The following is a 72,089-nucleotide window of genomic DNA, read 5'->3' on the forward strand; positions in this document are numbered from 1 at the left end:
AAGAATAATAGGAAATATGTGAAGTGCTAGGTGCAACACCTTGTCATGTCGTGTGTGTTGCAGACATTTTCATGTACCACAGATCTCACTTATGTGGGGATCTGTACCCCCATGAGACCACACCATCAAGCTATAACTAGAGTTAATGACAGATCAGTTGGCGATAAAACACAGTCATCTCAAATACAGTGATTTGTGTGAGTTAAGGGCACTCAACAGTGAAATAACTAAATAACTTTATGCAGTATTACAAGCTAGCAATAATGTGTGTGTGTGTGTGTGTGTGTGTGTGTGTGTGTGTGAGTGAGAGAGAGAGAGAGAGAGAGAGAGAGAGAGAGAGATTGTTGGGGGATTTGCAGAACATGGTGTCGGGGTTACTTGGTACCTTAGAATATTTTCTCACAGACCAGAAAACACATCATGGATTGTACCTAAACAGAGAAGGCCAGTAGCTGAATGACACTACCAGTAAAGAATGTAGTCAGGCATTTTTTCGTCTGCCACTTATGGAAGCAATAAAGACAGTATAATGAAATCTTGCAGTGTCCAAGGCTTTTGGTAAATATCTACATGTCCAAATGCAAAACAAAGTTCAAACAACTGTGTATGGTAGTGGGCACACAAAGTGGTCTTTGTTAGTTGTAAATTTCTGAACGACTGATAGATGCACATTTCAATGGTGGTGCAATTACCAGGACAAAAGCTTTCACAGCCATAGATGATCAGGAAACTGCCAAAGCAGAATGATTTGCTGAAGCTCTGACCCCTTCATATCTTACTGTCAACAGAACTTACACATACAAACCATCTGCAGGTGTGTAAATGATTTAGAACTGCAATTCTCTGTGAAAGGTACAATGGTCACCAAACTGCATTAGTGTTGTTACCAGGCCTGGTAGGACATGTAAGAGGCGTGAACAGTGACAGATACTGAGCGATCACGGAAAGACGTGGAAATAATGCATATTTGTGTGAAACAGTGTTATTTGCATCTAACAGTCTGAAAGGCTATTCATGGGTTGCCATTTGGCCAGCTGGTTGGATTGTGCTGTTACCTAGATTTTTAGGGCACTGAGATGACCGTGGCCTTATGTTGGACTGCATGTGAACATGAAGGTAGGCATACTCATTGTCAGTGTTCCGGTCGAGGGAGGGTACCATATTGTGCACGAAGCACATTGTAAACCCTTGACATCTATGCCTGCATAGGACAGCAATTAATGGTTTACATCCAACATTCTGTGTCATCCCACACCCTAGGTCAGATACCAGCAGCAGCTGGACTAGGAAATTACCATCCCATAAATAGGCTGCCATTAAAATCTCAACACAAATTACTGCATTTGGAGTGGTGACTTGACCAGGAAGCATTGTGTTCAGTGATTAATTGCAATTCTGCACTACCACAAATGATCATCAGCAAGTATGGTGGCAGCTTGGGGAATGGCCCCATTCTTCCTAAATTTTGAAGAAACACAGTGGTGTTACTCCTTGTGTCATGGTGTGGGGATCGATCAGGTACGACTTCAGGTCACAGATGGTAATGACTGAAAGAACTCTGGCAGCCCAAGTGTACATTACAGACATCCTCGTGTATTACCTCTTGCGCGCGCGCACGCACGCACACACACGCACGCACCTCGATTACGTAACTTTATTTATTCAAAATTATAATGTCTATGAGCTTCATGACTGTCCCCCATAATATACTGCTCTACCGAATGTAATTTTTTGTTTGCAAATAAATAAACAAACAAACACTGCAACTTGCAGAGTTTCATGGACAATCAGCAACATACTGTCAAAATACGTGTGAAAATGTTCCCTGTTCGCATCAAGGTACCCTTAAGACAATTTACCTCAACTATGGTTGTTTCTTTAACCCACAAGGTGTTTGTCTAAATTTAGGTAACTTTATATGTCTGTATCCCACTTCTGTTAGCTTTTTTTCAGTTTCTTTACAGTTACACTAAAGTGTATTAACACTGGCGACAGCAGTTTTGCCCCACTTAAGTCAGGTAAAGGGATATATCACTGGTTGCCAAAAGGTTTTATACAGTTTCTTTTGCAGATGTGGCCACTATTTTTTTCAGAAAATGTCTAGTATTAAGTGTTCCTGTGGTTCCCTGACAGTGAGTGGATTTTCATTATTCATCACTGGGGATCTCACACACACACACACACACACACACACACACACACACACACACCTCAGGAGAATTCTAGTGGGAATATACCACAGGCAGAGTGCCCAGAACTGGCCATCCAGTCACAGCTGACCAGAAATGAAATGCCAGCTCATGGCAAGGCTTGCAGGACCAAACACTGAAAATCTCAGAATGTTTCTAATTTAAATGGACCACAGATGGAGTGCCTGGAATCAACCATTATGGAGAAGGTCACAGGTATAAACAATGGACCCATTTCATTCAGGTAGCAGTATCACATAGCTCTTCTTCATCAGATGCTATGTTTTCAAAATATTGTGCATGGACAACACTGATATCAAGTAGAACACCCAACACACCAAAATGTCAACAGATTACCTGAAAACCCTGAATAATTGCATCATTAATAAAATTGCTCATTAGGAGAAGGAACTGAGAGGAAATCTATTTGCACACTAATGGGGGAAGAACAGGTTTCGAATATAAAGTTTTGTGTTGTCTTCACTTTGTTGTGGGTACTTGTTGCTTTCATTCTAAGCTTGGTATTTCTGAGTAAAGACATAAGCAAAGGAAGTATATGATGTAAACTGCGAACAGCTCTTAATGAAAAGAGAGTCCACATTACTGTTTGTATTTATTTCTGTAATATGAACTATCCTATTAAATTAAATGTTTCATTGCAGTTTATTTTCTAAGACGTGAAGTAGTCTAGGACAATTTTCTCTTGGTAGTGTGCACTACAAATAACTGTTCATTAAAAAATGTAACTACCAACTTTTTACAAGATTTAGATATTATGTCCCTTCAAATGGTGAATTATTCACTATCGCACATTTACCAACTTACTGTGAATACAGTCTGTCTTCTCTTTAACTCCCCAAGCAGTCTTAACAGAATGAGACAACTAGGAGTGTGATACAGCCGATATTTTAATATCCAATCCTACCTCCTGATGTAAACACAAATATAAATTGAGGTACCTGGAATGAAATAATGATGAACTACAGTTTCTATCCCACAATGTGTGTAACCATTGTAAACAAACACTAAAACTTGTATTTACGAAATATATAAACAGAAACCTGATATTATGTGAAACAAATACTAACAAAGAGATAGAGGGGCTGGCCAGTACTTACCTCAGCTCAGTACAGCTGATACATACACATAAAACAGAACTGAAAATTTACATTCCTAGCTTTTGGAACTTTGTTCCTTCATCAGGGAGGAGAGAGGGGAAAAAAGGGAAGAAGGGAAAGTGGATTCAGTTACTCACAACCCAGGTTATGAAGCAACAGGGAAAGGTAAACAGGGAGGGTAGCAAGGATGGAGGCATGGTTGTCAGAGGGAAGCCAAAGATATTCTACTCTTTGGCTTCCCTCTGACAACCATGCCTCCATCCTTGCTACCCTCCCTGTTTACCTTTCCCTGTTGCTTCATAACCTGGGTTGTGAGTAACTGAATCCACTTTCCCTTCTTCCCTTTTTTCCCCTCTCTCCTCCCTGATGAAGGAACAAAGTTCCGAAAGCTAGGAATGTAAATTTTCAGTTCTGTTTTATGTGTATGTATCGGCTGTACTGAGCTGAGGTAAGTACTGGCCAGCCCCTCTATCTCTTTGTTAGTATTTGTTTCACATCTTATATGAGATTTTCCATTAATCATTTAAACCTGATATTATTGTTTATATATGTTAAGATCTACGATTCATGTTAGCATCAAAATCAGACTTTTATTTTAAAGTGAAATATTTTAAAATGAAAAATTACTGTAAACATGCATTTCATGTATCTGCACGTTTATTGTTCTGAAATGTTTGTATCAGAATTCTCTAATTTGTTTTCAAAAATAAATAACTTCCAACTGCAAACTTAAAAATTACTGTTTTAAACAATAAATATATGCAGATCTTAATTTTTGAAAGCTATATTAATATACGCAACAGCCCATCAGGGAAGTGCTAAGTCGGTCAACTTTGTGATGTGATTAAATAAGTTATTCAGAACATTTTTCATTTCAGGAACATCAATTTGTAGAGTTTATTAACCAATGCGCAAATCTTCAAATTAAAGAGCGCCTAAAACTTGCTTACAGACGGAGATATTTGCAGCAGAGAGAGAGAGAGAGAGAGAGAGAGAGAGAGAGAGAGAGAGAGAGAGAGACCCAGATTGTGAACATCAAGAATCTGTAAGTTAAGTATTAATTTTTGTTCCCAAGTGTGGTTCTATTTTGGAGTCACAACTTTTTATTCCAGCAATCAACATATCCTTGATATGTAGTTGTATTTTGTTGAGTTCCAATGAAGCACAATTCGTAACAAACATATCTTTGACATTCTTTCCTTGGTTAACCACTGTAATAAAAGTCATTTTTGTCTCCACCCTCAAAACAATATGAGAAAGAGCTTACGTTTTGTAATTGTCAGAAACCCAGAGGACCTGTATTGCTTATGGGATATTTATTAGCAGACCATCTGAGAATGTGTACAATATGCAGAAATGCCAGTAAGTGCATGTTCTACCATACAATGCAAGTCACTGCCTGTCATAATTATGCAAAGACATTTTCATGCTGGCTACACTGTTCCTTTTGTGGCCAATTCTTGTAGCAAACGAAGAATAAGATTACTGCAATGAGTTCATATCGGCCTTGATCCGCATTTAACTGTTCACAATTTTGTCTTCATTATATGTAGTATTTTTGGCTTTCTGCAATGAAAACATTGTTGCCACGATATACTCCACATCTTTACCACTGCTTCACTATAAAACAGTTTGTTTTAATTCATCTCTTGATACCTACTAAATTCACTTTAGGTCACAGTTAAAACTCAATTTTCATACTATTCAACAGAAACGAAAGCCAGTGAAATATAAAAACTAATGCCTAAAGTTTTAATTTGCATTTGAGTCCTGCTGCATGTTCTTTTAAAACTTACCATATACATAATGGAAAGATCTATTAGCATCACTACAACTGTATCCATCCATATGCCAATACAACCATTCAATTTGGTCCGGATCTCACCCCCAACAATTTGGACAGTTTTCACTATCCTTTTCATGGGCTGCACTGTCAAATTTCAAGTTTTTCCCTTCACTTAAATACCATTTTTTTATGATCTCTGCTATGTACATTGCTTTCTCTTGCAGATATCTAGATTTTCTCCTACTAGACAAAATTATCTAAAGAAATTCTAAAATTTTTCTTTGTTTCAATAAAAACAGTGCTCATAACGTATGTTTACTGGCAATAGCATTAGAAAATTGTCGCAAACATTTTCTTAAATTTGTATTTGCCAAGAAAAACAATTTCATTTGGTCAATGAAAGCTACAGATGATGATAAATTTTAAGAGAAACTGACTTTAATTTTACAAACTTAGAACAGTAAAATGGGAAGGATGTACTAGTATGCTATAAACCACAACATACGAAATTATTAAAATATGTATAAATAAATGAATATAAAAGATAAAGCAAGAACAGTTTAAAATAAATATCACAATATCAATCAGTGAAATTGTCCTTGTGCTTCACACGTGTCACGTTGCACATGTAGCTCCCATCAGCAACATCCTCTTCCTATGACCTGCAAACATTGTTGATTTACAACTGAACCAAAAATTAACAATGCTGAATTACAAAAATCGATTTTTATCTTGTCAAACTAACTGGCAGTAAATATAATGGAAGGAAACATTCCACGTGGGAAAAATTATATATAAAAACAAAGATGAGGTGACTTACCGAACAAAAGCGCTGGCAGGTCGATAGACACACAAACAAACACAAACATACACACAAAATTCAAGCTTTCGCAACAAACTGTTGCCTCATCAGGAAAGAGGGAAGGAGAGGGGAAGACGAAAGGAAGGGGGTTTTAAAGGAGAGGGTAAGGAGTCATTCCAATCCCGGGAGCGGAAAGACTTACCTTAGGGGGAAAAAAGGACAGGTATACACTCGCACACACGCACATATCCATCCACACATACAGACACAAGCAGACATATTTAAAGACAGAGTTTGGGCAGAGATGTCAGTCGAGGCAGAAGTGTAGAGGCAAAGAAGTTGTTGAAAGACAGGTGAGGTATGAGAGGCGGCAACTTGAAATTAGCGGAGATTGAGGCCTGGCGGATGACGTGAAGAGAGGATATACTGAAGGGCAAGTTCCCATCTCCGGAGTTCGGATAGGTTGGTGTTGGTGGGAAGTATCCAGATAACCCGGACGGTGTAACACTGTGCCAAGATGTGCTGGCCGTGCACCAAGGCATGTTTACCCACAGGGTGATCCTCATTACCAACAAACACTGTCTGCCTGTGTCCATTCATGCGAATGGACAGTTTGTTGCTGGTCATTCCCACATAGAATGCGTCACAGTGTAGGCAGGTCAGTTGGTAAATCACGTGGGTGCTTTCACACGTGGCTCTGCCTTTGATCGTGTACACCTTCCAGGTTACAGGACTGGAGTAGGTGGCGGTGGGAGGGTGCATGGGACAGGTTTTGCATCGGGGGCGGTTACAAGGATAGGAGCCAGAGGGTAGGGAAGGTGGTTTGGGGATTTCATAGGGATGAACTAACAGGTTACGAAGGTTAGTTGGACGGCGGAAAGACACTCTTGGCGGAGTGGGGAGGATTTCATAAAGGATGGATCTCATTTCAGGGCAGGATTTGAGAAAGTCGTATCCCTGCTGGAGAGCCACATTCAGAGTCTGGTCCAGTCCCGGAAAGTATCCTGTCACAAGTGGGGCACTTTTGTGGTTCTTCTGTGGGGGATTCTGGGTTTGAGGGGACGAGGAAGTGGCTCTGGTTATTTGCTTCTGTACCAGGTCGGGAGGGTAGTTGCGGGATGCGGAAACTGGCAGTAAAGCAAGATTTCTGAGATCTCTGAACAAAGACAGAAAAGAATATGAAAGTACTTACATATTAATCCCCTATCATTCTCAATGTCCCTTTCGTTGTTTTTGGTATTCACTATGCAGATGACGTTTGTATTCAACTTTATTTGACCACAAGGCTGCTGCCTGGACATTCAATGGAGATTCGTTGTTTGGTTCTTTGGGCAGAAAAATGAAAGAATTACACATCTAAAATTAACAATACATAAAACTAACAACTTTTCAAGTATACATACCACCAAGCAGAGACTGAATGGAGAGTAGAATTGTGCGCACATCATACAGAGCTGACCATTTTTCCTTCAAAATATCCAAACAGATATTTCCTGCCTGATCGACATTTGGATGATAACATGGGGTAGCAAATCGCACTAGTGGGGCTGAATATGGGTAGCTATGGGGAAATTCCAGGCTTAATTTGTACACCAGACCTTCATACACCTGTATAACAAGTTATTGATAAGTATTACAAACTGCTACATTACATATGTTGTTTCTACATATATGAAGCAGCAGAAAAAAAGTGGGGGGGAGGATAGGGGGTGATAAGAATAAAGGCACATTGATTCTAGGATGATTAGACAGGAAACAAAAAATATTTTAGTTGCAAGCATTTTCCATACACAAACTAGAAAATGCAATTCTAAAAAGGCCAAATTGTGGATCTATGATAACTACAAACAACACCTTTTTTTTCCAGGGATAAAAATTTCAACACTAGATATAGCGCTCAACAGCATCCCATTTTTACACAACCATAGTTGTGCAGTTCAAGCAAATAACAAATGAGGGAAAAAACAGGGCAAACAATATTGAAAATTTAACTTTGCCACTGACACAGACACTTTGCTAGCAGGCTGTTGCCTGAATCTACAAATAAGCCACAGGACATACATATTACACTTTGCTGGAGAAGTTGAGTATATACTTTAGTTTTCAGAGCTTTTTATTTAACATCTCACGAAAATTATTTTTTTCTTCAGCTACTAGATTCTACGTAAAATCATGCCTAAAATTATTCTGGATCTTAATGTGTGCCTCCAGTCTATATATTCCAATAATGGAAATTTGATTACAAATGTCCTGCTCAACTCGGTAATTTACCTTCCAATTTGGATGGTAGTGTGTTCCTGCGTAAAAAAGAACCTTTTCTGCTGTCCTGGCACGCATTTAAATCCCCACATCACAGTACCATAGCATGCCACTCGATGAGTCAAATCAAAATGGTGCAGCCCATTGATAAATTATAGGGGACAATGCTGCAAAAGACTGACTAGCTGTTTTACATGTACAGCAGCAATGCATCATCATATGATACAGTGAAGTGACACACACGATTCTTGTGTGGTCACACAAGTATGAATGACTAAATGTCAGACCATATCTCTGAAGAACTGGGGATCTCAATACGCAGATGCCCTGGTTTTGTAACAGGTATCACAACTTGGATGATAGTAGGAAAGTGACAATCACAGTCCAGTTTTTAACACTTTTTTCCCAATATTTTGAACATGACAAATGTGATTCTTGAAATTTTTGCAGCTTGCTGTGTATTCCATCATGTTCCAGGATTGCAACCAAATGTTGACATCTTGCTATAATATTCTGACTGACAAACATTCAGCCATCTTCACGTGAGTTATTACTATGTATAAAAATCAGTGTGGTGGTACATCTGTCTAAATATTAGGTGAAGAGGACAACGACTGAAACAATCACTTGACTGAATATTCTCTAGAAAAAGCTTACTTGATCACATTCTCCCACTCAGCAACAGAATAATATCGCTGCAAGGAAGTATTTCAATAAAACTTTAAACCATAGGTGCGAAACTTGCAGATTGGTCCCCTACTCCCTGTGCAACATAACTACACTATCAGCCTGTCAATCCCTCATTCGTAGAACAAGTCCGTGAAGAACAAAGTTGCTGATTAAAAGTAGACAAGAGATATCTCTAAAGTTATGGGTAATTACAAATGTCCTGCTCAACTCGGTAATTTACCTTGCACTAAAAATCACATAGTAAACAACAAGCGAAAATAGGTCAGAGACAATGAGAACATTAATAATTGAAGCAGTTAAAAGCAATTATTGGAGATATGTATGAAATAATAAAACAATCAATGTATGAAATAATATAACAACTCCATTCAAAAGTTAAAGAGGAGGCCAATGTGCAAAGTGTGGAGGGAGATCTGAGTGTAGCAAACATCAGAAGAAGACTTTGAAATAATGAAAGCAAAACAAAATGAAATGCCATGCCAGTGATTGTGGTCTTCCAGTGCCTGTCTTGATTCCATGATCCACAGGGAACAGCTGCAGGGGTCCATCTGCTCTTATCTTGTCAAGCTACACTTCTGGTCTTGCAATTCTCTGTAGGATATTCATTACTTTGTTTTCTTCCTAATGTTCTCTGAATCCTATCCCTGAGGCTTACTCTTAGCACATGTTGCTGCAAGGCTCGTGTGTGCTGTATTTTATGAGCACTTGCTTTAGTCATAGTCATAGTTTCCAGACTACATGTTTTAACTGGCAGTATGCACATATTATAGACAGCCTCCATGATATTTAGAACAGCCTTAGTGATCAGGATGACTCAGTTTCCAGAACACTGCCCAGCTCAGCATTATTCCGCTAGGGATTTCTGGATTCTGATTGTTTTCATCCGTAATTTAATCCTGTGGTCAAGGCACATTTATTCATTAATAGCTTCGTTACACTGGTTTCTGACTAAATGGCTGACTGTCTGGACTTAGTACTTTTGTTTCACTGATGTCTCTTATCTCAAATTCTCAAACAAATGAATTGGTTGGTTGATTGGGGTTGAAGGGACGAAACAGCAAGGTCATCAGTCCCTTGTTTCAAATGTGGTCCATTCAGACAGATTGACATCGCAGAAAAGTCAAAATGATAAAAGGTAAAAGACTAAAAAACAAAATTGCAGTCTTGTAGTCAATGGTGAAAACAAAATGAGGACAGTCAGCAAGTGAGCGACTCTAAGGTTGTACTAGACATAGGAAATATACCACCTCTGATGCAGTACATGCAAGACCACCTACTATTCAAAAGCATTCAACCACTATAATGTGGAAGTGCTTATTGTGAAAGGAGACTAACCAATTCTAAAAAGTGATAAAAACAGAGTGAAACGGAAAGAAAAGAGGATCTTTGCCAGTGAGGGGAGTCAGAAATACAAACACAGCTTACAGTGGGAGACACCCCACCCTCACCGCCCTGCCCATACTCCAGAGTGAGATTAAAAACCTTAAAATTGAGAATAAAAACTAATTTCACAGAGGAAACAGAGAACTAGTTCAACCATCCAAGAATAGTCTGCCAACATTAAAGTGCAAGGAAGTCTGTACTTACTACGCAGAGCCAAAAGAAGTGAGAGTTCCAGCAAAATTTGGGCTATTGACTGGAAGGCTCCACAACCACAAAATGGGGGTGGCTCATTACGAAAAAGAAAACCATGGCTCAGCCTAGTATGGCCGATTCGGAGACGACACAGGGTGGTAGAGTCCTTTAGGGAGAGGTGGAAGGAAGAATGCCACGGGACAGGTGTCACCTTAATCACACGGAGTTTATTAGACAGGGAGGTAGCCTCCCAAGAGTTGGCCCATGATTGGGCAAAGTGGGATTTGATGTGAAGCTGTAAATCCGCTGCAGGAGGTGTTACAGAAAATGAGGGGGGGGGGGGGGGCGGGCGGGGGGGAGGGTGGTAGTGACTGCTCCCCCAGCCAAACGATCAGCAAACTCATTAGCCGGGATACCCGCATGGCCAGGGACCCAAAGGAAGTCAACGGAACAAGCAGCACGGTGAATATCAGCGAGATGGTCAAGGATGGCAGAGACCGAGGGATGGCGCAAAAAACACCGGTCAACAGCCAGAAGGCCACTCATTGAGTCCGTACATAAGAAAACGCGGTTCTGTTCCAACAGAGGACATGAAGGCATATCCCACATGATCAGCAGATTTAGAGCCACTGGTGTACAAAACAACAGCATCCCGAAATTCCCATTAAATTCGTTGGAAAAAAGAACGGAACACCATTGGTGGGATGGAATCTTTCGGACCTCAGCAGAGATCCATCCGAATTCGGGGCCGAGGAACTAACCAAGGAGGGGTGGAGGGGAGGGAGCGTGGAAGACAGGACAAAGAAGGAAGCTGGAAATCACAGCAAAGAGACGCAAGGCGGAGCCCAACTGTTAAGCCCACCCAAGAGCGGGAATCAGGTGGGCGACGTCCTTGGTCTGGAAACAGGATGGAATAGGAAGGATGAGTGGGAGAGGAAAGGACTGATTGCATAAGAAACCAGAAGCTGGGACCGCCGAACAGAAAGGCGGTGGAGGATGGGGGGGGGGGGGGGGGGGTGTTTATGCTTCAACCAGGAGACTATCAACAGGGCTAGTAGGGAAGGCACTGGTGGCCAAATGGACACCACAACAGTGGACCGGATCCAGGAGGCGCAGTGTGGCAGGAGCAGCCGAACCATAAACTTGACAATCACAGTCCAAGCAAGACAGCACTAAAGCCCTTTACGTGGAAAAGGATGGAGTGGTCCGCACCCCAAGAGATGTGGCCAAGGAAGCGAAGGATATCAAGTTTACGGACACATCCTACCTTCAGAAGTCTGAAGTGAGCTTGTTGTCGAAAAGAAGACACAGGAAACAAAACGGTGGGACCATAGGTAATCGTTGTGCATCGAGGTAGAGCTCCGGGTAGGGGTGGACCATAGCAACAGAAGTGGACCACCCACGTTTTTAAAGGAGGGAACTGAAACCCGTGTGAGAGGGTCCATGCAGAGGCATGCCGTATAGCTCCCTGGAGCTGCCATTCTGCAGAGGCCATCGAAGAGGAACTAACCCAAATGCAGAAATCATCCACATACAGAGCAGGGGTGACCAAAGGACCTACGGACGCCGCAAGTCCATCTATAGCAATGAGGAAAAGTAGTACACTCAATACGGAACCCTATGGGATGCCATTCTCCTGGGTCCATGGAGAACTAAAAAGTACCAACCCTAACCCTGAATGACCCATGGAGCAGGAACTGGCGGATAAAAATCAGGAGTGTGCCCCGAAGACCCCACTGATGAAGGGTAAGTAAGATGTGATGGCACCAAGCCATGTCATAGGTCTTGCAAAGGTACAAAAACACTGCAACCAAATGGCGGTGCTGGGAAAAAGCCTGCCAAACTGCGGATTCCAAGCTAAGTAAATTATCAATCTGAGACCATCCCTCTCTGAAGCCACACTGGCAAGGGGACAATATATCCCGAGATTCGAGGACCCAATTGAGCCGACAGGCTACCATCCATTCAAGTAACTTGCAAACAACGTTTGTCAGACTAATTGGCCGACAGCTTTTGACAAACAGGCTTAAGGACAGGAACCACGATGCTATAACTCCATTGAGGAGGGAAGTCACCCTGGAGCCAAATACGGTTAAACACCTGGAGAAGGTGTTGCTGTTGTGGAGCACTGAGATGTTAAAGCAGTTGGTTATGAATGGAGACTGGGCCAGGGGCCGTATCATGAGAAGAAGAAAATGCGGAAAGAAGTTCCCATTCAGTAAAAGGTTTGTTTTAAGATTCTGACTGACAAGGGGTAAAAAAATAAGGCGGAAGCTGCGGCCCACTGTTTCTGGTGAAGAAAAGCAGCCGGACAGGAGGCTAATGCTGTTGCAAAATGGGTCGCAATATGTTCCGTGAGAATCAACAGGTCTGTGCAAAGGCCATCCGGGAGGTGAAGGCCCAGGAAGGTAGACTGCCGATGGCAACCTTGGAGAGAGCGAAGTGTATCCCAAACCCACAACATAGGGGCAGTAGAACTGAGGGAAGAAACAAATTGTTCCCAACACATCCGTTTGCTCTGTTTGATTAAGTAACAGGCTTTAGTGCAAAGGCATTTAAAGGTAATAAGATTGGCAACAGATGGGTGCCTCTTAAGGCATTGTGAAGCTCAACGGTGATCACGGATGGCAATGGGAATGGGCATACTCCAACACAGGACTTGCCGGTTACGAAATGGTCCAGATAAGCACGGGATAGCAAGGCTAGCAGTGCGAACATTCGCATCAGACACATCACGTAGGACATCATCAATACAATCCGACAAAGAGGGAGAAAAACGAGTTGTGCAGTATATAGAGGCCGTTGGAAAGACCAACGAGGTAACCTGTCCATCAGGGAGCGGTAAGGGAGCAAGAGAATCAACGGGAAATGGTCACTATCACAAAAGTTGTCGTGTGGCGACCATTGTAACGAAGGAAGGACGGAGGGAGAAGAAAGAGAGAGAGAGAGAGAGAGAGAGAGAGAGAGAGAGAGAGAGAGAGAGAAATGGCAGAAAGGGTACCCTGACCGGCACTGAAATGAGTAGGGGAGCCATCATTAAGAAGGCACAAGTCGTGGTCTGCAAGAAACTTGTCTATGAGAAGACCCCGACTAGATGGAAATGCACTGTCCCACAAGGGATGATGAGCATTAAAATCCCCGAGAAGGAGGAAGGGAAGAGGGAGTTGCTGAAGAAGGGCAGTGAAGGCAGCAGGTGTAAGAGTCCTGTCAGGAGGGAGATAAAGATCGCAAACCGTGACCTCAGAGTCCAGGTAGACCCTAACAGCAGCTGCTTCCAATGTTGTTTGAAGAGGAATGGACGTGCTAGCAACATCTGTATGGACCAACATACAAATGCCACCAGAGGCCATACCCAATTTCGATAGAAAATACGGAACCCATGGAGGGTCGGTGAGTGATAGTCAGTAAAATGAGATTCCTGTAGAACCACACAAGCTGCAGAGTAAAACGAAATAAGGGATTTCAACTCCGGAAGGTGATGGTAATATCCATTACACTTCCATTGGATAACCACACTACGACAATTCAAATGGAGGGTGAAAAGGCTAAAGTCAGTCATACCACCGAGTCTCCACCCGTCACCGACAAGGAAGGGTTGGTTGGTTTAAAAGAGAGAGAAAGGAACAAACTACGAGGTCATGAGTCCCTTGTTCCCAATAAAACAATGCCACAAGATTGAGAATAAAACAGACGAAGCATATAATACAAAACGGAAAGAAAGGAAAAGCCACAAGAACGAAGGGATGGCAACTAATACTAAAAGGAACAAAAGAGGACAAGAAAACAGGAGAGAGACTCTAGACACAGAAGGGAGTAAAACATAAAAGCAGATTACAGTGGCTGGCCAACCACGAGAATAAAAAGGGAAACCCAGCCACTCTGCAACATATTAAAACCTCTATCCTAAAAGCACTAGGGTGGAGGACACGGAGGGGCAAAAGACATGTGCTAAAAAACCTACATAGAAGTATAAAACTCACTCTCACAGATAAAACATAAAGCAAAAGCTGCTGCAGAGGCACTGTCGCCCAACACTGAAGGCAGGGTGCTGGGAAAGTTAAAAGTCTGCCGCAGAGTGGCTAAAAGTGGGCAGTCCAGCAGGAGGTGGACGACTCATTTGGGAGCCACAGCAACACTCAGGTGGGTCCTCGCGACAGAGTAGGTAACCATGCGTTAGTCACATATGGTCAATGCGGAGCCGGCAGAGGACAACTGATTCCCTGCGAGAGGCCTGCATGGAAGACTTCCACACATTCATAGTCTTCTTAATGATACGCAGTTTGTTGTGCGTGCTGTTACGCCATTCCGTCTCCCAAAGCCTGAAGACGTAACTAAAGCATAGCTAGACGTCATGGACGCAGGATGAAGACGTGCATATTTCTTACGAGCCTCAGTGTAGGATAGACAATCAAGGGACTTCTACTCTTGTATCTTCTTTTCCTTCCCTAAACTGGGTTGTTTGGTTGGTTGGGGTTTAAGGGACCAAACAGCAAGGTCATCAGTCCCGTGTTTCAAATGTGGTCCATTCCGATAGTGTGACATCTCAGGAAAGTCAGAACAATAAAAGGGAAAAGGCTAAAAAATGTAAAAGGGCAGTCATGTTGTCAATGATAAAAACAAAAAGAGGTAAGTCAGCAAGAGAGCGAACCCAACGCTATGCTAGAGGCAGGAAATATCCCACTTCTGAAGCAGCAGAGGCAAGAGCACCTGCGACTTAAAAGGTGCAACCGCTAGAATGTAGAAGTACGTATGGGAAAAATGAGACCAACCAATCCTAAAAAAAGATAAAAACAGAGTACAGGGGGAAGAAAAGAGGATCTCGGTCAGGGAGGGGGAGTCGGGAATCTCCAAACACGGTTTACAGTGGAAGATACCCCAACACTCACTGCCCTGCCCCAACACCATAGAGAGATTAAAAAACCTTAAAACTGGGAATAAAAACCACTTTCCTAGAGGAAACCGAGAACCAGGGTGACCATCCGGGAATCGTCAGCCAACATCAAAGGTAAAATGCGGGAGTCTGTACTTAGCACACAGAGCCAAAAGAAGGGGGCATTCAACCAAAATGTGGGCTACTGACTGGAATGCTCCACAACCATAAAGTGGGGGTGGCTCATCACACAAAAGAAAACCATGGCTCAGCCTGGTACGGCCAATGCGGAGACAACACAGTGTGGTAGAGTCCTTTTGGGAGAGGCGAAAGGAAGAACACCACGGGCCTGGTGTCACCTTAATCGCACGAAGTTTATTAGACAGGGAGGTAGCCACCCAAGAGTTGGCCCACGATTGTGCGAAGTGGGATTCGATGTGAAGCTGTAAATCCTCTGCAGAAGCTGTACAGAAAATGAGGGGTAAGTGACTGCTCCCCCAGCCAAACGATCAGCAAGCTCACTACCCGGGACACCCACATGGCCAGGGACCAAAGGAAGTCAACGGAACAAGCAGCACGGTGAATATCAGCGAGATGGTCAAGGATGGCAGAGACCAAGGGATGTTGCGAAAAACACCGGTCAACAGCCAGAAGGCCACTGAGTCCGTACATAACAAAACACAGTTGTGTTGGGACTGTTTAATAAAGTTAAGGGCCTGGGAAATGGCCATCAATTCCGCAGTAAACACCCCACATGTAGGTGGCAGCAGATGATTTTCCATTCCAACAGAGGACAAGAAGGCATACCCCACATTATCAGCAGATTTGGAGCCATCAGCGTAAAAAACAGCATCCTGAAATTCCCATAAAATTCGGAGGAAAAAGGAACGGAACACCATCGGGGGGATGGAATCTTTCGGACCTCGACGGAGATCCATCTGAATTTGAGGCCGAAGAACTAACCAAGGGGGGGTGGAGGGGAGGGAGCGTGGAAGACAGGACAAAGAAGGAAGCTGAAAATCAAGGCAAAGAGACACAAGGCAGAGCCCAACCGGTAAACAAACCTGAGGGTGGGAATCAGTGGGCGATGTCCATGGTCTTGGAACAGGATGGAATAGGAAGGATGAGTGGGAGAGGAACAGACAGCGAGTGCATAAGACACCAGAAGCTGGGACCACCGAACAGAAAGGGGGGAGGGGGGGTATCACAGCTTCAACCAGGAGACTATCAACAGGGCTAGTAGGGAAGGCACTGGTGGCCAAATGGACACCACAACAGTGGACCGGATCCAGGAGGCACAATGTGGTGGCAGCAGCAGCTGAACCATAAACTTGACAATCACAGTCCAAGCGAGACAGCACTAAAGCCCTTTACGTGGAGAAGGATGGAGTGGTCCGCACCCCAAGAGATGTGGGCAAGGAAGCGAAGGACATCAAGTTTACGGACACATCCTACCTTCAGAAGTCTGAAGTGGGCTTGTTGTCGAAAAGAAGACCCAGGAAACGAAACTGTGGGACCACAGGCAATCTTTGTGCATCGAGATAGAGCTCTGGATCAGGGTGGATCGTAGTACTGCGACAGAAGTGGACCACCTGCGATTTTAAAGGACAGAATTGAAACCCCTTGTGAGAGGGTCCATGCAGAGGCACACCGTATAGCTTCCTGGAGCTGCCACTCTGCAGAAGCCATCGAAGAGGAACTAACCCAAATGCATAAATCATCCACATACAGGGCAGGGGTGACCAAAGGACCGACAGAGGCCACAGTCCATCGATAGCAATGAGGAAAAGAAGTACACTCAAGACAGAACCCTGTGGGATGCCCGTCTCCTGGGTCCATGGAGAACTAAAAACAGTATCCACCCGAACCCTGAATGAACGATGGAACAGGAACTGGCGGATAAAAATTGGGAGTGGGCCCTGAAGACCCCACTGATGAAGGGTAAGTAAGATGTGATGGCGCCAGGGCGTGTCATAGGCCTTGCGTAGGTCAAAAAATACTGCAACCAAATGGCAGTGCTGGGAAAAAGCCTGCCGTACTGCGGATTTCAAGCTAAGTAAATGATCAATCAGAGACCGTCCCTCTCGGAAGCCACACTGGTAAGTAGACAATAGATCCTGAGATTTGAGGACCCAATTGAGCCGACGGGCTACCAACCGTTCAAGTAACTTGCAAACAACATTGGTCAGACTAATTGGCCGATAGCTGTCAACAAATAGGGGGTTCTTACCAGGCTTGTGGACAGGAACGACTATGCTATCCCTTCACTGAGAAGGGAAGTCACCCTGGAGCCAGATACGGTTAAACACCCGGAGAAGATGTTGCCGTTGTGGAGCACTGAGATGCTGAAGCAGTTGCTTATGAATGGAGTCTGGGCCAGGGACCGTATCATGAAAAGAAGAAAGTGCGGAAAGAAGTTCCCATTCAGTAAAATGTTCGTTGTAAGATTCTGACTGACAAGGGTGGAAGCTTCGGCCCGCTGTTTCCAGTGAAGGAAAGCAGCCAGATAGGAGGCTGATGCTGATGCCATTGCAAAATGGGTCGCAAGATGTTCCGCAAGAATCAACGGGTCCGTACAAAAGCTATCTGGGAGGTGAAGGCCTGGGAGGGTGGACTGCCGATGGCAACCTTGGAGAGAGCGAAGTGTAGTCCATACCCGTGTCATAGGGACAGTAGAGCCAAGGGAACATGTTCCCAACATATCTTTTGCTCTGTTTGATTAAATAACGGGCTTTAGCGCGAAGGCGCTTAAAGGTAATAAGGCTGGCAACTGATGGGTGCCTCTTAAGGTGTTGCAAAGCTCGACGGCGATCACGGACGGCAATGGCAATGGTCGTATTCCACCACGGGACTTACCGGCTATGAAGTAGTCCAGATGAGCGCAGTACAGCAAGGCTAGCAGTGCGAACAATCGCGTCAGACACGTCACATAGGATGTCATCAATACAACCTGACAAAGGGGGAGAAAACACGACCTGTGCAGTGTATAGAGGCCAATCGGCGCACTGGAAGGACCAACGAGGTAATCTGTCCATCGGGGAGCGGGAAGGGAGAGAGAGAGAGTTAGAATCAATGGGAAATGGTCAGTATAACAAAGGTCGTCGTGTGGCGACCAGTGTAGTGAAGGGAGAAGAGAGGGAGAAGAAAGAGAAAGATGAATGGCAGACAAGGTACCATGACCGGCACTGAAGTGAGTAGGGGAGCCATTAAGAAGGCACAAGTCTTGGTCTGTAATAAACTGATCTAAGAGATGACCTCGTCTAGATGGAAATGCACTGCCCCACAAAGGATGATGAGCAGGAAAATCGCCGAGAAGGAGGAAGGGAGGAGGAAGTTGCTGAAGAAGGGCAGTTAAGGCAGCAGGTGTACGAGTCCTGTCAGGAGGGACATAAAGATTGCAAACTGTGACCTCAGAGTCCAGGTGGACCCTAACAGCAGCTGCTTCCAATGTAGTTTGAAGAGGAATCCACATGCTAGCAATGTCTGTATGGACCGACGTACAAACGCCACCAGAAGCCCGCAGGGGTCTGACCCGATTTCGACAGAAAACACAGAACCCACAGAGGGTCGGTGAGTGATCGTCAGTAAAATGAGATTCTTGTAGAACCACACAAGCTGCAGAGTAAGAAGAACTAAGGGATTTCAATTCCGGAAGGTGACTGTAGTATCCATTACAACTTCATTGGATAACCACAGAACGATGATTTAAATGGGGATTGAACAGGCTAAAGCCAGTCATACCGCCGGGTCACCACCCGTCACCGACAAGGAGGGGGTGACATCCATGAATGACACGTCAGAATCTGGTTGTTATGCCGGGGATGGGACCTCTGGTGACACCAGAGGCTCTTTGTCCCAAGACTTATGTTTCTTCTTCTTTTCTGGTTGAGATCAAGGAGGGCTGTGTGGCATAAAGGAGCTAGCTGCACCAAGATCGGGAACAGAAAGAGATCGGGTGACCTGGGGGCCGACAGACCGCAGTTCTTGCGGTTGTCGCGTGGCAGCAGACCTTTGGCCTGGAAGGTGCCAGGAAGGGTCATCCCGGGAGGGGTGCCCTTGACTGGCAGACGCCGAAGGAGTGGGACACTTCTCCGGCTGGGGAGGGGGAGCAGTGCCCAGAGAAGAAGGTGTGGGAGCTGCAGGGGAGGGGGGGGGGGAGGAGAGGGGTCTGGGATTGGGGTAAGGAAGTGGGAGGAAGGGGTGAAGATGTAACTAAAGCATAACTAGACGTCAAGGGGACAGGGTGAAGACGTGCATACTTCTTACATACTTCTTATGAGCCTATGTGTAGGTAAGGGACTTATACTCCTGTATCTTCTTTTCCTTCTCATATAATGGGCAATCTGGTGAACGTGGAGAATGATTGCCATGACAAGTAACACAGACAGGAGGGGGAACACAGGGACTCCCCTCATGGAGTGGACGTCCACAGTCACCACACAGGGGGGCCTGCGAACAGCAGGAAGACGTGTGTCCAAAACGTAAGCACTCAAAACACCTCATAGGAGATGGGATGTTCGGCTTCACATCACATCGATAAACCATAATCTTTACTTTCTCAGGGAGGGTATCCCCTTCAAAGACCAGGATAAAGGCACCAGTATCAATGCGATTGTCTTTAGGACCCTTCTGAACACGCCGAACAAAGTTAACACCCCGCCATCCGAGATTGTCCCAAAGTTCCTCATCAGTTTGAAGGATGAGGTCCCTGTGAAAAATCACACCTTGAACCATATTGAGAGACTGGTGGGGGGTAATGGACACAGGAATTGTGCCAAGATGGGTACAGGCACGAAGGGCCGCAGACTGGGCAGCCGAAGCAGTTTTGATCAGCAACGAACCCGACCGCATCTTGCTCAGGGAGTCCACTTCGCCAAACTTGTCTTCAATGTGTTCCACAAAGAAAGGTTTGGTATTGGTGAAAGTATCCTCATCAGTCCTGGTATAAAAAAGATGGCGGGGGAAAGGTTTCGCCCCTAGCCGTCGGGCCTGACCCTCTTCCCAGGGGGTAGCCATGGAACGGAAGGCCGAAGGGGCAGGAGAAGCAGCACTAGAAGAATCAGTTCCACGCAGAGAGTTGGCTGCAGAAGAACGGCCAGAGTTCTGGACCCGTATGCGTTTCATTTGCATAGCGTTTGCTCTGATACCACCCACTCCAATCAGGGGCTCTCCTCACAGGCGCCACCCAGCCACAGCAAGGGCCGTCTGGCACGGCAGCCACTGCCACGAGTTCCGATGCTCCAGGGTGACGAGCACCCACTCCAAGGCTTGCATGAGGTGGTCACAGCTCAGGTATCAGAAGTGTGATCCCTGTGTGTCCAGGGGGCTCAACCAAAAGGGTACATAGCAACCTCACCACACAGGCTGGCTACCGTGCTGGCTATGCACCCTAGCATCAGACAACAACGTGAAAAAAAAAAGGTGGAATGAACTAGGAGGGCATACATCGGAGACACTAGGTAAGGTGCCCTTTCCCAAATGGCTCACACTACAGAAGAGAAATTTAGTAATGGAGGTCAAACCCCAGAGGGGGACCAGAGAATGCCGAAAGGATGAGGTAATTACGCAACAAAACAAAACTGCAAAGCCAATATTACCAGTAGGATAGTGGGGCCAACATAAACAAGGACACCAAGAGAGGGGGAGGAGAGGGCAAAGGGGAAGGAGCAAGGACAGGAAAGGAGGGGAAGGGCAAGGAAATGCAGCCCGGGAAACAATTAAGGCTGCAATAGCTCGGGGCCCATGCTGACCACACACGTACTCACAAAAGGACCATGAGGCCCCTGGGGGGAATAAATTAATTGATGGTGCTATTACTGTGAGGCCAGTCACATAATACGAAGATTCTTTAAGAGGTATGGCCACACGTTTGAAGCAGCTAGTTATTTTCATTTGGAGTCTGCACTTTTATGAAAATATATCTGTATTTATGCTGGGCGTTGGTTTTAACAACACCGTGCTTTGCCATGAATGGCCATATTGGAGATGGTATGCCTTTCTCTTCACAAAATCCTCTAACCTTTGAATTTATTTCCCTACACAGCAATATATGGGATTTAAGATGGACTCCAAACCTCAGAGGAAGTAGTGACAGCAAATTGTAAGACTATTTGAGGACAATCTAAAACTTGAATTATTGTCTACCACTTACACTCTGAATCATCAAATCTAAAAAGTTTTACTATGCTTATCAAAATAGTTACAACATAACTTTACACTCCTGATGAAACCTTTGAAGCATCAGCAAGCCTCTATCCTACAAGTCTGCAATATAAATAAGTAATGAATACAAACCGTTCCCACAGGACCTGTTATAGTCCCAATCCACTTGAATAAGTTTTCACCATCAGGGAATGCCGACACAGTTTTATCAGGACTCATCTGTAATAAATTTTAATTTTAATTTGATGGACATCATAACATGAACATCCTAACACTATTATAAAAGGCTGTCAGAATAATATAAACACACTTTGATTTAATATACTACAATAGAACCTTGATTATCCAACCTCCAATTAACCTACTTCTCGGATTATCCAGCCACGTGTCCAACTGTGTGCTCCATGCTGAAGAACATCACAGCTGGTGTCCGTTATCGGTCCACCTTCTAAGTTTATTACTCATCCCTTTTAACATTAAAGCAGCAGTGCGAGTCTATTCCAAGTTCACATTAACAGGTGTAAGTGAATCTGAAGTACTAAAAATAGCTACAAATCAGAAAAGAAAATGTGTTTCGTTATCAATCAAACAGAAAGAGTTCTGTTATGACTTGACAAAGGTGAGTCAGTTACTACATTAGTCTCAAATGGGTTCTAGGGTGACAACCATTAAAAACTGAAAGAGGAGCCAGATGAAGGAATAGCAGAAGATGAAAATATCAGCCACTCTGCAATAAAGGATGCATTTGAGACTACCTTCAAATATTTGGAACAATCAACCGCTACAGATGCGGAAATACTGTGGGCAAAGTGCAGCCAGAAACCTACAAAAACTGAAACAAAAACAGTTTACACTTTTTAAGTAGATTTTCAGGTAGCAAACTGTTTTCCTTCCTATTTATTAAAAATGCAAGTTTTTTCTTAATTCCGACTACACCGTTTTCAGCTCTGTAAATGACGTATTTTATTCTCCTCTGATCATCTGACCTTTTTAGCATTCTAACCACCCTGAGCCCAAATCTGAAAGTTGAACAAGGTTCTATTGTACCTACAGAGCAGTGTGGAGTACTCTATAACACATTTAAAACTCTTCTTTTTTTCACTGCACTCTACAGGCAAGAAATCAACGTGTCACAACACTCAAAAGAACAATGAATTTAATTACAATACAGAGCTATATTTAATGCAGAGCTCAAACAATCCCTCACTCTTAATTAAAAGTATTGGTACCAAAAGTTCACTTCAGTGAGGTGCAACCATTGCAACACTAGAATAAATATATTACACGAAATAAGCTCATTTTGGCCTCAATATATAAAAACTTCAGAGTCTTGACATTTTAAGTTTGCTTTTAACAGGTAACCAGTTTCAGCTTTACATCTATCATTAGATTTTATAACAGAGGACACCTAATTGTCAAAAGAATTAATCAAAACCATTTAGTTGTTCAAATATAATAAAATTTAACAAAAACTAAATTCTAATTTGAATGTGTTACATTAGTGAATAAACAAATTTAACTCCTCTTGATTCTGCCAACAGTGACAACTTGAGACATTTGCCCAACAAGGCAATGAAAACATTGTTGAACCATGCAAATCCATTCACAAAAGCTGCTGACAATACTGTGACTAATGTACTTCACCTGTTGCATGATGCAGAAACTATCATATTACAGATGTTCTCTACATACAGGCAAAACTGAAATCATGCAAGTGTTCTCGTATACTAAGAGCTCAGCACTTTCTTGTTGAAGCTTGACGATTCACTAAAGTGCCAAAGCAAACAAATGCTAATGATCTTTAACTGTGTCCAAACATCATTGATATGCGAGAGCACTTTTACTTAATTACTGGCATGAACCACTCAGTGCAGTGACTTCTATATACGGCAAGTATTTCTGCAATCCTGAAATCATCCAATTGTGGTACTTCTGTGCCAATTTCTGTACTTTGAAATTGTATCATATGCATTTAGCTAGGGAAGCCACCCAGTGAAGCAATTATACACCAATAAGCCAAAATATTATGAGCACTGCGCACCACGAGGTTGGATGCCAACCAGTGCCGTTGTGGGCAAGTGGCATGCTATGAAAAATATATAAGCACAGCTGAGACAGATTTGGGATCACACCACCAAAGATATGGGTTGCACATTGGGTAATCCACTGAGATAAGAGACTTTGTCAAAGAACAGATTATTATTAAACAAAGCCTGTGAACGAGTATCTCAAAAACGGCAAAGATGGTCAAATTTTCATGTGCTACTGTCGTTAGCATCTAAAAAGAGGTAGAAAGACAGTGAAACTACCACTAGGCGCTAAATGGTTGGACATCCATGACTCTTCACAGAATCTGGTGTAGGAGGCTTTTCTGCTCCGTAAAGTAATATAGGTGGTGATATGTGCATCTCTGCCAAAACAGCACAATGCTGGTGCACAGACAAGTATTTTGGAGCTCGCCATTCATTGAGGAGCATAGAGCTCCGCAGCAGACCACCCTAACGTATTCACATGTTGACCCAATTACAACTACAAAGGACACAGGACCACCGGGATTTGACAGTCTGTCAATGGAAAAGTGTCAGGTTTTCAGGTGAATCACAGTTTTGCCACATTAGGTTGACAGTCGTCACCACAAATGCCATCATCAAGGCGAACGGTGGCTCAAAACGCACAGTGCACCACAGGCAGAGGCTGGTGGGAGTAGTATTATGCTACAGGAGACATTCTCCTGCTCTTGCATGGGGCTACTTGTGGTTCGTTGGCTGGTTAAAGGGACCAAACTACTATGCCATCAGTCACTTTCCTCTTTAACACAGATCTACATGATTATAGATCAGAGATGGCCTACTGTGTGAAACCCAGCGGAAGAAAACCCCACGGTTTACCAAGGTCAGTAAAGCTGAGATAAGGGACAAAAAGAAGACAGGAAAAAAGGCAGGCAAGGTACCCCATTTTGGGAGCAATACCTGAAAGAGTGCAATGAGGGGACAGACATCCTCCAGCAACTGCCACTTACCAGAGGAACTCCACTCAGAGATTGCCCTGGAAAGACTGGCAACACAGACAGGGCAAGAGAAGCACAAAGACACAAAAATTGAACAAGTCTAAACAGACCATACGAGGGGGGGGGGGGTGGGGGGGGGGGGGGGGGAAGAGCAGGTAAGCTGAGGACCATGTGGACCAACAAGCCCACACAACTGCAGCCCAGTCTGGGTAGAGGCAGCAACAGTGTGTTCTGACAAACCCTCAATGGGCCAGTAGGATTAAGTGGCCCTCCCTTAAAGAGAGCCTGCTTCACAAATGAAACATTAAACTAAATCAGTCACTGAGGCACCACGTAACACCAGGGGTAACGAGTCAGTGAGATTAATGCATGGGGTGGGTCTTTGCTGTGGAGGAGATGATCAGCCAAGTATGGCTGATTCGGAGTTGGCAGAGGACAGTAGGTTTCTTGTGAGCCCTGCATAGAGGACCTCCACTGAGTCATAATCTCCTTTATCACATGTAGTTAGTTTTGTTTTGTTTTAGGGTACAAAAACAACTAAGATTATGCGCACCCCATGTCAGAACCGTAGAACACGAAGACTACACGCTAAGTCCAATTGACAGAAGGAAAGGCAGTTAAAAACAGGGACTCTCTTGGACCCCAATGATATCCATTATTTACATGATTAACAACGAACAATACAAGATTAAAAATTCAATTAACAATTATGTTTATACACCATAGAAACATGGAGGACCTGAACTAAAGATAAAATGTCCTTCACCATATTGCTATGAGGGATAAAAAGTAAAACGCCGTCAATAGACCACGCATCATTCGCTAAAATGGCTTGAAACTCAGACGGCACACACAAATTAGAATGTACATGGTTAAAAGAAGGGCATTCCATCAGGAAAAGGCAAACCATTAAATGTTGATGAGAATGAGCATGAAGTGAGGGGAGATCATCACTTAACAAATGGCGATGACTAAAACGGGAAGGCCAAGAGGAGGTTGGCCAAGCCGCTAGGGGAGGTTTAATTCCCTGGATCTTGTTCCCATGAAGGGGAGACCAGTGGTGATGTCGAAGTGACACCACCTGCTGACAGGCAGTGAGCAAGTGAAAGCTTTCCTGGACCCACTGCACTAATGGATGCATGGTGTACAGCTCAAAGAGGCTCTGTAGGGCAAAAAGCCTGAGACAATGACACTATTGAGAAGCCCATGTTGCCGAATAAACTGTGTCCTGATACAGGGTGAAGAGCTCCACTGTAAATACTGAGCAGTGTTTCAGAAGACGATACTGAAAATCGGCGGTACCAATGATGAGGTCACACGTGACACCGTGGTCAGCCCGAGAGCCATCAGTGCACATAAACTACTACCGCAAAGTTCTGTGCGAAGGTCAAGAAACTTACAATGACAGAGCGAGTCTGTGGTAGTGTCCTTAGGAAGCAAATCAAGTCCAAGGTGAATATGGGCTGCTGCCACAAAACCAAGGTCAGGAAAGTGGCACATAGCATGAAGTTAAACTGCTGCAGCAATAGCCGAAAGTGAACTCCATGGGGTAGCAGAGAAGTGTGAAGTGCCCCATACTGGCAGTCACAAAAGTCATCAAAGAAGGAGGCATAGAATGGTGGCCAGGCATGGCAGAGAAACTGCATGCATATCTGCTGAGAAGAGTATCACATCAGTATGACAGCGGTAGTTCGGCAGCCTCTCCTTAAAGACTCAACTGGGCTAGTGTAAAAGGCGCCAATGACCAAACGGATGCCATGATGGTGGATCTTATTGAGACAGCATAAGGTGGATGGGATGCAGACGCATAAACAAAACACCCATAGTCTAGTTTCGAACAGACAAGGGGTTCAGCACAAACAGAGGAGGGCGATCTGATCTGCTCCCGAGGAAGTACCGCTCAGGACCTCTTCGACACAGTAACAGGGTACAGCGCACGGGCAGCCAGGTAAGACACGTGGGAGTACCAAGAAAGTTTCTTATGGAGCATGAGCCCTAGGAATTTCGTAGTTTCAGCGAACAGAAAAGCATCAGGTCCAAAATGCAAACATGTTCGAAGAAACCAACTGCACTGCCAGTAATTCATACAAACAGTGTTTTCAGTCAAAAGGCAAAAGCCATCACTGATGCTCCATGAGTAAAGATGATCGAGACATCACTGAAGACTCTGCTCAAGGAGACAAGTCCATAGAGAACTGCAAAAGATCACAAAATTGTCAATGAAAACAGAGCTGGAAATGCCCAGCGGGAGAGAGACAAGAATAGGGTTAATGGCAATAAAAAGAGGATGACGCTCAGGACGTAAGCCTGAAGCACATCGTTTTTCTGGATAAAGTCGTCTGACAAAGCAGAACCCACACCTATCTTGTAAGCTCTGTCTTAAAAATTCTTGAAGGAACACAGCATGAGGCCTCGGAAGCTCCACATGTAGGGAGTCCTCCAGCAGGTGGTGTAGGCTGTTTCCAAATCAAAAAACACAGCCATAGTCTGGTATTTCTGCGACAAACCATTCATGACATGGGTTGACAAAGTAACAAGATGGTCAACTGCAGAACAGCGTGCTGAAAATCCACATTGTGCAGTGGTTAGTAATTGCGAGACTTGAGCCACCATACCACGGGCATGAATCATATGTTCCATCACTTTGCAAACACAGCTGGTGGGAGAAATAGGGCAGTAGCTAGAAGGAAGGTTTTGTCCTTACCAGGCTTAGGTATTGGTATGACAGTGTCGTCATAGCAGCATCTGGGAAACTTGTCCTCTGCCCAGATGTGATTGTGTGTATAAAGTGCTTGAGAGCAAGAGGAAGGTGCTGCAACATCTGAATGTTTACATTGTCCAGCCCTGGAGTGGTGGAGATCAGGATGAAGTGAGAGCATGAGCCAGCTCCCTCATAGTGAAAGAAGCATTGTAGCACTCACAGTTCTGAGAAGAGAACTGTTGTCCAAGCCTCCTCCACTCATTTCCAATGCAGGAAAGCAAGGTGATAGTGGGTTGAGCTCGAAATCACAAAATCGCAGCCCAAGGTGTTGGAAATACCGATAAGGTCCACTCTATCACCTGCTACACTCAGGCCAGAAATTGGGTTGGCTGGTTAAAAAGAGGGTAGAAGGGACCAAACTACAAGGTCATCAGTCCCTTGTTCCTAATAAAACAATGCCACAAGTGTGAGAATAAAACAGACGAGACATACCACACAAAATGGAAAGAAAGGAAAAACCACAAGAACGAACACTAAAAGGAACAAAAAACGAAGACACACTAAAAACAGAAGAGAGTAAAACGAGAAAGCAGATTACAGTGGCTGACCAACCACGAGAATAAAATGGAAAAGCCAGCCACTCTGCAACACACTAAAACCTCAACCCTAAATGCACTAGGGTGGAGGACACAAAGGTACAAAGGACATGCGCTGAAACTTAGATCAAATGATAAAACCCACCCTCACGAATAAAATGCAAAACTAAATCAGCCAATGAGGCGTTGTCAGATAAAATGGGTGGCAATGAGTCCAGTAATCCAAGATTTTGTCGCTGTGCAATCAAAGTGGGACAGTGCACCAGAATATGGGCCACTGTCACAACTGGGCGCCGCACCGACACTGAGGTCGGTCGTCACGGAGCAGGAGGTAACCGTGGGTCACCCAAGTGTGGTCAATTCGGAGCCGGCAGAGGACAGCTGATTCCCTGTGAGAGGCCCGCATGGAAGACTTCCACACATTCGTAGTCTCCTTAATGGCTCTGAGCACTACGGGACTTAACTTCTGAGGTCATCAGTCCCAGTCTCCTTAATGACATCCAGTTTGTTGTGCGTACTGTTATGTCATTCCATCTCCCAAAGCCGAAAAACACTGCGGGGTAAGTCAGAATGCAGGTCAGGTTCAGCAATGCCCATCTGCAGAAGTGGTTTCCGCATAGCCTGTTTGGCCAGCCCATCAGCAAGTTCATTGCCTGGGATGCCGACATGTCCTGGGTTCCACACAAACGCCACTCAACAACAGGACCGGTCCAGGGCATAGATGGACTCCTGGATGGACACCACCAGGATGGCGAGGGTAGCACTGGTCGATAGCTTGTAGGCTACTTAAGGAGTCAGAACACAGAAGAAACGATTCCTCAGGGCATGAACGGATATACTGAAGTGCACAAGATATGGCCACCAGCTCTGCAGTGAATACACTGCAGCCATCGGGCAAGGAATACTGTTCAATATGGCCTCTGTGAACAAAGGCATAGCCAACATTACCCTCGGCCATCAAGCCATTGGTGTAAACCACTTCAGAGCCCCAGAACACTTTAAGAATCAAGAGGAAGTGACAGCGGAAAGCCGCAGGGTTAACGGAGTCCTTAGGGCCACACAAAAGGTCCAGGCAAAGCTTCGGCCTACAGCTGCACCACGGAGGTGTACGTGAATGGACCTCGAGGAGTGGTGGTACAGGCAAGGACTCCAGTTCAGACAGTATCGATAGCATGCAAACTGCAATCGTTAGCCCTGATCTGGGCCGCCTATGCGGGAGGTGAATCGTCATGGTTGGGAATAGAAGACAGTAATTAGGATGTTCAGGAGAGCTACGAATGTGTGTGCAACACAACTGGCGAACAGTTAAGCACATCTGACCTGCAATGGAGGGACCCCAGCCTCCACCAGTACGCTGGTTACCGGACTTGTCCTAAAAGCTCCTGTCGCTAGTTGAACTCCGCAATGGTGGAATGGGTCAAGCAAACGCAATGCTGAGGGTGCCGCCAAACCATAAATCACACGCAAAGTCAAGGCAGGATTCAACAAGGGCTCTGTACATCTCCAGCAGCATGGTGTGATCTGCACCCCAGTTGGTGTTAATCAGGCAGTGGAGGGCACTGAGGTGCTGCCAACACTTCCATTTAAGTTGACAAAGATGAGGAAGCCAAGTCACACTAGCGTCGAAAACCAGACCTAAGAATCGATATGTCTCCGCTACTGTGAGTGGATCATCATTAAGGTAAAGTGCTGGGTCCAGATGAATGGTACGACGCTGACAGAAATGCACGAGACACGTCTTCATGGCGGAAAACTGGAAGCCATGGGCTAGAGCCCATTACTGCGCCTTGTGAATAGCTCCCTGTAGGTGACTCAGCAACACCAGTACTGGAGCAACCGTACGAAATGCATAACTCTTCTGAATACAGAGAAGGTGAGATGGAGGGCCTGACAGCTGCTGCTAGACCATTAATGACCACTAAAAATAGAGAGACACTCAAAGAGCCCTGTGGGACTCCATTCTTCTGGATATCGATGGAAGTATGGGCGGCACCAACTTTGACACGGAAAGCAGGGAGCGACAGGAAGTTTTGGATAAAAATCTTGAGCAGGCCCTGGAGACCCCACTCACAATGTGGCAAGGATATGATGTCGCCAGGTCGTGTCATACGCTTTTCGTAAGTCAAAAAAGACGGCAACCAGGTGTTGGCATCTGGAAAAGGATGTTCCAGTGGCAGACTCGAGGGACACAAAATTATCAGTGGTAGAGCGACCCTAGCAGAAGCCGCCCTGACATGGAGCCAGTAGGCCACGTGACTCCAGGACCCAACCCAACCGCCGACACACCATACGTTCCAGCAGCTTACAAAGAACATTTGTGAGGCTGATGGGCCGATAGCTATCCACATCCAGCGGTTTTTTTCCGGGTTTGAGCACCTAAATAATGGTGCTCTCCCACCATTGCGATAGAAAGATGCCATCGCAACAAGATCCAGTTGAAGACTACGAGGTTGGTTGGTTGGTTGGTTTGGGGAAGGAGACCAGACAGCGTGGTCACCGGTCTCATCGGATTAGGGAAGGAAGTCGGCCGTGCCCTTTCAGAGGAACCATCCCGGCATTTGCCTGGAGTGATTTAGGGAAATCACGGAAAACCTAAATCAGGATGGCCGGACGCGGGATTGAACCGTCGTCCTTCCGAATGCGAGTCCAGTGTCTAACCACTGCGCCACCTCGCTCGGTAAGACTACGAGGATATGTCGCTTGTAGTCAGATGAGAGATGTTTAATCATCTGGCTGTGGATCCAATCAGGCCCAGGAGCTGTGTTGGGGCAATGTGCAAGGGCACTGAGGAGCTCCCACTTTGTAAATGGGGTGTTACAGGATTCATTGTGGCACGTAGTGAATGAGAGGACTTTCCCTTCCAGCGACCGTTTGAGAGGGCGGAAGGCTGGTGGTAATTCTCCGACGCAGAGGCTCAAGGAAAGTGCTTGGCAATCACGTTTGCGTCGGCAGAGAACACACCATTTATGGTAACACTGGGAACACCTGTTGGGATATGGTACCCAAAAATACGTTTGACCTTTGCCCAGACTTGGGAAGGTGACATAGCACACAAGGGTAGAGCCATATCTCGACCAACACTCCTGCTTCCGTCATTTGATAAGTTGCTGAACACGAGCCCAGAGCCGTTTAAAGGCTACGAGGTGCTGCAGGGAAGGGTGCCGCAGTAGAGCTCGCTGACACTTCTTAATTGCTTCAGCAGGTTCTGGCAACCACTAAGGGACCGTCTTACGCCAGGGCACCCTAAAGAGCGAGGGATCGCTTTTTCTGCCACAGAAACAGTTGTGCTAGTCTCCTGCTTAACCATCACATCGACGTTACCATGTGGGGGAGGTTCAACAGTGGCAGCAGAGGTGAAAACCCCCCAGTCCACCCTGTTTAAAGCCCATCTGGGCAGGCAGCTGTGGGCTTCACAGGGGGGCAGTGACAGCAAGATGAGGAAGCGATCACTACCACACAGGTAGTCATGTGCTCTCCAGTGGGTAGATGAGAGAAGTCCTGGGCTGCAAAGTGATAAATCAATGGCCGAGTAACTACCATGAGCCACACTGAAATGTATGGCGGCCCCAGTATTTAAGAGGCAGAGGTCGTATTGCGCCATTAAAGTTTTGACATCTCTGCCTCAGCCAGTAAGCATGGTACCACCCCACAAGGGGTTATGGGCATTAAAATCTTCCAGAAGTAAGAAGTGCAGCTAATACATTCAGGGGTACTGCACCATCTCGAGGAAGATATACATTGCTGACAATTTCCTGTGTTGTCCTTATCCTGACAGCACACCTTCAAGAGGGGTTTGAAGGTGGGCACAGTGTCACTACAGACTGAGTTTAGGACATAAATGCAAACTCCACTTGACACTCAATTATAGTTGCCACGATTCCTGTAATATCCCTTTTAGCCACGGAGGAGGGCAGGGGTCAACATGGCTGGGAACCAGGTTTCCTGGGGGGCAATGCAGATAACAGGTGTAAAGCTTAACAGTTGCCATAGCTCAGCCAGGCAGTGGAAAAAAACCGCCGCAATTCCACTGGAGAATGACCTAGTGAGACTGGGAAGGCGTGGAACATTCAACAAAGCAGTTTACGCCCCAGGTTCATCTGCTGCCACCGACTTTTTGCTTGAGCAGTGTATATCCATTGTGTCTGAGGGTGTGGCAAGATATAGGTCCTCAGTGGATGCCAGAATCTCCACCCCATCCTCAGACGCAGAGGTTATAAATAGCAGTGGTGTGGGTGCCACCACAATTTCCTTGGTCTTATGGGTCTTATTTCTCTCGCTGCTCCTTGGGTTTCCCTGGCTGGGAGGACTTCACTGGCTCAGTCGCCGGGAATGAGGAGTAACGTGAATCCCTATGACCAGCTGCTTTTGAGCTCTTCAGCCACTCTTATGTGTCATTTTTCCCACTAGCCAAAACCTGGGAAGGGAGTGACCCAAGGGGGGCCTTCCTAGTGAGAGAAGCCGAAGAAGACATGCTTCCTTGGCTTAGAAATGGAGATGGACTCAATGGTTGGGGGGGGGGGGGGGGGGGGTGTTGCTCCCGAAGTAGGTGGTGTGGGAGCAACATGGAGGGACGTGCCCCCCCAACATCAGGGGGGGCAGATGTAGTCTTCCAGCTCTGAGAGGTGACTGGGGTTGGCGGAGCTGATTGTGCCAGAACTGTTGTAGTGGCAGCAAAGACAATTTCATACGTACAGGATGCAGGCATTCAAATTTTCTCTTAGCCTCAGTGTAGGTCAGTCTGTCCATGGTCTTGTACTCCATGATTTTCCTTTCTTTCTGGAGAACCATGCAGTCAGGCGAGCAAGGTGAATGGTGCTCTCCACAGTTGACACAGATGGGAGGCGGGGCACATGGAGTATTTGGGATGTGATGGGCATCCGCAATCTTGGCATGTGACGCTGGAAGTACAGCAGGAAGACATACGACCGAACTTCCAGCACTTCAAGCACCGCATTGGGGGAGGGATATAGGGCTTTACATCACACCGGTAGACCATCACCTTGACCTTCTTAGGCAATGTATCACCCTCAAAGGCCAAGATGAAGGCACCAGAGGCAACCTGATTATCCCTCTGACTCCGGTGGACACGGCGAACTGAATGTACACTTCGCTGCTCTAAACTGGCACTGCTCGTTAGACTGCAAAAGAAGGTCCCTGTGAAATATGATACCCTGGACCATATTTAAGCTCTTATGGGGCGTGATGGTTACAGAAACATCCCCAGCTTGTCACAAGCGAGTAATGTCTGTGACTGGGCAGAGGATGCTGTTTTGATCAAGACTGACCCAGATCTCATTTAGGACAAGCCTTCCACCTCCCCAAACTTGTCCTCTAAATGCTCAACAAAAAACTGAGGCTTCATCATCATGAAAGATTCCCTACCAGCTCTCGAACATACAAGGTACCAGGGCAAATAAGATCAGCTGCCATCCCTTAGCCTGACATTCCTCCAAGGTGTGGCCAGGCAGGGGAACAATTTGGGGTCGTACTTCTGGGCGTTTAATTGAGCTTGTGATTCGCTTAGAGACTGCTGGTGTTTCACCACCGGCAAGAGATAGACTATGCTTCATCACATGTCATACATCCCGATGCCACCCATTCCGACCATGGGCCCTCCTCATAGGTGCCACCCAGCCACAGCAAAGGCCACCTGGCAAGATAGCCATTGCTGGGAGTCCCGATGCCCCAAGGGGATGGGGATCTACCCATTGACACACGTAGGGAGTTAACAGTGCAGGCATCAGCAGAGCAATCCCAGTGTGGTCAGGGGGCTACAACCAACAGGGTACATGGCGGCCCCATCACAACGGACTGGCTACCGTACTGGATATCAGGTGCAAAGAAGTCCATGGTCATTGTCGACCCAGAAAGCGACACTGCATAGTGCTTGGTGGAAAACTCACCCAGGAAGGTTCCTTGCCCAAGAGATGGAGAATGAGCAGGACTAAAATGTGATGACTAGAAAGTGGGCAAAAGATCTCAATGCACGACAGACACGATGCACCATGTAAGGCACCCTTCCCCAATTGGCTCCCTCATCGCGAAGATTTTGAAGAATGGAGGTCAAACCCTACAAGGGACCATCACAAAGGCCGAAACGTGTGAAACTCCTTTTAGTTGCCTCTTACAACAAGCAGGAACACCTCACGTCTATTCTCACCACCACACCCGCAGGGGGGCAGAAATTGGGGAGTGGATAGTAAACCGCTGATGTTCAGAGAGGGTAAACAGGAAGCCGATTTTGATCATAATCCCTGATCTGGGCTCCTGTTACGGGAGATGGATTACTGTGTTTAGAAAAGTGGAGATGGTAGTTCGGATGCTTAAGGGACCTGCAAATGTGGTTAACATAATTGACAAGCAGTCATCGGCACCTGATCCGCAATGGAGGGAATCTAGCCTCTATAAGTAAGCTGTTCATAGGATTAGTTCAAAAGGCTCCTGTCGCAAGTTGAACGCCACAGTGATTTATCAGACCCAGTATCCACAATGCTGAGGGAGATACCAAACCATATGCTGCACTTATAGGGGGACTTATCAGTGCTTTGTAAAGCTGCAGAAGAGTAGTGCAATCTACACCCCAGCTGGTGTTACTCAGGCAGCGAAGTGTGACATGATGATCTACGACCACCACATTGAATAGTGGGTCATCAAGGTAAAGTTCTGGTTGGGGGTAAATGGTACGATGTCAACAGAAGTGGATGACTCAAGTCTTTGCGGTGGAAAATCTAAAGCCTATGCCTGCACCTTTCGTATGGTGCCTTATAATTACACTCAGTGACACCCACACCAGAGGAGCAACAGTACAGGCGAAAGTTGTCAGCATACAAGGGAGGTGATACTGAGGACCTCACAGCTGCTGCTAGACCATTAACAGCTGCTAGAAAGGGAGGGGCACTCAATACAGAGCCCTGCGGGACTCTAAATCTCTTGGGTATGGAGGGTACTGTGGAAAGCACCAACCTAAAAACCAGAACAGAGTGAGGCAGGAAGTTCTGGATGAAAATCTGAAGCAGACTCCCAAGACTCCACTCTTGCAAGGTAGCAAGGATGTGATGTCTTAAGTCTTTTGCAGGTCAAAGAAGACAGCTATAATGTGGGTATGTCAGGCAAAACCTGTTCGGATGGCAGAATCCAAGTAAACCAGATTTATCAGTAGGCGAAACCACCATGAGACAACACCAAAAAAAAGATGGCAAGGAAATGCACTTACCATTCACCAGTAGGTGTTTTATCATGCCGTCCAGCTCTGGTGCTGCATCACGGCAATGGGCTAGGACTCTGACAAATTCCCACTCAATGAAGGGAGCATTATATGGCTCCAGGTAGCATGTAGCGAAAAATAATTTCTTTTGCTCCTCCAGCTATTTTAAAACATGAAAGACATGTTGATAATTTGCAGGCTCTGAGACTTTAGAATAGTGCAGAGCAAAACATTCAATGACAGCATCTTCGTCAGCATAGACAGTGCAATCCTAGATAATACCAGATATGCCTGCAGGCATCTGGTACCCAAAGAGATGTCTGATCTTAGCCCAAACCTAATAAGGGGAAGAACACTGTCCGATGGTTGAAATATACAGTTCCCAACATTCTCACTTCCATCTTTTTATTACGTGGGGGACCCGGGCGTTGGAGAGCCCGCCCTACAACCTCGAACAGCCTCCAATTTCCGATGACCACCAAGGTACTGTCTTCCGTCGTGGTGGATCTGAGGAACAGGGGACCACTAGATCATGGTAGTTGTGGTGGTAGTTGTTTCGGGACTGTCTCATCAATATCTCCAAACAACAGGGAGCCAAGTTCGACAGCAGAGGTGAAAGCACCCCAGTCAGCACTGTGGAGAGCCCATCTGGCCAGGCACCCAGCGGAGGAACAGGAAGATCAGCACGTGGTCACCAACATACAGGTCACCATGGACCCTCCATTGGAAGGATGGGAGAAGATAGAAGCTGCAAATGGAAAGATAAATGCTCAAAAAGTTGTGTGTGCCACACTGAAGTGTTAGGGGGTACTAGTATTCAAGGGAAAAATGCCAAATTGTGCCAGTAAATGTTCAAGGACTTTATGACAGTCAGTGATCATAGTTCCACACCACAAAGGGTTATGGGCATTGAAATCACCCAAGAGTAGGAGAGGTGGAGGGAGCTGAGAAACCAATGCAAACAGTATATTCTGGGACTTCACCATTGGGAGGGAGGTAAACGTTGAAGGTGGTAATATCCTGAAATGTCCTTACACCAACAGCCACAGCCTACAAACTTGCTATACAGAGTGTCCAGAATGTACGTGCCAACTCCGCCCGACACCTTGTCATAAGTAGCGTTATTCTTACAATATCCACTGTATCCACGAAAGGCCAAGGTCTGCATTGCTGGAAACCAAGTCTCCTGAAGGGCAATGCAGAAGGTAGGACAAATGTTTAAAAGATGAATAGCTCACCCAAGTGGTGGAAAATATTGCTACAATTCCTCTTGAGAATAATGTCGTCGATGTACTTTGAGGCCTTGAACGAACAAAGGGAGAAGGTTATGCCTTAGGGTCACCTGCTACTACTGGTTAAGGGTTATGGCATCAACACACATAGGCAAAGAGTTCCGTTGTATGTTGCGAACTGGGACCTCAGGGGCTGCCAGATTCTCCACCTCAGCCACAGGAGTGGAACCGGCAGGATCTGGTGGCATGGGGGCACTGGAATGTCATTCTTGCATACATTCTCTTGTCTTAACTCTCCTTAGAGGGTTTTGATGATTTCGAGGGCTTCTCTGAATCAGTTGCAGGTACAGAGGTTGATCGCGAAGCTCTGCGGCCAGCAGTCTGTTGTTCCTTCAGCCACTGGCTAGTGTCCGGATGTCGACCGGTGGAAATGCTGGAATGCAGTGTCCCGAATAAGCCTGAGGAAGATGATTTGTCTCTGGCTGGGAGGTGGGGACCAATGTCCCTGGTGCACAGGAAGCCACTTATCCCAAAGTATGTGTGGGAGAAGCAGCAAGAGGGGAGCCCCCAACCATCAGAGGGGGCAGGCACAGGTGAGCAGCCCTGAGGACCCACAATAGGCAGGAGTACCGTCCCCAAAGAGGGCAATGTTGTTGTTGCGTGCGACATTGTTGGACACAATAGACAGGAGTACCGTCCCCAAAGAGGGCAATGTTGTTGTTGCGTGTGACATTGTTGGACATGCTAGGTGCAAAAGCTCGTACTTCTTTCCCTCTCAGTGGGCGAGTTTTCCCAGAGAGTATTTTATTCTCTCTCTGGAAAACAGTGCAATATGGCGAGCAGGGAGAATGGTGCTTTCAACAGTTGACGCAGATGGGGGCAGGGGCACAAGGAGCATTCACATGTAGCACTCATCCACAATCTCAACATATGAGGCTAGCACTGCAAAGATGTGTATCTGAATTTCAGACACTTGCATCACCGCACTGGGGCAGGGAGAGGGAGCATACAGTTTCACAGCACATCGGTATACCATCACCCTGGTTTTCAAGCAATGAATCACCCTCAAAGGCACATGTAGCAACCCTGTTGTCATTTGGCCCTCCTATATACTTGACAGATGAAGTGTACACTGAATTGCTCCAAGGTGGCGCGTAGCTCATCATCTGATTGTAAGTCCAGGTCTCTGTGGAAAATGATGCCCTGAACCAAATTTAGACTTATGGGGAGTGACAGTTGCCAGTATGTCACCCATCTTGTTGCAAGCGAGCAACAGCCGTGACTGGGCAGGGGCTGCCATTTTGATCAAAACTGACCCACTTTTCATTTTACAGGTGGCTGCCACTTGCCCAACATTACCTTCCAAGTTCCCAACAAAAAATAACTGCTTTATGGCAAGAAGGAATCAGCATCAATTCTCAAACAAATGAAGCATTGCTCTGCTTGCCACTAATCCTTACATTCCTCCCACGGCATAGTGAGGGAAGGAAACATTTTAGGGTCATCTCTCTCTGCATTGAAAGAGGAATATCCTTTCATGGAGAGTGCTGGAACTGTATGGCCACCAGCAGGAGATAACTTCATTCGCTTCCTCTGTGGCTCATCTGCCGGGGAGCCATTCACTCTCAATGGGGCCTCTCCCCATGAGCGCCACCCAGCCTTAGCAATGGCCACCAGGCCATAATCTGTTGCACAGACTCCCTGTGCCCCAGTCATTACAGGCACATGCCCCATCGTACACACAGAGTTTTCAAGCTCCAGCACCAACAGTGTGATCCCTGCGTGGCCTGGTGGCTACTGTGGTGGAGGTACTTGACGACCCCCCTCCCCAACAGGATGACAACTGTGTTGTGTTTTGGCTGTATTACCATATTAAAGGGAATGGTGCACAGATGGAAAGGCACAAAGGTGGACCATACACTGCCCTGGATGACTTCTGGAGAATTTTGAAAATTGATGGTACGTCAAATCCAACAACAGGGACCATGTGTTTGTTTAATGAAAAGTTGTAGAATATGCTGGAAGTGGAAACTTGGGGTCCAGTCATAAATCAGATCTAAGCTGGGTCAGAACCATGAAAACCAACAGAGAGGCAGAGGGGGAAATGGATAGTGGAAGTAATGCTGCAAAGGCTGGAGCCCCGTAGTAGCTAGTCATGTACCACAACTGCTAGAAATAATGTTGCCTGGGCCAAAGAGACTACTCCTTACACAGTCAAGTTAGAAAGGAGCCCACATCATGTAATGATATGGGCAGCAATGACATCACAACATTTGCTTCGCCCATACTTTTTTGTAGGGACTGAACGGCACAAGTTATTTACCTACACAACAAACGTGATTCATACCTCGACTTGATGCAAAGGGCCTCACAAAAATCATACAGTTGCAGCAAGAGAGAGCCTCCTCACTATGCTCTTGCAGTGCGCAAGTTCCTAAATGAACACTTTCTAGAATGTTGGATAGGTCGTGGTTCACCAGTAACACCTGCATATGTTATCTTCAAGTAGTCATGATACAAGACCAGCACAATACTATTCAGGATGCATTTCACACTATGGAAATGGAAATGAGCGCTTGGCGTCATTGGCCGGGAGGCCCTTATGGGGCAGATCCAGCCGCCTTGGTGCAGGTCTCATTACATTCGACGCCACATTGGGCAACCTGTGCGCCCGATGGGGATGAAATGATGAAGACAACACAACACCCAGCCCCTGAGTGGAGAAAATCCCCGACCCAACCGGGAATTGAACACTGGGCCGTAGGACGGCAATCCGTAACGTTGTCCACTCAGCTATCAGGGCAAACATTTCACACTATGAAACCAAACATGCTCAAAAATATGCCAAGAACATGGAGACGCATGGAAATGTGTTTACAGCACAGTGGGGAACATACCAATATATTTGACACTTAAAAGCAAGTACTAGTTCTAAAACAAAACAAATCAATTAGCATTCAATACTAGGGGCACACGGACTTGTCGCCCACACTAAGATCTTGACTCTACAATCATTTAAGTCAACAAAATTGCTACAGTGAACACCACCCCCAACCCTTGCCAACCAGGAGACTAATCTGTCACATAGCCCAGTGTCCAATTTAGGTTGGAAGATTGGAATGAAGGGGTGAGGCCAACAAATATAAATACAAAATAAATGTTTTTAACATACTGAAATGCAGTGTAGCCATGTTCAACTCACTTTTCATTATAAAGATTAAACCTGCAATGTAAATTCAAAACACCTATATATGATAGTTACTTCTTGGAGAAGTATTTTGGTGTGAATTATGAACATGTATCTCACAAAAATTATAAAAAAGCAAGGGGTCCACTACTAAACTTTTAAGTAACAAATACACATGCTTTCTGATGACAAGCATTGAACAGTAATGTTTGTAACTAATGAAGCAAGTAACAAATTTCATAGAGTAGCACACAGACAGCTATGACTAAGAATCTAGCAAATTTCTTGACTGTCCCAGTTTCACTTTACCAGTGACTGCCCAGTGTTTATGCATGTTAATGCACATAACTTGGTAAAATTACATCAGCACTTTTGTATGCTGCTGTAAGTATAGAATTGTGAGCAGTGACTTTATGTAAACCTTGAATTTGTTATAAACTTCCATGACAAATCCTCTATCAGCAGCTTTGTCAAACAGATGCTAATTAAATACAAGTACAATGGGCTCAATATATACAAGGGTTGGAACTTTAATAGTGGCAACTATTTATTTACAGCTTGTACAAAATAGATATGTGTTTCAAAGTTTTACTGACCTTCAAAGTAGCCACCAGCATTGCGTATAACCCGTTGCCAGTGATGTGGAAGTCGTAGGATACTCTTAGCAGTGCAAGTTGTGTTGACAATTGAGCAACGAATTTGTAGCAGTGCTGAAGCAAATGCCGTGAAGTGTTTCCTTCAGTTTAAAAATCAAATTGAACTCACGAGGGCTTAAGTAGGGGAGTGCAGCAGGTGGTCTAGCACTTAGCCCCATCAGTAACAGCTTGCACTGTATGTGCTTCAGCATTGTCCTGCAAAATGGTCAGGCCCTGCCGAAAGTGTCATCACTTCCATCTCTGTGCTGTTCACGACCAGCTTCAAGGCAGAAGTGATGACACTTTCTGCAGGACCTGACCATCAATTAGCACGTACAGTACAAGCTATTATTTATTTGTTTGACTGACGGGGCAGCTAAGTGCCATACCACATACTGCACTCCCCTGACTTAAGCCTTCGTGACTTCAACTCTACTTCTAAACTGTAGGAAACACTTCACGGCATTCGCTTCAGAACTGCTACAAATTCGTCCGCGCCGCTCGAGCTGTCAACACAACTGGCACTGCTAAAAGCATCCTACGACTTTCACATCGCTGGCAACGGTTTATACACAATGCTGGTGACTACTTTGAAGGTCAGTAAAACTTTGAAACACGTCTCTATTTTGGACGAACTGTAAATAAATAGTTGCCACTACTGAAGTTCCAACCCTCGTATTATCTAATTCCATTTGCTACTAGCTATAGTTCAACAGACACCTAGTTAAATAGCAAATCGGTAAAACAATACTTCATGGTCATACCACGATAGCAGTTTGAAGCAATTATCCGCAGCTCCAATTTCTTTGAAAATTTATCAGTGAGATCCGGGACTCACAAAAAGATAGAACTGACAACAAAATTTACTAGGCATCTGACTTATACTCACCATTAGAGACATTAATTCTTTCTGTAGCCTGAAAAAGAGAGAAGCATCATATCATCAGTTTTCAGGTTGATCTATGAACTGAGTTAAAAATAAGCAAGCTCCTGCATTAAAATATTATCCACAACACCAACAAAATAAACAGAAATACATTACCTCTTACTAACTGCATGATTATCTCTTGAGATTGTTTGCGATTCTTCATTTGCTTTCGCAAGTGTCCTACTGTCATCTACAAGACGATTGGTCTCTTGTGCCATCCCTTAACGTACGTTGCTTTCAAAACCAATATAAATGTGGCACCACAGTTTTTAAAACTACTCACAGCCAATAAGATATCTGGAACAGAGCGCTCACTGTGTTCATAATGCAAAGTTTATCTGAGGAAGAACAAACAATCACAACGGCGGCACCAAGGAGGTTCGGCAACACAAACTGCGAGATACAGATGAATAATACTGTTTGGCTCGAACATTCTAAAGGCAATTACTATGTGGCCAAAAAATGCCAAGTACAAGTAACTTAAGAATAACATAATTCAACTCTGGGTGAAAAACAGGTTTATAAAATCTGACAAAAAGTAAAGGGGCCTGCACAAGCTCAATACTTATTGACAATACTAGTTTGTCAAACCTTCAATATATGGAAGCGACCTCACACTATCAAAAACAATGACAAAAATTGCCATTTGACAACACTAGTTTACACGGTTAAGATGTCGAAGACCCAAAAGAAAGCGTGTACTGCAATTATATTAGTTCTATCTTGCAAGCAACAGAAAACAACGAGAAAGAGGAAATGAGTGCGAGATTATTATTAGTGTTGATACGAGCTAAAATAGGGAAGCAAAATACGTTAATGAGGGAGACAGTCGCATTCGGCAAGAGATAGGCACATCTTACAGATGCTTCTGGTGACAGGTAGGTCATTCTAATACTCGAAATTTAGTTCTGTAATATCAGCAAGCACAATTAGTACAATTTTTTGGAAACTTATGAAGCAATTATATCTCCACGGCAAGGACCTGTTCAGGAAATTAACGTTAAACATTTCTTTTTTTATGCTTTGTGGTAATTTGGTGGAACTGACACGCACTTCAGAGATCTCTTACTAGTCACTGCAGATATATGACGTATTTTTCGAAATGCGTACGTTTTTCAAAACTGCTGTGTTACGTAACAATCCATATTATATTATGAAATTAATGAAGTAAGCGACGCCATAGGAAATCCTCCGTTTACTATCCGAAAGTGGCATATATAATTATTACCCTTGCATAGGTCTATTAAAATTCTTTTGTGTCAAAAGACTCGTTGAGAATTGAATCTAAGGTATGATATGCAATGGCGAATCGAAAAAAAAAAAATAAACAGTGCACACTAACACCTCGTTGCTGGTTCCTGAAGCTCTGTCACCACCTGAATGGAGAATATTGTCAAACTGTCAATAATTGGCCTCACACATTAAGTATGTATTGACAATACATGAACTGGAATCAGAATACCAGGTCACCAATTTTTTTAAAACCTAGTGCTGGTCTGGAGCAGGTGACAGAGGATTTAGGATCACTTCGCAAAGATTTCACTAAGGAAGACACCGTGGTTATAGTGGGTGGGACATGGCAAAGACTGCATCAGCATCGAAGCACACTTGTGTTGAGTTTGCATCTGTTCTTGGACGCCATGACCGACCTCATTTGAACTCTTCTGTGAAGAGAATTAATTTGGAATTGGAACGGCTGCTTATGTCAGTTGCAGGGTCACACATTGGTGTGGTTCCTGTTGATTCTCTCAATAGGGGTGATTATACTAGGCATGGCCTATACCTCTACAGGAAAGGGAATGGTAAACTGGCTGGGAAAATAGCAGGAAAGTTAAAGGGGGGAGGCACTGTCATGAGTGATAAAATATCAGTGGTTATAGGGTTCAGAAAAGACCTTTTTTTAGGGTAGGGATGACAGAAAGAAACCAAATTTTAAGAGAGGTTAGGACTGAGAACAACCTTCAGTTTGAGAAAGAAACCAATAAACATAATTCTAGCTTGTTACATCAGCATAAACAACTATTAGTTAAGAATTTTCAACAGTCAGCAGATATTTCATCTCTGAGTTACTGAGTTAAGACTCAGTCAATGTGAAATGTCAGCTATCTTTATTGCATCAAAATATTCGAGGACTGAGAAATAAAATTAATGAATTAATTATTTGCATAGATGAATTAGTCCTCAAACCCAGCTGACATAATCTGCCTCTCTGAACATCATGTGACTACTGGTATAGAACTTTTAAGTGTTACAGGGTTTAGGTTAGCGTCTCAGTTTTGTAGAGCAGAAATTGAGAAAGAAGGAGTTGCCACATTCATCAGGAACTGTCATAAATGTAAGAACATTGACTTTCATAAACTTTGTCTAGAACAGCATATGGAAGCACGTGCAACAGAAGTAGAATTTCACAAAAAATCCTTCATGATATTAAGTGTATATCGAGCACCTGCAGGTAACTTTAATCTGTTCATAAACCACCTTGAAGCTGCATTGGCCCATTTAACAACCAAAAACAAAGAATTAGTTGTTGCTGGTGATTTCAATGTAGATTTCCTCAAAGACTCTCCCAATAAGAACTTATTTGAGTTAGTTACACTATCATTCAATTTAATTCCTTCTGTAAAGTTCCCCACTAGGATAGCCAATTGCTCACAAACAGCCATTGATAATATCCTTATAGAAAAGTCCAATGAACAAAATTATGTTACAAAACTAATATTCAATGGCCTATCACACCATGACATGCAGTTCCTTCTGTTAAATGTTAATAGTGAACAGGATATAAAATCTGTTAAATTTGAGCTCAAGAGGTTAATCAATAAGCCAAAAATTGATTATTTTAGGACACTCCTCACTGGACTGATGTTTACAGTGCTCATGGCATGAATGAAAAATACACACTTTGCGAATAAAGTGCTTACCTTATTTGAACACTGTTTTCCCCCAAAACTAACCAAAGTTAGAGCAAAGGCTACAAAGATGCCATGGATTACTGAAGGAATAGGGATATCTTGTAAAACAAAAAGGAAACTGTATCTGTCAATCCGAAACAGTTCTGATGTTGATGCTATGGCACATTACAAGAAATACTGCAAAACATTGAAGACTTTAATACGGACATCAAAGCAAATATATTACATGGAAAAGATAGTCATATCAGATAACAAAATAAAGACTGTATGGGATATAGTGAAGGAGACCAGTAGAACCAGACATGAACAGGGACAAATAGCATTAAGAGTAAGTGATACATTGGTGACAGGTGTGTGTAGTGTTGCAGAACTTTTTAACAAACATTTTATAGCTGTTGCTGAAAAGATGGGGTTGTCAGGCTCTGTAGATGCTGCTATGGAATACCTCAGACCAGACATTTCAAGTAACTTCCATAATATGAATTTGACCCTAACTATCCCAGCAGAAATAACGTCCACCATAAAATCTTTAAAATCAAAAACATCTAATGGGTATGACGAAATATCAACAAAGTTAATTAAAGAATGTGATTCTGAGTTAAGTAACATATGAAGCTATCCGTGAACCAGTCGTTTATTAGTGGAATATTTCCTGAATGGTTGAAATATGCTGAAGTTAAGCCATTGTTTAAGAAGGGAGATAAAGAAATAGCATCAAAATCCGTCCAGTTTCACTTTTGCCAGCGTTCTCAAAATTTTTAGAAAAAGTAATGTACAATCGGCTTTATAACCATCTTATCTTAAATAACATACTGTCAAAGTCGCAGTTCGGATTTCTGAAGGGTTCTGTTATTGAGAAGGCTATCTACACTTACAGTGAAAATGTGCTTAATTCATTAGACAAAAAATTACAGGCAACTGGTATATTTTGCGATCTGTCAAAGGCAATTGACTGTGTAAATCACAATATACTTTTAAGTAAATTGGAATATTATAGTCTAACAGAAATGCTGCAAAATGGTTCAGATCTCATATCTCTGGCAGAAAACAAAGGGTGTTATTAGGAAAGAGACATGTATCATGCATCATCCAACTGGGAACTACTTACATGTGGGGTCCCACAAGGTTCCATTTTAGGGCCCTTACTTTTTCTTGTATATATCAATGACCTTTCATCAGTAACATTACCAGATGCCAAGTTCGTTTTGTTTGCTTATGATTCAAACATTGCAATAAATAGCAAATCAAGTGTAGTCTGGAAAAACGGAACACATACATTCAGCCGATACCAATCGAAAGACAGGCAACTGAACCAGTAAATCCAATGACACAACATAATAGCAGCACAGGTACTATACCGCGAACGACGAGAGTAGAAACACACGAACAACACTTTTGTTCACCAATGATACTATATGACGCGGGTATGAGTCAGGAAATTGAGAATAGGCAGACAGGCAGTAGATTACCAGAGAATAAACACGACGACACAAGCAGTGGCAGATTATTTGAGTCCATAAATCAGCAACAAACCGGATTTATGACTAGATGTGATACAGACCACTTCCTTACAGTCAGAAAATTTCAAAATTTCTAGGAAGAAGGTGGTAGCTTGCATGCACGCACATTCATCGATCAGTTTGAAGTAGGCTTACCATACCACTGGAGCGTAGCTCACAAACTTGACTCCATTTGCGCATACATGTCAGGGACAGTAGCAGAGGTGATGCAAAAGATCGCGGCTACCTGTACGTCTTACCTACAGTTCAGAACAGCATTTCTTGAAAGATATTGGTCTAAGGAGGTGCAAAACAAAATTAAATATGAGTTACTTCAGATGACACCATATGAAAACTCAGGAGAGAAAAGCGTGGTAAAATTCTTTGATACAATGGACAAAAAGAATCAATGCCTAGACAAACCATACAATAACGGAGAGCTGATACGTCTATGTAGAATGAAATTACCGGTAAAGTATCAACAGGCGACAGTAGAAAAAATGAAAATACCGAAGAATTCAAAGAGGTTTTAAGAGAACTTGAATTTATGTTTAAAGAAGACGAGGTGAAAGAAAAAAGAAAGGAAAGGGAACAGCAAATGGAGAGGACTAGGAACGAATATTCCAATAATAATAATCGTAATCCTAACACCAATAATTTCAGGCAATTTAACAGACAGGGACAGTGGCACAATGGAGACAACTGGCATAGAAACGATAACCAGAATAATTGGTACCGAAATAGGAGCGGTAATGCTCACTCATACAGTGGCGGATATGGGTTTAGGAATCAAAATGCCAAAGCTCAAGGGTACTTTGAAAGAGGTAACGATGTTAGAAACAGCAACTGGTGAGACCAGGGCGCGAATAATTACCGAGGAAATTATGGTCCACAGAGACAAGAACAACACAGCAAAGGGAAACCCGAAGTAGAAATTAGGCCATCAAATCCCGAAAAACGTAAAGATTGACGGGAAAATCCGGAAGAGGTTAGGCAAACTTACGTCCATTCCTTAAAACAATCAAAAAAGGACATTCATGTTTTGGAGGTAGCTAGATCAAAATTTACCTCAGGGAGTCACACCTAGTGATACGTGGCTGGCGACCACGGGGCCCCGAGCTGAGTCCTGGCATTGCTTCCACTTACTTATGCCAGGCTCCTCACTCTTATCTTTCCTATCTGGCCACCCTCGGCCAGCTCTTGTTCTTTTCCGACCCTGACGCTATTAGGTTTCGAGGGCTAGGGGTCTTTCATTTTCCAACCTATACTTCTCATGCAGCGTCTGACCCGGAGTGGGCGGCTGCAAAAGGCATCTGTATCCCATGTTAGGGGCGGCCTCCAGAACTGCGGAAGGCAACGGAATACCACCGCAGATTATCTTCCCTGCATAATGCAGTCTCCATTTTATGCACAAAAAATGGCTTCCTCTCATGTTAAATCAGTGTCCGGAGGTAAAATAGTCCCCCATTCGGGTCTCCGGGGGGGGGGGGGGGGGGGGGAGGGGGGGGGACAACTTGAAAGGAGGCAAAAAATCAAAACGAGAATTGGTACCTGGAATGTCAGAACTCTGCTACAAGCAGGAAAACTAGAAAACCTTAAAAGAGAGATGGAAAAGAATCAAATGGACCTCGTAGGAGTTGCTGAAGTAAGATGGAATGGACATGGAGAGTTGCAGTCAGATGAATATGTATTCTACTACTCAGGAGGAGAAGTAAAAGGAATTAATGGAGTAGGAATGATTATGACAAAGGAATTGGCTTAATGTGTGGAATACGTAGACTATGCAAATGACCGGGTTATTGGTGTAAGGCTGAAAGGAGCACAAAAAGATTTACTGATTGTCCAGGTGTATATGCCAACTTCAGAACATGATGACCAAATTGTAGACGAAACGTACAATGTAATAGAGAGAATAATGGACGAAAATAAAAAATGCTGCAAAATAGTAATGGGAGACTGGAACGCCATTGTGGGAGAAGGGAAAGAGGGAAACATAGTAGGCAGTCATGGTCTTGGAAAGAGAAATGACAGAGGTGAATGGTCAATTGACTTCTGCAGGGAAAGGCAGCTGATAGTGGCAAACACATGGTTCAAGAACCATAAGAGGAGGCTCTACACTTGGAAATCACCAGGGGATAAATATAGAAACCAAATCGATTTTATACTGGTAGAAGAAAGATACAGGAATGTAATCAAGAAGGTGCACACATTACCAGGTGCAGATATTAATAGTGACCACAACTTACTTATGGCAGAAATAGAAATAAGAATGAAAAAACTGAAAAAGGTGACAATGGTGAAGAAATGGGATGTAGAGAAGATAAGGTCCAACAAAGAATAAATTACAGAAATGCTGTCTCGGGACTTTCTAAACACATTACGAGACAAAGAAGCACCTGATAATGCCAACGAGTGCTGGAATATGCTGAAAGAAGGAATCATTAAAGCAGGACAGCAAAATATAGGATATGTAAAAGAGAAAAGGTCAAAAAAACCGTGGGTCACACAAGAAATGATTTCCAAGATGGAGGAGAGAAGAAAATTGAAAAACAAGAACACTGAAGATGCAAGAAAGATATACCGAAGGTTAAATAACGAACTGCGAAGAGAAACAGAGCAGGCTAGGAAAAAATGGCTAAAAGAGGAATGTGATGAAATTGAAGAACTGGACAGGAAATGAAGATACGACTTACTATACAACAGAGTAAAGACTATGACATGGGAACAAAACAGAGCAGGAAGCGCTACTATGGGAATTTTGAGTAAAGACGAAGAGGTAGTGTATAAAGATCGTGACGATGTCCTCCAGAGATGGGAAGAATATATAAAAGAGCTATATGACACAAATAGCAAACCAGAAACTCTGGAACTTGAATCACACAACAGTGTAAGTGATGAAGAGAAAGGACCGACCATCATAATGGAAGAAGTAAAGTCTGCCATTGCTGCAATGAAAAATGGCAAAGCAGTAGGTACAGATACAATACCGGGAGGAATACTAAAATGCTTGAACCACAATGGAATAAGAGAAATATTGAGGTTATGTAATAAAATATATGACAGTGGTGAATGGCCTGAGGACTTTTTGACAACAGTAATGATTCCATTGCCGAAAAAACAAGGAACCAAGAAATGCGGCGAGCACAGGACAATCAGCCTCATTTATTTCATGGCTGTGTGAATTTGCCTTATGCTGCTGTGTAAGGCGCATGACCTTGAAGCGGACTTAGCCGCTGAGCGAGGCAGCCGCGCAACACGGTGCCTAGTATTACTAGCAGCCAAAGTGATGTTAAGAATAATTAATAAAAGACTTGAAAAAGTAATAGAGGAGAATCTCGGCGAGGAGCAGTTTGGCTTTAGACGGAATACGGGCACCAGAGATGCAATAGGGCTCCTACGAATCTTGGGAGAAAGGTTTATTGAAAAAGGAAGAGACCTATATATGTGCTTCATCGATTTAGAAAAGGCATTTGACAATGTGGTTTGGGACAAGCTGGCGACTATTATGAGGGAAAAGAGAGTGGACTGGAAAACCAGAAGACTTATAAACTCATTGTACCTTAATCAAAAAGTTTCAGTTAAAGTGAGAGGAGAAAGTACAAACTGGATCAGACTAGGGAAAGGAGTAAGACAAGGATGCTGTTTATCACCTACTCTTTTCAACCTGTACTTGGAAAATATGATTGACCAATGCTCATTAGATGACAAAGGAGTAGAAATTGGAGGAAGAAGAGTAGGGTGCTTGAGATTTGCTGATGACATGGTCCTTCTAGCCACAGGGGAAAAAGAATTACAGGATTTGGTGGACACCATTGGAACTGACGGAAAAAAATATGGAATGAAAATTAACACAAATAAAACAAAAGTATTGGCAATAGGGGGAAATAAGGAAATAAAAATTGTGCTGAATGGAGAAACACTAGAACAGGTGCAAAATTTTAAGTATCTTGGAAGCAGGATAGACACCGACTGGAAGCGCACCACAGAAATTAAAACAAGGATAGCAATGGCAAAAGAGGCGTTTTATAAGAAAAGGAGAATCTTCTGCAGCGGTATGGACAGGGAACTCAGAAAGAGACTCATAAAATGTCTTGTATGGAGTGTTCTTCTATATGGCGCTGAAACATGGACTATGAGGAAAAAAGACAGAGAAAGGCTGGAGGCTTTTGAGATCTGGACATGGCGAAAGATGGAAGGAATAAGTTGGATGGACAGAGTAAAAAATGAAGAGGTACTGAGAAGAGTGGGAGAGAAAAGGCAGTTACTAGATGTAATAAAGAGAAGAAAAAGAAATTGGATTGGGTATATATTAAGAAAGAATGACGGACTGATAAAAACAGTTTTAGAAGGTTATGTAGAAGGGAAAAGGAAGCGAGGAAGGAAGAGATTCCAGATACTGGATGACATGATGGACGGTACAACATACAGCAGCCTTAAGAAGGAAGCAATGGATCGCAGAAAATGGAGAGGCAAAGGACCTGCTAATATAGCAGATAACTGATGATGATGAGATCAAAATTAGAAAAAACTGAACATAGCCAAAATTCAGACACACAGGGACTTACGAAAATTTCCGATAAACAGTCAGCACCAGATACACTTGAATTACGCAACAAAGCATTCGCTCAGCAGCAATGAGACGTAGGATTACTCAAGACAAATCTGCCACAAAGAAACGCTTCACACTGGACCAAAAGGTATTCGTAAAAACTCATTACCTTTCACATAAGAGTCAAAATAAATGCAGAAAATTTTTTGCAATCTATAAAGGGCCAATGATAATTTCCAGGGTCGCTCACGAAAATGCCTTAGAGCTAATGATCCCAAAAACAGGTAACAGTATTGGCATCTACCACGTGAGCCACCTAAAAGAATGTGAATGAAAGAAATGGTAAAAGAGAAGAAAAGGAAAGAGACAGAGGGGCAATCGCAAATCGTGTACTAACCACTAAATCAAAAAATAAATTAAGAATCAACAAAATATCACATTAATTCAAAGAAAAAAAGACACAATACACACTAACAATCTCTTGTAGTATCAATTACACTACAACATGCACACAAACAATAAATGGTACACAACAATAAAATGTATGAAGAAGTGGTAGGCTACAAAAATTATAGATATATGCGTTAATTAAATTATCATATGAGAAATAAGTAATAATTTTCTTCATTTTTACAAACATTGCATTGTATAGAGTCATAATCACTTGTTGTTTGTATAAAACAAAATATTGTAAAAACTTTCTCTACACGAAAAAAGGACATCGCCACCAACACCAATCACCAGCTCCCTTAACACCAGATGCTTCGAGATAGCGACGGAGAGGGTACAGACATGTTGAGAAAGCACTTAGGACAATAACAACAACATGAAGACCAACGCCACACTGGAAATGCAGGTTGCAACCAGGTTGGACTTCAGGAGGACAACGTGCAGCATGGACATTTCATATGTCACGACACTGCTACACAATGGAAGAGTGTGGGGAGGATCATAATACAATGAGACGACAATGAAGGTGCAAAAAATTACTAAGATCTACAAACTCATCAAGTAACATTTGGAAAGGCTGTCAGATCCTACAAATCCTATATCACTCCTACACTAAAATTCACATATTCCTAGCCCAAGAAGAACAGAAGAATGCAAGAAAGAAGAGAAGAACAGAAGATGCAAGATGAAGAAGGGCAGAAGACAGCAAGATACCTTTCTCTCCTATCCTGCAAAGCAAATTGCTACAAACGTCTTTCCATGAACTTTGAAGCATGGCAAGTACTACAACCACCTCTCCAAAAATGAACCTTGAATCGTCAAACAAATATAAGCGAACGGCAAACGGAATATTAAATAGTACCAACCAACATCATCTAGAAATAGATTCAGCAAAATAAACAGTATTCTCCCTACCACATCATCAAATTGCCATACTGAACCAGGTGTGAAGTACCAAGACGTCACAGCACAATATTGGGTGACAATCGTCAGTAGCCAACTACAATCATCGAATTGCCATACTGTCCCAGGTGTGACAGCAAAGGAGTACCAAGTCATCACTGTGTATGCAGTAAACCACACTCATCATCAACGGTTAAAAGTACCACTCCACGATAACAATGTCAACATGTAAGACCCGGCATCGCATGCTAGAGTGCTTCTCTCATGATTTGTGACACCCATACAAATGAGTTGATGCCATCCAGTATTTCAGTGGGGATCATCGAGCACAGAAACTGACGCAGCACAAAACAAAAAAACTGATAAAATACAAATGTAGAGTTAAGAAAATGATATATTTATCAAAATATTTTATTCCTTTTTTGTAAAAGTAATTATTTTATCATATAAGTAAAGCCAATAATGTGATAGAGACCTTCAAATATTATGTACAGAAAATTAATTAGTATAAGTAAATAATCTCAAAAATCCCTGTAAAGCCAAGTTAGTTTTTTATATAAAAAAGGTTTTGGTTAATCATAGGTTGAAAGAGGATAGAATAAAGAAGAAACACTTCTTCACTCTTAAAACAGTGACACAAAAAAAGAAAAATAATGCCTAAATAAATAAAACAAAGTCACACAACAGAGCTTTTCCGAACATTCACGCGAAACTTAACTAAAGAAAATATATAACCACACTAAAACATGATACACTGTACACTAACGAGTTTAGAAAAATTAATACTGTAAAAACAATTTTTGGAAATGAAAAATAAAAACAGAGACACGTACTGGCAACAACAAAGAATAACAACCTTTGTAAAGTCTATATTTGCCTAACAACAAAACACAAATTGTAGCATTAAAAAATAGAAACGATAGCTATAAAGAAACCATTAGAAAAAAAGTGTTAAGAATGGCTGGGAAAAGTTTATTGGAAAATCTAAAAGAACAATTTTGCCTGACTTTGTCAATGTTTTTCTCGGCATTGACATATCCCAGACAAAAATTTTTTCAGAAGGAGGGAGATATGTAAGACGTTGTGGTCTCCTGACCTTCACTGCTTACATATTCCGCCCTCACAATCATATTCCGCACATCAAGACGCTTCATTCGAACCCAGACTCGATAAGATAAAGTCAATGTTGTATGATTTCATGTAAACGATATGCAAATAACAAGTAAATCGCAAATGCGCACTGAGGTTGACATACTCGTGGCTGGCGTACACACACACATTCAAGACACGACGGTCACATAAGCTTTTAGTTCAGGAGAGGCAAACTGCACGCCAGGAGGCCGGTCCTTTCAGAGGATGAGTCAACCTATCTACATCGGCCAGCGACCGCCCGTAGAGCAGACAGCGATTGCCCGAGTGAAAGGAAGAACGACCCCGTGTTTGGCTTAGAAGCAAATTATGTGGGAGCGCCCAGCCTACGCATTCTTTACAGACATAGCATGCAGTTTCAGAGGTTTTCACAGGGAGACAGCAAACGCCAAACGCCGATGCTACAGATTTCCGGATTGGTCGCCTTAAACGAAACGTCATTCATTCGTTTTAGAAGAGTAATGCTGATTGGAATACAATATTCCTGACGCCTTGAGCTGAAGGAGTAATGGAAGAGACCGAAAGATATACCCCTTCACGTCTGGCGTGGAGAGGGGCCGTTCCATTGTCGCTCTTGGAGCGAGAACATGTAACGAGAGCGCGTGCACTCGTACGTGTACTCAAAGAGCGAGGAACAAGTCTCTCCTCAGTATTTCACTGGGAGAGCACCTCTGTCGAGAGCGAATCGGAGTGCGACTCTATATTGAGTCCTTGCGATTAAGTGTTGTTCACTGTGTTGGCCGCCACACTTATGGTGTGGCGTGAGTGGACAGAGCTATAGTTAAACGCCTGCAAGCGAATTTTTGAGTGGCATCGCAGTGGACTTGTTATCTGACCGGTGTACCACGCCAATAGTTAGACTAGGGGCGAATAGGAGTACTTGACTTCACCAAGTCGTAGGGAGAGTTTTATTGACGAAGGTCAATCCAGATAGAACGAGAGTTCTCTTATTTGTCAGCAGTGAGCGGCACAGACAGCAGTCATCGCAGCTTACGGTATTGTGCGCTACAGCTCTTGCGAGCCCCATATTTCCTCCACAACAGTATGCTTCACTGCATTTCACACATGACAGCCTCGATCGTAACTAGCAACACTCTAACGGATGATTATTCAAGTTGAGTAGGCGCGGCTCTCAGCCATTCTGCCAAGTCAATAACAATCCTAAACTTTGTATAGAAATTTCATTAGCGAATCATGTCCTTAAGAGGTAACTTCACATTCCGAAAAGAACCTGTCAATAACTTGTTCAGTTCATAACTAAAAGTGCCATTAGATTTCTCAGAATTTTTGCAAAAGAAGTAATAATTTTCGTTAGTTTCATGTTTTTCTTACACTAAGTAGCACTACTCCAGTGCCCAAGTATCCCACCAGTTACGCAAGAAATTTTGTGAGTTTTTGTGTCATTTCTTTACAGCAGACGACTCCAGAAGATATTTATTGTTGAACGTTTTTCAGGCATTTCTCTTTCGAACGTTAGGAGCGTCTGTCTGACTTCTGTAGTAGTGTGGGGGTGGAAATTTCATCTTGCAGGAGCTATAAAATAAATAAACAAATAAATAAAATAGAATATTAATTATTATTTATGTATGATAGTGATTGGTTGTAATTAATATTTGCTTATCTGGAACGTTGACGTTTAATTATTTGGTATCAGACGCTTGACAATGGCTTTTTCGCAAATGCCATGTTATTCGTAGTTGACCGTGAAATAAGACTCATATAATCGGACTTCGCATTTAAATCGTTTCCAAAGACTGCTGCGGTAGGTGCGGACTCAAAATCTAAATCTCAATATTAGAATAATTTGCCAGCCATGTCAATACGTCGTACAGAGGTGACTGTCTACTAAACATAAAAAATTTACACAGTTAGTTAAATCAGATACACTCCTGGAAACTGAAATAAGAACACCGTGACTTCATTGTCCCAGGAAGGGGAAACTTTATTGACACATTCCTGGGGTCAGATACATCACATGATCACACTGACAGAACAACAGGCACATAGACACAGGCAACAGAGCATGCACAATGTCGGCACTAGTACAGTGTATATCCACCTTTCGCAGCAATGCAGGCTGCTATTCTCCCATGGAGACGATCGTAGAGATGCTGGATGTAGTCCTGTGGAACGGCTTGCCATGCCATTTCCACCTGGCGCCTCAGTTGGACCAGCGTTCGTGCTGGACGTGCAGACCGCGTGAGACGATGCTTCATCCAGTCCCAAACATGCTCAATGGGGGACAGATCCGGAGATCTTGCTGGCCAGGGTAGTTGACTTACACCTTCTAGAGCACGTTGGGTGGCACGGGATACATGCGGACGTGCATTGTCCTGTTGGAACAGCAAGGTCCCTTGCCGGTCTAGGAATGGTAGAACGGTTTGGATGTACCGTGCACTATTCAGTGTTCCCTCGACGATCACCAGTGGTGTACGGCCAGTGTAGGAGATCGCTCCCCACACCATGATGCCGGGTGTTGGCCCTGTGTGCCTCGGTCGTATGCAGTCCTGATTGTGGCGCTCACCTGCACGGCGCCAAACACGCATACGACCATCATTGGCACCAAGGCAGAAGCGACTCTCATCGCTGAAGACGACACGTCTCCATTCGTCCCTCCATTCACGCCTGTCGCGACACCACTGGAGATGGGCTGCACGATGTTGGGGCATGAGCGGAAGACGGCCTAACGGTGTGCGGGACCGTAGCCCAGCTTCATGGAGACGGTTGCGAATGGTCCTCGCCGATACCCCAGGAGCAACAGTGTCCCTAATTTGCTGGGAAGTGGCGGTGCGGTCCCCTACGGCACTGCGTTGGATCCTACGGTCTTGGCGTGCATCCGTGCGTCGCTGCGGTCCGGTCCCAGGTCGACGGGCACGTGCACCTTCCGCCGACCACTGGCGACAACATCGATGTACTGTGGAGACCTCACGCCCCACGTGTTGAGCAATTCGGCGGTACGTCCACCCGGCCTCCCGCATGCCCACTATACGCCCTCGCTCAAAGTCCGTCAACTGCACATACGGTTCACGTCCACGCTGTCGCGGCATGCTACCAGTGTTAAAGACTGCGATGGAGCTCCGTATGCCACGGCAAACTGGCTGACACTGACGGCGGCGGTGCACAAATGCTGCGCAGCTAGCGCCATTCGACGGCCAACACCGCGGTTCCTGGTGTGTCAGCTGTGCCGTGCGTGTGATCATTGCTTGTACAGCCCTCTCGCAGTGTCCGGAGCAAGTATGGTGGGTCTGACACACCGGTGTCAATGTGTTCTTTTTTCCATTTCCAGGAGTGTATATTCAACGAATAAGCCTACAGTTGAATAATTCTACTTACTTTCATAAATATGGAATCTTTACAGAGTCGAGTGCCAAGTGAGATTGCAACTCGCAGTGCTCTTATATAATAACATCAAATATGGCAGTGTGCCAGTTAATGAAATATACGTGCTTCACGCACCAGTTATTGCACATGACCTACCTCTTCTTAATGAAACATAAGAGTGTCATAATTGTATTTTGTTTTATCAGCGGCATAGCGCTCTAGTTCTGTGCCATAGGCTTTATTTATTTGTCAGAGATTAATTATTTAATTAAGATTTCGTGTTTCCGAGGAAACTCACGCACGGCATGCAAATGTGCCTTTATAGAGCCACAGGGTAAAGGGTACGTCTCAGATTAATCCGTTGCGCAGAATGACAGAATAGCACCCACACGTCACTCACAATTGTTAAATTCTTGGGATTACAGCTTGATAATAAATTCAACTGGGAGGAGCACACCACAGAACTGCTGAAGCATCTAAACAAATCTCCATTTGCAATGTGAATTCTGTCAGACATATAAAAATGAAAAAGGTGGCATACTATAGTTACTTTCATTCCATAATGTCATATGGGATTATTTTTTGGGGTAATTCGTCAAGCCAAGCTAAAGTTTTCTGGGCACAAAAACGTGCAGTAAGAATTATATGTGGTGTGAACTCAAGAACATCCTGCAGAAGCCTGTTTAGGGAACTAGGGATACTAATTTCTGCTTCCCAATGTATTTATTCCTTAATGAAATTTTCATTAAAAATACATCACTACTTCAAACCAACAGCTCAATTCATGCCATCAATACTAGAAATAAGAATAATCTTCACAGGGATTTAAAGTCACTTACTCTTGTACAAAAAGGTGTGCATTATTCAGGAACAGACATTTTCAATAACTTACCAGCAGCCATAAAAATCTTAACAGCCAATGAAATTCCCTTTAAGAGAAGCCTAAAGGATTTATCGGTGGCCAACTCCTTGTACTCCATTGACGAATTTCTCAGTAGAACCAGATGATCTGTGTGTGTGTGTGTGTGTGTGTGTGTGTGTGTGTGTGTGTGTAAGTACAATATAACTTCTCAACGATTTCAGTGCAGTAATGTGTTCATTGTAAATAAGTGTGTAGTTCTATTACATGTTTATTACCTTATAAATAAAAAAACTTTTTTAATTTAATTTCAGTGCATTAGTGTTTGTAAAATATTTTTTTCATATCGTGTTCATTAAAAAAATGACGATCGTTCCACTTGGGACCTGTGGAAGGTACATCAGCTTATTTGTTTCAGTTGTAAATGTTTGTCATGTATTATTGTTTTTTTTTGACATGTTCTACATCCTGGAGGACCTCCTCACTATGGGTCAATTGGAATGAAAGTAAATCTAATCTAATCTAAACAATACTGAGAATATTTTGAGGTCCATCAATACTGCTCATCAGTATTTTTAGGATTGATAATAATTCAAAGCGCGCCTTCAGACAGTCAATACAGGGTGTTACAAAAAGTTCGCCAAACCTTCAGGAAACATTCCTCACACACAAAGAAAAAAATATGTTATGTGGACATGTGTCCGGAAATGCTTACTTTCCATGTTAGAGCTCATTTTATTACTTCTCTTCAAATCACATTAATCATGGAATGGAAACACACAGCAACAGAACGTACCAGCGTGACTTCAAACACTTTGTTACAGGAAATGTTCAAAATGTCCTCCGTTAGCGAGGATACATGCATCCACCCTCCGTCGCATGGAATCCCTGATGCGCTGATGCAGCCCTGGAGAATGGCGTATTGTATCACAGCCGTCCACAATACGAGCACGAAGAGTCTCTACATTTGGTACCGGGGTTGTGTAGACAAGAGCTTTCAAATGCCCCCATAAATGAAAGTGAAGAGGGTTGAGGTCAGGAGAGCGTGGAGGCCACGGAATTGGTCCGCCTCTACCAATCCATCGGTCACCAAATCTGTTTTTGAGAAGCATACGAACACTTCGACTGAAATGTGCAAGAGCTCCATCGTGCATGAACCACTTGTTGTGTCATACTTGTAAAGGCACATGTTCTAGCAGCACACGTAGAGTAACCCATATGAAATCATGATAATGTGCTCCATTGAGCGTAGGTGGAAGAACATGGAACCCAATCAAGACATCACCAACAATGCCTGCCCAAACGTTCACAGAAAATATGTGATGATGACGTGATTGCACAATTGTGTGGGGATTCTCGTCAGCCCACACATGTTGATTGTGAAAATTTACAATTTGATCACGTTGGAATGAAGCCTCATCCGTAAAGAGAACATTTGCACTGAAATGAGGATTGATACATTGTTGGATGAACCTTTTGCAGAAGTGTACCTGTGGAGGCCAATCAGCTGCTGATAGTGCCTGCACACGCTGTACATGGTATGGAAACAGCTGGTTCTCCCGTAGCACTCTCCTTGTACAGCAGCAACTTCTCTGAGGCTGACATTAAGGTTATCGTGAACTGCACGATGGATTGTCTCGTCCATTGCAGTTGTCCTCGTCGTTCTAGGTCTTCCCCAGTCGCGAGTCATAGGCTGGAATGTTCCGTGCTCCCTAAGACGCCGATCAATTACTTCGAACGTCTTCCTGCCGGGACACATTCGTTCTGGAAATCTGTCTCGATACAAACGTACCGCACCACGGCTATTGCCCCGTGCTAATCCATACATCAAATGGGCATCTGCCAACTCCGCATTTGTAAACATTGCACTGACTGCAAAACCGCGTTCGTGATGAACACTGACCTGTTGATGCTACGTACTAATGTGCTTGATACTAGTACTGTACAGCAATGAGTCTCATGTCAACACAAGCACGGAAGTCAACATTACCTTCCTTCAAGTGGGCCAACTGGCGGTGAATCGAGGAAATACAGTACATAGTGGCGAAACTAAAATGAGCTCTAACATGGAAATTAAGCGTTTCCGGACACATGTCCACATAACATCTTTTCTTTATTTGTGTGTGAGGAATGTTTCCTGAAAGTTTGGCCGTACCTTTTTGTAACACCCTGTATATGGAAAATTTGACTATATTATTGAACGTGTGAGGGTCCTTCAAATTGTGTTCATCTCTGACACATGTTCACTAAAGTGATCGAAGAAAGAAACTAGTTGCTCGTATATCATAAAAACATTTCCGATCTCCAAGCAATTCAGATGGCGTATGCCATACTGGTGAGGCACAGCCAATTGCCAAAACTCGCATTAGAACCTGAGCCTACATTAAAGTCTTCTGTAGTTTTCCAAAATTCTCTTAGGTAAATGGCAGGATGAAAAAGATAGGATAGATTTAATTCCTCATCCCTGTATGGTTTGATCTTAGAACCAGCTGTAATGACCTACATGACAATATGATGACGATCTTTATTTTTCTTATCCCTCCAATCAGTCTCAAAAGAGAGACAAGATTATTAATAAACTGACAAGTTTGCGATTTTCGTTATCACCAATCTGTAATCGTCGTTCTATTACACTTAATTCACTGCATCACTTAGGGGAGTTTTTATTTTCTTAATCTTCAATGTACTCGTATGTGATTTAAGTAGACTAGCTTGTTCCTAAACCACTGTATACAAGTTTTCGTGAAAAAATTATTTTAATGGTTTCATTATAAGGCTGCAATCGCATGAATGACTACAGGTGTTATGAAGACTGATAATAAAGGTAGGAAAAGATTTTTGCTTAGCGAGAATGACAGGATACAGACTGCTGAATAGCTGTTTAGTCAACATCACATATTCAGTGTGCAGGACAACAAGTGGAGCACAAATAGAAAAAATTCAAAAGCATCGTTCAAAGTGCCTTAGATTAGATTAGATTAGTTTTTCGTTCCATAGATCCGTGTTGAGGAGATCCTTGTGGATGTGGAACATGTCACTAGGAAGTCTTTCAGGCTCCTTTAAAACTGATCTTTATTTGTAACTAAATTTGTTATGTTTGCTGTCAAATTATTGAAGATGAGTGTTCCTGAGTAGTGGACCCCTTTTTCAACTATAGTAAGTGCTTTTTAAGTCCTTGGGCAGATCATTTTTGTTCCTGGTATTATATGTATGAACTGAGTTGTTTGTTGGAAAAAGAGATATATTATTTAGGACAAAATTCATTAAGGAGTAAATATACTGAGAGGCAGTAGTTAGTATACCCAGTTCTTTGAAGAGGTCTCTACAAGATGTCCGTGAGTCTACTCCTCAAATAATATGTATTACACGCTTTTGGACTCTGAAAACTTTTGTTTGACATGAAGAGTTACCCCAAAATATTATACCTTATGACATTATGGAATGAAAGTAGGCAAAGTATGCAAGCTTTTTCACTTTTATGTCGCCTATGTCTGCTAACACTCGAATTGCAAATGGGTCAATCCATTTAAAATCACCCAATATGAATAAAATTTGTTGCTCAACATTTTTGATTTTCTTGATTTTTTATCATGAGTTCCCTATAGGCAGGCATTCACAAAACACTGCTTTAAAAATTTTTGTGAGTCATAGTTTTTTTCTGGCAGCAATTTTTACAATGGCGGTTGGGCAAATTTTAGTGGAAATCGACGTTTGCTGAAAGTTTAATTGCCAAGTTATTTTAAAAGATATCAGAATAATTCAAAAATCAGTGTGCTCAGCATGAAATGAACTTCAGACATAACCTTTTTTAATTTTTCTATCATGCAAGGGAGTCACTCAAACTCTTTCTGTAAAGACTCTGAAAAAATTTATCAATCTTCACTATTTAAGGCCTTCGATTTTCATGAAGGAAGAGAGACTCACTAATAATATGTTATCTCTGTGTTGTGTACTTACATAACTACCTGCAGTAAAAGTTGCAGTCCTGAGAATGCACTCCTGTTTTCTCTAGAGCTTTTCAAAAATGGTCAAAACCCTTCTAACGTCAATTTTCGCAGGTCAGTATCTAAAAAGGGACTGAATGAAAACAAGTGAAAATTTTACAGAATGTTCTTTATTCTCATGGGAATATCTCACAAAAAAATTATAACTGAGACTCAACTACATTGAGAGTAATAGAGCAGCAAATTTCAGTAAAAACGCTACCCCTCTACATGCTCCTGCAGTGCCAAGTTAGCAAACAAGGGCTTGAAATTATTACAGTTGACATTGGTTAAATGATGTTTAAATCATTACATACAATAAATGATCAAATATTTCTACTTTTAAATAACAATGGGCAGAGATAACAATTGGTAAGAGTTCTAATTCTTAAAATTAACAGTACATTTGTTGTACCACACTTGTGTAGAATTGTACTAAACTCACAAGAATATGGCTTAATTAACTTTGTTGATATTTCATCGTAACCACTAGAATGCTTTGTTTTTAAAGATTTTATTATGGGAGTTATTCCTTTTGGTGAAGTGAGTGACATATTCATGTACCTGAAGCTATTTGTAAAGGCTAGTTTCAGATATTCAAGGGCATTATTTACTGATCCTGACAATCCCATTCTATCAGTAATGGATATAAAGTACTTGTTAAATAGATGCACATCGGTTAATAATGTGTCATCTACCCTTAGTGCCATTTGCTCCTGTTCCTTTCTGGTTCTACCAGTCTCCTCTTTCACTATATCCCATATTGTTTTTATTTTGTTCCCTGATATTGCTATCTTCTTCTCGTAGTGCATTTGTTTAGCTGTCTGAATAACTTTTTTTAATATTTTACAGTATTCTTGTATTTAGCTAAATCATCAGCATTGGAGCTATTTTTGGTCGACAGATACATTTTCCTTTTTGTCTTACAGGAAATCTTTATTCCTTGTGTGAGCCATGGTTTTGTTATAGACTTCTGTTTAATTTGAGTAACTTTTAGAGGAAAACAATGTTCAATCATGGTACTGACATTGTACATGAATGTGTTATATTTTTCATTCATGTTATGTGCACTATAAATAACTTTCCAGTTCATATCTTTGAGCAGTTTTCTAAAACACTCAATTTTTGGTTGACTGAATATTCTCCTGTACGCAGATTTAGCAGTCTTGATAATCTGCTTAGAATTTACATCCAAAACAAGGAGCTGCATGTCATGATCTGATAGTCCATTTATTACAGGTTTTATGATATGATTTTGTTCCTTTGATTTGTCTATAAAAATGTTATCAATGGCTGTCCTTGAGGATTTAGTGATCCTAGTTGGAAAGTTTACAGTATGAGTTAGATTGAAAGACAACATTACTAACTGCTGTAAATGTTTACTGGAAGATTGAATTAGAAAATCTGTATTAAAGTCACCAGCAATCAAAATTTCTTTGTTTCTTCCTGTTAAACAACCCAAAAGAGCTTCTAGATGATTTATGAATAGATTATAATTTGCTGCAGGTGCTCGGTAAATAGTTACTATTATATAGGGTCTGTTATGGAACTCTACTTCTGTTGCGCATGCTTCTAGATACTGCTCTAAACAGAATTTATTAATGTCAATGTTCTTGAATTTATGGCAGTTTTTAATAAACGTGGCAACTCCTCCCCCATCCATATCTACTCTGCAGAAGTAGGAAGCTAGCTTAAATCCTGAAATGTCTAACATATCTATACCAGTGGTCACTTGATGTTCAGAGAGGCAGATTATGTCAATTTGGTTAAATGAATTCATTTCATCGATACAAATGAGTAGTTCATCAACTTTATTTCTGAGTACCGGAATGTTCTGGTGTAATAAAGGTAACTGATACTGCATACTAACGGCATTATAACTGCTTTGGTGAAGATGAACTGGCAGTTTCTGATTACTTTCTGTTAAACATTGTTTAAATGGAGGCTGTATGCTAAAATCTGACTCCTGTTCATCTGTTTTCTCAAACTGGGTATGTCTGCCAATCTCTCTTAAAACTCGTTTTCTTTCCCCCTTTCCTATCCTAAAAAAGGCATCCCTCTGACACCTGTGACCACTGGTGTTTTACCACTTGTGACAGTGTCCCCCCTTAAGTTTTCTGCAATCAACCCAGACAGTTTTCCCTTCCCTTTCCTATTGAGATGAAGGCCATGCCTAGTGTAGTCCCACCTATCAATAGCATTCACAGGAATCAAACCAATATGGGACCCTATATCCATCCTAAGCAGCCACTCCAACTCCAAGTTCACCCTCCCTACAGAAGAGTTCAAATGAGGCCGATCATGGCGTCTCAACACAGACTCAAATCCCACACTCGTATGCTTCATTGCTGATGCTATCTTCACCAGGTCACTCTCTATGGAATATTCAGAGTCTCTGTCAATGCTGTTTCCCAGACCACCCACTATAACCACAGCATCCTCCTTCGTGAAATCCTTGCATAAAGAACCTATATCCTCTATTACCTGACCCAGATCTGCACTAGGCTTGAAAAAGTTTGTGACCTGGTACTCTGGACCTAGATTTTCCTGCAGTAGTTGGCCAACGCCTCTACCATGGGAACTACCTAACAACAGAACTTTCTTTCTCTTTACAAATTTCTCTATCTTTTTCAAGTCCTTGAAAGCTTATTGTGCCCATTCTACAGCTTCAGCTGCATGAGGCTCATCCGATTCTGACTGAGGCAACAGGTCAAATCTATTTTCAAGATTTATCACAAAGCTGTCTGATGCTCTCCTTTGCCTGTTCCCCCTATTACCTGTTGCCACTTCCCACCTCTGTTCACCCTTCTCCCTCTTTAACCTGTCCAGATCCTCCTTTGCCTTGTCTAGGTCAGCTTGAAGAGCTGCAATTTTCCCTTCCTGTTCCAGTATTTTCCCATCTCTACTGCAGATCCTACAATACCACTGGTGAGCCTCATTTATGTACCCATTTCCCACGCCACTACATTCGCCCCAATGAAAGAAACTACAACACCCACCACACCATACCCCGGAACTAACGATCCTACGGCGTGTCACACACTTCTCACTCATGGCAAAAACAGAAATCGTATAAACTTATTTAAGTACTGACTAATACGTAAACAAAGGACCCTAGAAACTATTCAGGCAGATACAAATAAATTGAAAGAGTAATGAATAAAAAAACTGGTGATTACATGTAAGTTTAAGTCACTGTTTACTTACTATACACGCGCGTGAAATTAAGCCTAAAATCTGTGCTATAGGCGCAAGAAGGAAAATAAACTTATTTAACACTTCACTAACACTTCCACTAATGTAACAACACTTATAATATATTTATACCAACTAAAAACGTTTACCTATAAGTTTAATTCACAATCAGGCCTAGGTTTCGTGCTACAGTCGCGAGATTAAAAATACACTTCTTACACCGTTTAGTCTTATTTTATACTTCACTAACACTTCCACTAATTTAACAACACTTATATTTATAACACCTGTAGACGTTTAAAAATAGCTTGATAACAACGCTTTTTATAATTATTTAGTGCAGCAAATACTCGAAGAGTCCGCGTCGGCGCAGTGTTGCCAACCATTGTATTGTTGTGAGAAAGGCGTTAAGGGGTGTAAAAGATCCACTGTGGTTTACAAACCATATTAAAAAGTTGACACTTAAGCAAAGAGGGCTTCATCACAGATTCAAGAGAAGTCAAGACCTAACTGACAAACAAAAGTTGAAATAAACGAAAATGAGCCTATGGAGGGCAATGAGAGATGGGATCATTGACTTGAAAGCAAAATTTTTCCAGCTGGTCTGACTGGAGACCCTAAGAGTTTTGGTCTTCTGCAAATCACCTATTCAGTCACTGAGTGACTATATTGGCACCAAACCACAAGATGACAGAGAAATGACCGAAATACTATGTTCGGTTTTCCAAAATTTTTGCACTGTGGGAGATCATAATGTGGTCCCTCCTTTGAGTTAACGTATGAACTTCGAAATGGTAGATATTGTGATAGGCTAAACTGATTGCAGAATAGAAAAATAACTATAATCGATTAATAATGAAAAACTTCTGGACCAGATGAGATGTCTGTAAGATTCTACAGAGATTATGGAAAAAACTTGTTCCCCTTCTATCAGCAGTTTATCGTAGGTCGCTGCAGCAACAAAGCGTTCCTAGCTACAGGAAAAAGTTCATCCCATTTCCGTATTCAAAATGAACCGTAGGAGAGACGTGCCTAATTATAGGCCTGTATCACTGAGGCCACTCTGTTGATAAATCATGGTCACGTAATATGACATTTTTGGAGAACGAAAATTTTCCTTATAAAAATCAACATGGGCTCTACAAACACAGATCTTGCGAAACTCATCCAACTCTGTTCCTCCATGAGATCCATAGCACTGTAGACGTCAGCACTCAGGATGATGCCATGTTCCTTGGCTTCATGAAGGCATCTGACACAGTGCTGCACTTTGTTTAGTGAAAAAGAACGATCTTTCCGAGTACTGGACCAGATTTGCGACTTCCTGCGTATAGAACTCAATACGTCGTTCTAAGCGGAACAAAATCAATAGATACAAAGAAAATTTCAGAGTGCCCCTATTAAACGCAACAGGACTGTTACTGTTTTCAGAGATGCAGAGGAAACTTTAGAGTGCCCTAAGGAAATGCGACAGGACCGTTATTGTTTTCAGTATGTAATTGGTGTCCGGAATGTAAGGACGAATTTGATGTTTGAGCCATTTTGTCATATGAAGATTGGTAGCTGTGGTTTTTTTCATATTTGTTATCTGCAATCATTCCCCTTAAGAACATGATAGGTTTTGTGTGGTGAGCGTTATTGTTTGATGTTTATCTTCATCATGGAGCAGATGACAACTGAGCCAAGTATCCAAGTGATAAAAAGTTATTACAAAAACAATGAAAGTCCCATGGCAACCGTTTGTGAACTGCGTGTGACACACAGATGTAATGCTGCTCCAACCAAATCATCAGTTCGGAAGTTGATCCGAAAGTTCGAGACTACGGGTTGTGTTTCGAACATTAAGAAAACAGGATGACCACGTTCTGTTCCAACACAAGAAAACATTGCCGTTGTGTGTGAAAATGTGACTGTAAGCTCCAGAAAATCGGTTTACTGACCAGCTCAACATTGGAGTTTATCACTAAGTTCACGGCATGAAATCCTTTCTCAAGATCAAAAAATGCATTCATTCAAGGTTCAACTTACCTGCAGGTCATGGAAAGAGACATTGATTTGCTCAATGGGTCTTGGCTCAACAAGTGGAGAACAAGAACTTCACAAAAAGAATAATTTTCTCAGATGAGGAGCACTTCCAACTCAGTGGGTATGTCAAAAAACTGAACTGCAGAATTTGGGGTAAGTAAAATCCGCAAGTGACTGTGGAAGATGAGATGTGTCCACAATGCACGACTGTGTGGTGTGGGTTTTGAAAATGATGAGCGAGCTGCTGTCACTGTGAATAGTGACTGTTACCAAAATATGCTTTCTGACTGGTTTTCCCTCTTATTGATAAAAATGAAGAGTTTTGGTTTCAACAAGATGATGTGACATATCACACATCCTGTGAAACAACTGCTCCGCTAAGTGAAAAGTTTGCTCAACAAATTATCTCTTTGCAAAGTAACCAGGAATGACCTGCCGGATCATGCAATTACACCTTGCAACATTTTTTGTGGAGTTGTGAAATTAAAAATTTACATGAACAAATCGCAAGATTAAATGACAAGGTGCAATTTTTGGAAAAGTGTAGATGTACGCCAACAACCTAACTTAGAATTATTTTGTCAAAACCACAGCTTTACTATGAATTTTCTTATTGTTCTATTATTGTCGACCGAGATTACATTGGGTGTAGACTTTTTGAATGAGTATAAAGCAATTTTAAACTTTCACAACGCTGAAATAAGTTTAGAGAAAGATGGTAAGTCAATAGCTTTGAAATTTGAAGATTGGCTTTCAAACCATGACAGGGAAATCATTCGGCTTTACCTTTTGTCAGACCATAGTTTGGGACTTTCAACAGAATTTGACACTAAAGATCACTTTGCAAATACTGACAGGGATGATATTGATGATGTATTAAATACTAAGATTTTAATTCAGAAAAAATTCAAACAATTGAGAACTGTAATTATACTGACAGGCAGGACCTTTTCAACATTTTACAAGCACATTCCAAGTTTTCACTCATAAAACAGGAACAATTAAAAGATTTCAATACCAATTTCGTGTTCGTGAATGTACTGAATTTCGCATCAGACTGTACGTATTTCTGAAACATTATAGGGACCATGTTAGAACGGAAATACAATCTATTCTTGAAGACAGCTTTATTGAACCAGCAGAAAGCTCATACAATAATCCATTACAAGTTGTTGAGAAGAAAAACGGATCGATTAGGCTTTTCTTAGATTCCAGACAAATAAACACTATGATCATTCCTGAAACAAATAGGTCGCAAACGTTGGAAGAACTTCTTCAAAATGTCAATGGCGTAAAAGTGTTGTCTTCTATTGATCTCGGATCCAGCTATTATCAAGTTGAACTTCATGCAGAATGTAGAAAATATACGGCTTTTCTTTGTTTTGGAGTATGTTATCAATTTCGGAAACTTCCTTTTGGTTTGAACATTTCTTCGGCAACATTTATTTGTGTGGTAAACTCCATATTACCAGAGTTCTTAAAAAGACACACCACCACCTCATACATGGACGATATTTTAATAGCAGAAGCCTCTTTGGAATAACATCATCGTATCCTCAACAGTGTATTACGTATTTTTGCAGAATCTGGGATTACAGTTAACTTGGAAAAATCTAAATTCGGTAGGACAAAGGTGAAGTTTTTGGCGGATGTTATTTCTTCTGAAGGCATTCAGCCGGATCATGAAAAGTTGGAAGCAATCAGAGCCATTCCAGTTCCATCCACAAGAAGACAAGTTCTTAGTTTTCTAGGTCTCATGAACTTCTACTGTCGTTTCCTGAATATGCAAATTCAAGTAACACCAAAACTTTGTTCTCTCACCAGCAAAAACACTATTTGGAACTGGCAGAAACATTATTTGGAACTGGGGCGAAAAGGCACAGTTGGAATTCGATTCTTTGAAAGAAGCGCTACTTAAAGCGCCAGTCTTAGCTCAGCCAGATCTGTCACAAGATTTCTACCTTCAGCCCATCTCACATGGAGCAAGATTCCCTGCAAGTTTCCTTGCTGGCTTGCGCGGCGGCTACCTTGCGGGCTCCGTCGTCTGCTAGCGGGCTACCTTGCTGGGAACCTTGTAAGATTTCCAGGATAGGTCCAGTGATATTTTTCTTGCAAGGTTCCCTGCGTGCTACCTGCGTTGGCCAATCATGAGATGTTTAGTTTGTGACGTCAGACGCGGAAAGCTTGGGCGAGAAGCCTTTGTTGATAGTCGCTTTTCTGCGGTTGTGAGGTGCGGTAGGAAGTTCTTATAATTATTAAATAATGGCACCGCAGTGTCCATGGAAGCGATTGAAGCATGATATGTAGTTATAGGGAAGAACAGTGTCTGTATGTCATGAAAAGCGCAAACTATTATAATAAACACTTGCGTGCAGAAGCAGTCGAAAGAGTTGCAAGTTCCATGTGTCTTGTTCGGCCATATACGACGAGCAAGGAGTGCTATAGCAAAATGCACAATTTACGTAGTCAGTATAAGTGGAGTATGCCAAAGTAAAATCATCGAAAAGTCGTATATAACAGTCATTATTGGTATATTTATAAAGTCAAACAGTAATGAAATGGTGATACTTTTCAAACAAAAGTAGGTGTTATGCGAACTAACCTCAACTCTTTATGAAGCATGGAGAGCACACCTTTTCCAGCGTTTCTCCTCTTAATCCAGTTTTTCGTCCATTCTTTCTTTCTTCTTCTCCCGTTAGCATGCATTTCTGCATCGTTTAGCACCAAAACAGCTAATAATGCCAGTTTGTCTGAACATCTGTACCTGAAGCAGCCATCTTCGTTCGATACAACATGCAGCCGATCACAACTAGATGCCGATCTTGCACTGTGGGAGAGCTTCGGTATGGAAGATAGCCAGCTCCTTTTCCTGCAAGCCGGCAGGCATGCACGCCATCTCGCAAACTTGTGGCGAACCTTGCTCCGTGTGAGACGGGCTTTAGCATGGATTCCTCTAAAATTGGTCTTGGTGCCCTTTTATTTCAAGAAGTCATACAAAATAACATTTCTGTTCAGAAAATCATCGCTTTTGCTACACATGTGCTACAAAATCCGAGAAAAATTATTCTGTCATTGAATTGGAAGCTTTAGCTATCGTTTGGGCATTTGGCAAATTTAGTTTCTTTCTTTCTGGGAAAACACGTAAAAAGTTATAGTGACCATCGAGTATTACAATTTCTTATGTCATCAAAATTAAATCATGACAGGTTGAAGCGTTGGGCATTATTTCTGCAAGAATTCCACTTCACAATAATCTACGTTCCTGGCAAGGAAAGCATTGTTGCGGACGCACTGTCACGTGAACCGGCTGGCCTTGAACAGAAGCTAACCGTGAGAAAAATTTCGGTATTCCTTACATTCAAAAAGTAGCCTTTGAAAACTTTGTCACTCCATCTTTAAAGGACATTGCTTATGAACAAGACAAGGATCTGATTTGGAAAGACATCAAAAGTAAATGGCATGAAAAGACACACACGCAAATTCGTCATTATTATCTGGTTATAAACAACAAACTCTTCAAACGTTGCTCTGTTGATGATAAGCTATGAGTAGTTTGTATTCTTGACGATTTTGTTATAAGCTCATCTGGTACACTCATTTCAGCTACGCACATTTTGGTCCACTAAAATGTTATCATATTCTTTAGAACACTTATTATTTTTACAACATGGAAAAGAGAATTAGGAGAGTCTTGTCTGTTCGTAAACTTTGTCAAAAAGCTAAACCATCTACCATCGTACATCGTACTCCATTGTTTCCCATTATTCCTACTAGATTAAAAGAATTTGCTGCTGTTGATCTTTTGGTGTCCCTAGTCGCTGCTGAACTTACTTCAAAATTTGTTTCTTTCACACTGTTACGCAAAGCTACTGGAAAGTCTGTATCCAACGCCTTTGTTAAAAATTTCTTACGCGTAGTTGGACACGTTGCCAAAGTCATTTCCGATGACAGACCACAATTCAGATCTCCTTTTTGGTCACGCATGCTTCGGAATCGTAAAATCAAGCCCGATTTCATTGTACTCTCCACATTGTAACCCATCTGAACGCATTATGAACGAAATTAATAAGCTTTGCAGACTTTATTGTCACAGGAAGCATCAATATTGGGACAGATATTTACACTTATTTCAAAATGTACTGAATGAAATGTCTCATGACTCCACTGCTTTACCACCTATTCTTGTACTGAAGAATGAGGAACAACCGAACAGAATCAAGAGTGCTTGTACCTCTTCCGAATATACGTAAACTTCGACATAAATACATAACTGAATTGGCTATTAAAAATATAAATTCTGCTGCAGACAAAATTAAAGAAGAAACATTTGAGTCACAAATTCTTTCTGATTTACAATGGATCTTACAGGATCCGGTGTATGCCTCATGATAATTGCATTGAAGTTGAAACTATGAGTCCTAAGAAAAATAAAGGATTACACCACATTTCTCGTGTAAAACCGTTTATTGAGAAATAATTTGCTTTCTGACTTAGTGGTTGCTATGAAATTTTTCATTTCACATTTCTATTACGCTTTGTCACATATAGAAGCTGTTTACACGCTGTGATGTTTTGAAGTTAACTATCTAATCAAGAACAGACGACACAGTCTCAGTGTTTGTATATTTTGCTTGTTAGTTGTACTATTACATCACTACCATAACGTTCATATTCTTGGAATATATATTGTTAATGAGGTTTACTCCAACATTTTGATTTACTTGAAATGAGATTTTTTTATTTAAAGTACTTTCTGAGAGGTCACAGACGACACAGTATTTGGTTTTGTGGCGGTTTTTGCGTATCATCAACATGGACAAATGTAACGAAAATGGATGATATCATACTCTATGGTATTCTGTGGTTTGAATTCATTCTGTTTTTTTAGCAGTTGCATTGATTTGATTTTGTAAATGATACTGACAATATTATACACATGTATAATGAATTATTCATACTACAACTTCTCCTGGATAATTATTTTGTTCAAATTACGCAAGAATTCCACCTGACATAGTGTAATAATGTTGACTGTAAGTTGTGTTCATATCACTAAAATTACAGATCGTACATCAGAGCTTTTATAATTTTTATCTTCGATGGATCTAATTATTCTTAGCAAATTGATCATGAAAAGGAACCACAGAATACCACCCGTACAAGACACTGACGTATGCAACCGTGATTCGTGCGTAGTTTAATTTTGGCCTCACGCATCAGCAATGAACACGTGAGGCAATACTAACCTTACGACTTATCTTAGAAGAAAGATTAAGAAAAGGCAAACCTACGTTTCTAGCATTTGTAGACTTAGAGAAAGCTTTTGACAATGTTAACTGGAATACTCTCTTTCAAATTCTGAAGGTGGCAGGTATAAAATACTGGGAGCGAAAGGCTATTTACAATTTGTACAGAAATCAGATGGCAGTTATAAGAGTCGAGGGGCATGAAAGGGAAGCAGTGGTTGGGAAAGGAGTGAGACAGGGTTGTAGCCTCTCCCCGATGTTATTCAATCTGTATATTGAGCTAGCAGTAAAGGAAACAAAAGAAAAATTTGGAGTAGGTATTAAAGTCCATGGAGAAGAAATAAAAACTTTGAGGTTCGCCGATGACATTGTAATTCTGTCAGATACAGCAAAGGACTTGGAAGAGCAGTTGAACGGAATGGACAGTGTCTTGAAAGGAGGATATAAGATGAACATCAACAAAAGCAAAACGAGGATAATGGAATGTAGTCAAATTAAGTCGGGTGATGCTGAGGAATTAGATTAGGAGATGAGACGCTTAAAGTAGTAAAGGAGTTTTGCTATTTAGGGAGTAAAATAACTGATGATGGTCGAAGTACAGAGGATATAAAATGTAGACTGGCAATGGGAAGGAAAGCGTTTCTGAAGAAGAGAAATTTGTTAACATCAAGTGTAGATTTAAGTGTCAGGAAGTCGTTTCTGAAAGTATTTGTATGGAGTGTAGCCATGTATGAAATAGTTTACACAAGAAGAGAATAGAAGCTTTCGAAATGTGGTGCTACAGAAGAATGCTGAAGATAAGGTGGGTAGATCATACAGCTAATGAGGAGGTATTGACTAGAATTGGGGAGAAGAGAAGTTTGTAGCACAACTTAACTAGAAGAAGGGATCGGTTGGTAGGGCATGTTTTGGGGCATCAAGGAATCACAAATTTTAGCATTGGAGGGCAGCACGGAGGGTAAAAATCGTAGAGGGAGACCAAGAGATGAATACACTAAGCAGATTCAGAAGGATGTAGATTGCAGTAGGTACTGGGAGATGAAGAAGCTTGCACAGG

At 42.7% G+C, this 72,089-nt stretch overlaps 1 protein-coding gene across 2 annotated transcripts; it reads right to left on the reverse strand.

Moving 5' to 3' along the window:
- Positions 1 to 2,785: 2,785 nt before the first annotated feature.
- Positions 2,786 to 41,285, reverse strand: LOC126416443 (ubiquitin-conjugating enzyme E2 C). 2 transcript variants are annotated; one of them, XM_050084169.1, is made up of 6 exons: positions 41,056 to 41,285; positions 40,903 to 40,930; positions 21,584 to 21,670; positions 7,299 to 7,503; positions 7,088 to 7,220; positions 2,786 to 3,148 (listed from the first exon to the last, which is right to left on the reverse strand). In XM_050084169.1, the coding sequence occupies exons 1-5, from the start codon at positions 41,157 to 41,159 to the stop codon at positions 7,108 to 7,110; spliced, it is 537 nt and encodes a 178-aa protein (XP_049940126.1). In that variant the 5' UTR covers positions 41,160 to 41,285; the 3' UTR covers positions 2,786 to 3,148; positions 7,088 to 7,107. The 2 variants fall into 2 exon arrangements, with proteins under 2 accessions (XP_049940126.1, XP_049940125.1); XM_050084168.1 differs by lacking the exon at positions 2,786 to 3,148 and adding an exon at positions 4,404 to 5,755 and having other exon boundaries at positions 41,056 to 41,284.
- Between the last annotated feature and the right edge of the window lie 30,804 nt (positions 41,286 to 72,089).

Source organism: Schistocerca serialis, chromosome 8 (assembly GCF_023864345.2).
Source record: "Schistocerca serialis cubense isolate TAMUIC-IGC-003099 chromosome 8, iqSchSeri2.2, whole genome shotgun sequence".
In the NCBI taxonomy this organism is placed as follows: Eukaryota; Metazoa; Arthropoda; class Insecta; order Orthoptera; family Acrididae; genus Schistocerca; species Schistocerca serialis.

Bases quoted from the DNA above. Each gene is read 5' to 3' on its own strand.
- LOC126416443 (XM_050084169.1), bottom strand. From the start codon at position 41,159: ATGGCACAAGAGACCAATCGTCTTGTAGATGACAGTAGGACACTTGCG. The intron at 7,504-21,583 runs GTTTGTATTCAT...CTTGTTATACAG, and splicing joins TAACAGGTCCTGTGGGAACG to GTGTATGAAGGTCTGGTGTA. The intron at 7,221-7,298 runs GTATGTATACTT...TTCTGCCCAAAG, and splicing joins CATTCAGTCTCTGCTTGGTG to AACCAAACAACGAATCTCCA.